General features: G+C 34.1%; 7 protein-coding genes and 1 long non-coding RNA gene across 8 annotated transcripts in view; 3 read left to right on the top strand and 5 right to left on the bottom strand.

The window, feature by feature from the left end:
- LOC109171757 overlaps window positions 1-21,787 on the top strand; it is a 26,420-nt gene extending 4,633 nt beyond the window's left edge. Inside the window, exons 2-3 of the long non-coding RNA XR_002052652.1 lie at window positions 10,634-10,724; window positions 21,776-21,787. This is a non-coding gene — a long non-coding RNA (uncharacterized LOC109171757). The remainder of the gene's footprint in view (window positions 1-10,633; window positions 10,725-21,775) is intronic.
- On the bottom strand, window positions 10,493-11,903 carry LOC109171756 (elongation of fatty acids protein 3-like). The gene has a single exon (XM_019320811.1). It carries the CDS (start codon window positions 11,658-11,660, stop codon window positions 10,797-10,799), a length of 864 nt encoding a protein of 287 aa, XP_019176356.1. The 5' UTR covers window positions 11,661-11,903; the 3' UTR covers window positions 10,493-10,796.
- Window positions 18,945-22,456, bottom strand: LOC109171755. The gene is made up of 12 exons (XM_019320810.1): window positions 22,058-22,456; window positions 21,895-21,937; window positions 21,732-21,758; window positions 21,397-21,486; window positions 21,196-21,305; window positions 20,868-21,030; window positions 20,638-20,739; window positions 20,438-20,533; window positions 19,805-19,825; window positions 19,655-19,713; window positions 19,343-19,433; window positions 18,945-19,246 (listed from the first exon to the last, which is right to left on the bottom strand). The coding sequence occupies exons 1-12, from the start codon at window positions 22,210-22,212 to the stop codon at window positions 19,166-19,168; spliced, it is 1,038 nt and encodes a 345-aa protein (XP_019176355.1). The 5' UTR covers window positions 22,213-22,456; the 3' UTR covers window positions 18,945-19,165.
- A 10,220-nt stretch (window positions 22,457-32,676) lies between these two features.
- On the top strand, window positions 32,677-33,695 carry LOC109171728 (probable calcium-binding protein CML41). Its single transcript, XM_019320784.1, is given in 2 exon segments — window positions 32,677-33,216; window positions 33,219-33,695. Coding segments are annotated over 2 exon segments (579 nt in total). The 5' UTR covers window positions 32,677-32,844; the 3' UTR covers window positions 33,426-33,695.
- Window positions 33,696-40,578: 6,883 nt separating this feature from the next.
- Window positions 40,579-42,875, top strand: LOC109171751 (lysM domain receptor-like kinase 4). Its single transcript, XM_019320807.1, has one exon. The coding sequence runs from the start codon at window positions 40,781-40,783 to the stop codon at window positions 42,710-42,712; it is 1,932 nt and encodes a 643-aa protein (XP_019176352.1). The 5' UTR covers window positions 40,579-40,780; the 3' UTR covers window positions 42,713-42,875.
- Window positions 42,876-45,004: 2,129 nt separating this feature from the next.
- LOC109171752 (protein DA1-related 1-like) lies at window positions 45,005-48,554 on the bottom strand. The gene is made up of 11 exons (XM_019320808.1): window positions 48,141-48,554; window positions 47,614-47,758; window positions 47,355-47,520; window positions 46,995-47,257; window positions 46,825-46,908; window positions 46,619-46,738; window positions 46,251-46,463; window positions 46,100-46,162; window positions 45,886-46,001; window positions 45,702-45,760; window positions 45,005-45,555 (listed from the first exon to the last, which is right to left on the bottom strand). The coding sequence occupies exons 2-11, from the start codon at window positions 47,734-47,736 to the stop codon at window positions 45,200-45,202; spliced, it is 1,563 nt and encodes a 520-aa protein (XP_019176353.1). The 5' UTR covers window positions 47,737-47,758; window positions 48,141-48,554; the 3' UTR covers window positions 45,005-45,199.
- Window positions 48,555-53,408: 4,854 nt separating this feature from the next.
- Window positions 53,409-54,923, bottom strand: LOC109171736. Its single transcript, XM_019320791.1, has 2 exons — window positions 54,569-54,923; window positions 53,409-54,277 (listed from the first exon to the last, which is right to left on the bottom strand). The coding sequence occupies exons 1-2, from the start codon at window positions 54,921-54,923 to the stop codon at window positions 53,409-53,411; spliced, it is 1,224 nt and encodes a 407-aa protein (XP_019176336.1).
- A 972-nt stretch (window positions 54,924-55,895) lies between these two features.
- Window positions 55,896-57,548, bottom strand: LOC109171734. Its single transcript, XM_019320790.1, has 2 exons — window positions 56,715-57,548; window positions 55,896-56,510 (listed from the first exon to the last, which is right to left on the bottom strand). The coding sequence occupies exons 1-2, from the start codon at window positions 57,546-57,548 to the stop codon at window positions 55,896-55,898; spliced, it is 1,449 nt and encodes a 482-aa protein (XP_019176335.1).
- Window positions 57,549-72,089: the final 14,541 nt, after the last annotated feature.

Raw genomic sequence — 72,089 nt, 5'->3', positions numbered from 1 at the left:
TTTTTTTTTTTTTTTGAGTTATGAGGAAAATCCGTAAGGTTATGCACTATTTACTATCTAAGCTAGGCTTTGCTTGAATGGTTCCTATGCTCAACTAAGCACTTTTTAACAATTAGAAGTACATCCTTTTCTTTTATTGTTTTAATTTTTCCCCAAACCTAATACACAATAAGATAAAAATATATATGTCGGAGAAAATGATATATAGTTTACAAGATTTAAAACATAAGTCGACGATAAAGATTTATAATATAAGGATTGAGTGTATGTGTTATTAATTATTACCTCATTATTCGAAGACTATACATATAATTTCCCCTATTAATTAATAACTAGTATTTTCACCCGTGCGATGCACGGAATGGAATTGTTGTAATATATTAAGAATATTTAAATCGATATATAATTATTTAAGAGTTAATTTCACCAGAGGTCGTTTATCTTTCCTGACAATTCTAAATTTAATCCTAAACTATAGTTATTAATTATTACAATTTATTCTATGTTACAACTCTTACGTTAATATTCTTACTATTATTATTAACACTTAATTACTTTTAGATATTATTATTACCACTTATATTATTATTATTATTATTATTATTATATTATTATTATTATTATTATTAGTTTCTTTTTAAATACTGTTAGTGTATAATGGTCATGAGGCACAATAATAATATAACCCTAATTAAATATTCTTGTATTGTATTCCGGAGTTAATGTCATTTTTGGTCCTAGACTTATTGAGGCATTGACACTTTTCATCCTCCATAATAAAAATTGTCACTTAGTAGACACTGTTATTGGTCGCTGGACAGTTTTGATCCTCCGTCAATGAAGCCGTTTGTTGACCGTGAATTAGAAGGACTTTTCTTTCTTTTTTATGTCTTATTCTTCTAATCTTGTTTAGACCAGCGCTGCTGTGACTCCTGTGAGGCGAGATGGCGAGACTTGGCGGCTAAGTAGTAACCGTCGGTAGTGAGTAGCAGCGAGGTTCTTCTCCGGCGAGTTGTGGGTACGGCGGTGAGCATACGAGGCAGTAACTTCTTCCAGCGACGGACCAGTAAGGCAGATCTGGCGGTGCAGCAACAGATCCGGCGAGGTTGGGGCCTTCACCGGTGGTTTTTGGTTCCGGCGAAGCAGAGAGGGCAGCAGGTCGGCGAACCCTCCTATGGTAAATAGCAGTTGTAGATGGCGTGATGTATAATTTGCACCTGTAAGTCCTCCCTTCCATATTGACCACAAATATCCTTCCCATCTCTCTCTCTCTCTCTGACCACAACTACTTGGTGCACAACCTCAAAAACTCTGTTATTCTACTTGAAATTCATTGAAGTTTCAAGCTGAAAATGTGGAATCCACCGCTCCCCAAAAATCGCATTGTCTGAGGTGTTGGAATGGCCGGTGTTGGCTTCCTGGCTGCTGTAGCTTCATTCCCCAACCCGGATGATAAAATTCGGAGCACCAGCTTTGAGGTTCAAGGAGGTGGTAACACTGGCAATGCTTTGATAAAACCCGGATGATAAAATTTGTCTTGGTCTTAATCCAAGGATCATATCTAAGGTTGCTGATGACTCGCATGACGAAAGAATACTTGATGAGCTTGAAAGGGATGGTGTTGATACATCTTTTATGGTGGTGTCCAAAGGAGGAAACTCACCATTCACATATGTCATTGTTGACAACCAAAAAAAAAAAAACTCGCACGTGCATTTTCACTCCAGGATATCCACCCATGATATCTGAGGGTCTACATACCCAAATCAAAATTGTCTTCAGCGCTTGGAGTAAATATTGTCTACTTAGATGGAAGGCTGCATGAGACTGCTTTGATTGTCGTGCAGGAGGCAAAGAGTAGGGGCATACCTATTATAGTTGATGCAGAAAGGTTAAGGGAGGGGTTGGGTGATATTCCTGACTTTGCTAGTTATGTTGTATGCTCGATAAAATTTCCACAGGCATGGACTAACGCCCTTTCTATTCCAACTACACTTGTTTCCATTATCTTGAGATTGATGTCAAATGTAAAATTCGTGATTGTTAGTTGGGTGAAGATGGTTTCTTAATGTTAGAAAGGACTGAAGCGGATAACATCAGTTTGAAGAAATGGATGTACCAATGACCAAATGGATGGAGAAATACAAGGATTAGAACATAAAAAGACAGAAAAACCCTTCTAATTCACGGTCAACAAACAACGTCATTGACGGAGGATCAAAACTGTCCAACGATCAATAACAGTGGCTACTAAGTGGCAATTTTTATTATGGAGGATGAAAAGTGTCAATTCCCCAATAAGTCTATGACCAAAAATGGCATTAACTCTTGTATTCCGTAAGTCACAATAATAATATAACAATAATTAAATATTGTTCAATTCTATATTCTTCTAGGATTTCTATTACCATCATTAATTATTCTCAAATTTACCATAATTAAATAATTTGACCAATTATAAAGAAAGATTATTAAATAATGCACGGGACAATTGTTTAATTAAAAATTTTTAAAATTCATTAATAAATCATAAGGTTCTCATAGTTTTTTGTTAGAAACTCTTTAATAAAGTATTTTTTTTTTTGAAATTGGTGGGCCAAACCGCCTACGGCAGTTTGCGGTGGATAGATCTCGAAAAAATACGCGATTTCAAAAAAACATTTGTCCAAAACGGACAACGGAGTCAAAAGTTATGCCTTGCCGAACTTTTGACACTTTACAACTTAAAAAAAAAATAAAAATTAAAGGCCGGTTCAGCCGGCGAGGCGGCCGCTGAGGAGGCCGATTCCGGCCTTCCTCGCCGCGGCCAGCGACACGATTTTTGCGCAACACTGATATATAAAATAGATATAGATTAGAATAGGAATAGTATTACACAATTTTATAATATTACAATAAAATTTTAACCCATAATTATTGTAGAAATCAATAAATTTTATTAGGAAGAGAGATTTTTTAGGAATTGGGCGAGAAGTTAAAATTTAAGGATTTTGTTTTTATATATATAGTATAGATTGTATTACACTATTTTATAATATATTAGAATAGAATTTTAACGCGGAATTATTGTACGAATGGGAAAGTAGAAATCAATATATTTTATTAGGAAGAGAGATTTTTTAGGAATTGGGCGGAAGTTAAAATTTCAGGATTTTATTTTTATATATAGTATAGATTACGGAGTATATACAACAGATCGAAGTTGTCATGCCAATTATGTTATAGCCCAGTGACATTATTTTCTAACGTAAGATAATAAAATTGTCGAATAAAGAAGCGCTACAATAATTCTTCCATAATCCTGTTGACTTTTTTTACTCCACAAAAGATACCTATGAGCAATTATATATTATACAGGAATAATAGAATTTATTAGTGTACATTCTCAAATGCAATTATATATATTATACAAGAATAATAGAATTTATTAGTGTAATTCTCAAATAATAGTAGTGAGCTTCTCTCATCATTAAAAAAATTAAAATAAACTATGGGCAATTATAGGTGGTAAATTATAAATATGTGCAGTGGGGTAACTATAATCAAGTTGGTTAAATTGTTGATTTGGTAACTACAAAGTTACAAGTCTAGTTCTCAGACTTATTGACATTCTTGGTTTGAGCCGGTACAACTTCTGAAAAATAAAAAACAAGCAGGAAATGCATTTTAGCTGTTCAGCATATAATATAACATAAACATAAATATGCAATCCAACTATCAGCTTAGGCTTTTAGTTGAGATTGAGCACATGCTTCAATTTGGTATCAGAGTCAGACCAAAGGTCAGGGATTCATATCGGCCCGCACACGTGAGGAAGCGTGTTGAGCATATCATACCTAAATATGGAATCCAACTATCAGCTTAGACTTTTAGCCATGTTTTCAGGGACTTTTTTTTTTTTTTTTTTTCAGCTTAGACTTATCTATCTACGCATATAATTTGCCCAACCACCTATTATATACACGATGTGTCCCGCATCGGCTACGGATGAAAATTTGAACTAATATACAAGTATTTGGCTAAATCTACACTCATAAACTAGTTTTTGTGGTATAGTTAGGACTTGGATTCGTATCAACAACCTATACCACCACTTACATACCATATCACCATCTATGTTTACTTTAATTTTACCAAATCCATTTGACACTACCCATACAGTATTCAAAATCATCTCTTTTCACTATTACCCAAACTCATTTCAAACCTGACTATCAACAATCCAAAAGTATCTTATTAGGGTTTGATCGGAAGGTCAAGTACTTATTAGTATTATTTTACATGTTGTCATCCGAATTAAAACTCAAAGAGCAGCACTCAATTTTAAATATTTGAAATAAAATTTAGATATAATCAATTCTGATCCAATGCTCACACATGACCACACCACTCAATAGTATTATCACCTACCATTAGCATTATTTGTAAGTTAAAATGGAGCAAAACAACTAAATTTCAAATAACTTCATATATTTCTCAATTGAAACATAATATGAAAAATAGATGTTAATAAAAACATTCTTTTAAAAAATAATAATAATAAATTGTTTTTCCAATAGAAAAAAGAAATTTTTTAAAAAATAATAAAGAAAAAAAAAAGAGTCACATTTGTGCGAGACCGTGTCACATATACTTGTCCGTGAGACGGGTTAGGTCAGATTGGTTCAATATGAAAATGTAATACTTATACTAGCAAATGTAATACTAAATCAAGAATAAAATGTTTGTTACCTTTTTTTTTTTTTGAAAGCTACTGACTCTATTACATTGTAGTATCTGTTCAAACATACTTTCTCAACCTATTGAAGCACAAAGAGTCAACAACACCTCCACTGAGACTCGATCTCATGACTTCCCATATGGAAGAAGTCACTACATGCCATCTGAGCACAAGGTGCTTGGCAAAATGTTTGTTACTTATAAGGGAAAACTTAATATTTTTTTTGAAGACAAATATAATACTTTCATATTTTGATGTAAAAGTATTATTACTTTTTTTTTCATAAAAAATATTATATTTTCCCTTATAAGTAATGTTGCACTTATAAAGGAAAATGTAATATTTTTTATAAAAATGTAATAATTTTACATCAAAATGTAAAAGTATTACATTTTTCTTCTAATTCAAAAATATTACATTTGCTAGTATAAGTATTACATTTCATTTTACCCGACTCATCTCACGGACAAATTTTTGCCAAAGAAAAATGCACTAATTAAAAAGACCCTTAACCTCTAAATTATTTACTGAGATCTAATCTTGACATTCGGAGCAAAGTAACAACTCATGGAACAAAATCCATCACTTTGATAAGAACATTGAGACCAAATCTAATTCATGAATAAGTAAGAAGTTAAACTTCCAACACAGTAGCAAAGAACAAAGAAAGAAGGAGTGATTTTCTCGAAATCAAAGGAAAAAAGAGAGTTTCTTTGGGAACAGAAGATCTAATTGCCCTGGAAGGAATTCCGGGGGGGCCTTATGAGAATTTAGAAATCCGACGTTTTGATAGAGTAAAACATCCCCAATGGAATGATTAATCCCATTCGCTCCCCTAGCTTTCGTCTCTCAGTGTCAGTGTCGGCCCAGCAGAGTGCTTTCGCCGTTGGTGTTCTTTCCGATCTCTACGCATTTCACCGCTCCACCGGAAATTCCCTCTGCCCCTACCGTACGTGTCTATTTTTGCCCTTTTAATTCTTTATTTGTAAGGGTCAAACTTGTTTAATGCCCGTATGATCTTTGGGGTTTCACATCCCATCGGCTTATTTGTCATTAATAATACTGACTTTGCTTTAAAAAAAAAAAGAAGAAATAAGAAGTTAAATTTCCAACACACCCACAAGAAACGTGTTTTATATAGAAAGTTAATTAATTCATACATAAAAGTTATTGAGTAGTGTTGTTAGTTTTATGTAAAGAAAAGATGATTTGGGTCTTCTGAGAGGCATCAACTCTGTTAGGATCAGATACTCATCTCGAGTGTACCCTCCTTCCTTGCACAAAAAAAAAATAATAATAATAAAAAATAAATAAAAATTAAAAAAAAAAAAAAAAAAAAAAAAAAAAAGAATGACATATAATTCAAAATTCTCAATGAAACAAATGATTAAAAGAAAATATTGAGCAGACTAACTTGATGATGCATCTCATTTTGAGAGTCATCTCGTCCATCATGTCAGTAAAATGGGATTAGATTTGATTTGTAATGTATAATCCATAATTAAACGTGAGAAATGAAGTGACAGCTAGAGGTGCTTTCTTTCACCAAAAAAAAAAAAAGAAAAAAAGCTAGAGGTGCTTTCTTGTACTACTAATTGTGAACATATCTCAACAATTAACTTAATAAAGTTTTAGGCGTGCATAATTTGATTGCTTAATTACATGCACCTCCATCTCTCTTTCTTAATTTCATGCAGGCCTAATCATAACCAAATAAACTTTTCTAGTAATCGCATTTCTAGCTTGTACGCCATATATATATTTGGATATTTTGAAATATTAAACTTGATTTGAAAAAGAAAAGAAAAAAAAGACTTAACTTGTTTGAAGATGATGAGATTATCTAACCCTAGAGTCACAACGCAGCATTTAAAGAAACTTCATATTATTAGCTGGAGAAGCCCCTTGATGCCATCTGGAGGCTGGTCCATCATCGTGATACATAAAATTCTTTAATTTTCATGTATTATAATATAATCCTTATATTTAAAGTAGTACTTGAATTTCCTAAACCGAAAATATCTAGCTCATATTAGGTAATGTAAAAGTTTATTGATGTTAGGCATCACAATCAATTTTGAAGTGAACAAATTAAATAATTAAAGAAAAGGAAACTAATGAGATATAATATATATCTTTCTTGTTTGATCACTCACAAGTTTTTGTATAATAATCCTCTTGCATAGACTTGTTTAGAGAAAAAAAAAAAAAAAAAAAAAAAAAACATTTCATATTTCCTCATGTATCATGAATTTTTCTATATCCCTTTAAATTGTCCGTAAATGAAAAAGACTTTTTTTTTTTTTTTAAACACAAATTGATACGTTAGGTAGGCCTTAAATACACTCTACTTATATACAATGTGTGGTTTGCAAACTACTGTATTACACAAGAGCACAATTTACATAATATAGTGAACACCCGCTGCAGATTTTTCTCGTTACCAAAATAATAATAATGCACTTTTAATCATCTTCTTCTACAAGGTTGAATCTCACCCCCAATAATGGTCCTAACACTCTAGCCCGACAGAATATTTGGAAAGATGTAAATCACGGTGACTCGGTGACTCAACAGAAATGACCAAATGCCGATGAGTACAAGGGATCTGCCTAATTTGGGCATAATCCCTACACTGTCACCACCGAAGTTCGAACCTAAATCTTTTCTCCCAAATGCTGCATACAGAACCATTGAGTTAAGTCTGTGCGGGTCCACTTTTAATCATCTTTCAATTATTGTTCGTTGTACAATTTGGTCCTTATTTTTCAAATTGGGATTTGACAACAAAGGGTTGGTTTCCTTCAATGGCCATTCCTTTAACGACAATAGTAAAGAATTTAAGACTATTAATGGTGGAAAATGAAAGGAACTTTATTAGCAGTGACGTCAGAAGGGAGCAAGGACAGAAAGTAGATGCATGTGTATATATACACACATCTCATTGACTGTATGTGGATATATACGCTGACCAATTTTGAAAAAAATTACTGAATTTGATGTGCAATTCAAAGGATAAATTCACATACCAAAGGTGTAATGTTCATCACTAGAACATCGTGTTCCTTCTCTTGCTAAAAAAAAATGCTCAACAAAATTCAAATAATAAGTCTGAACACTATATCATAGATTCGTAAAAACATTATATTTTCTTATGAATTTACTAGAATAGAAAAGCAAAAATACAAATTTAAAGAGAGAATTGAGATGATGTTTATTAGTAGCTTACTAACAAGAGAAACAAATTAAACTAACATTGTTATTAGACAATTGAGAAACTACTCTGTTAGGATCGAAAGACGGGGTGTAACTTTATTTTCTTATACAACATTTAGGAGAGGTAGGATGTTAAACAATTCGCCAAACAATTTCTCCTCCTAGCATCTGTGACCACTTGTTAAGATCAAACGTTTATCAATATATCAAATCAGTCGTCATCTTTTTAACTCTTTATTATTATTATTTAAAAAAAAAAAACCAAAGTCTACGCGCTTATGGTATGAAGCACACTAGGGTTCCCAACTGCCATAGTGTAGAAAAGTCTCAAAGGTAGAATTTTTAAAATGATTTACAAAAAAGTCACAAATTAGAGATACCTTAGAAATACTTATCAACTCAAAAAAATGCGTCCAAACATGTCAAGCTACAAGGCAAGTACTAAAAACCGTTGAAAAAAATGTTATAGTGTTATATATACTACATAGTAACATAAGGCACCATTGATACAATAACAAAATCTAATCTTGCGAGAAAGGAAAAAGTCACCACATAAATATTGAAAGAGTTAAGTTCAAAAAAAGGGTACTCCAATTTTGGGAGATTATAAATTTGACCAATTTTAATTCTTAAATATTAATTTTTTTTAGTATAAAACATATACTACATTGTAAAGAATTATAAATGTTTCAAAAAAAATATTAATTTCCTTATAATTTTAGTATCAATGTGTAGTCCGTGTGCGTGTTTTTTTTTTTTTTTTTTGGTCATACTACGCTTCAGAACAAAGAGAAAGTAATTATCAGTATATTGACACCATTAAAATCCAAAAACAATTAGTATACCACATATTTAAGCATTAATTTTAAAGATTGTCTTCATTTTTAACGTCTATTAAAAGAAAATTTGCACAATAGACTAATTTTTATTTCTTTTGCTAAAAAAATCAATACTCAAAAATTAAAATTGGTTAATTTTATAATTGAAATCAAAAAATTGAATCTAACCCTAACGTGTGAATAGAATTTCCTATTAAAAATTTCCAACCAATCATGGGACATTCAATTGCATTATTAAAAAAAAAAAAAAAAAAGCAATAACATATTGAAATGTCATGGTTAATATTAGTTGCTGATTTCCTATTGGACCATCACATCACTAAACCAACCGCTTTCCTGTTGTTAATTATATGTTTATTGCTTGCCAAAATCATAATTAATTGGATTTGATTCATGTTTATCAACTAATACCAATATAATGTGAAAAGACAGAAAGGTGCACACATTGGGGATTGTTTTTCCTAGGTAGTTGTTAAGTCACGGTGCTTCACCTTAATACCAGTAAACAAAATAAAACAAAAAAAGGCAGCAGAAATCAATGCAAAGCCAAAGCGGTCTGACTAGTGACTACTCTAAAGTCTAAACCACATCTTTATTTTATTTTATAAATTTGGTCTCTTGTCAAGATTCACCCCCAAAACACCCATATTTTAATCATTGGCTGCCAATTCTGACACCAAATGTGCGCAACACTGAAACCCGGTTTCCTTCCGGATTGAATCACGTGCTCCATCTCAACTAAAAGTCTAAGCTGATAGTTGAATTGCACATTAAACTCAATAAGTCAATTCGAACTTATGAGAGGCATGTAGTGACCTCTATTATATGGGAAGTCATGAGATCGAATCTCAGTGGACGCGTTACATTAGGATTCAAAAAAAAAAGTTAAATTTTTGTTACTATCTACAACTTTTAACATATTGGTAAGCGTTAAAGGATATATTACAATTGGTAACTAACGTATACTCCTAAATAACTTATAGGGTTCGAAATATTTATACACTAGTGTAACAAATTAAAATAATAAATTTATTTTGTATTGATTCACCAGTTAGATAGGGTTTGGTCATTTGTTTCATAATCATAAGAAAAACGTGAGGAACAATATTAATTTTATTTTGAAATAAGGTTCAAATTGGCCACTGAACCTAACCTGAAAATGCAATTAGGCCACTGAACGAAAAAAAAGTGCAATTAGGCCACTGAACACTCTAAAAGTGTGCAATTTCACCTGATAGCAGGTTACCATCAATTTTAGCAGGTTACCTACTTACGTGGCAGCTGAGTTGGCATTTTTAATAATTTTTAATAAATTTTAATAATAAGTTTAAAAAAAAAAAAAACGACGGGGTCAATTTACGTGGCCACCCCGTCATTTTATTTTTTATTTTTATTTTTTTTTCAATTTTTAAAAAATTTATATTAAAATTAATTATTAAAAATTATTAAAAATGCCAACTCATCTGCCACATAAGCAGGTAACCTGCTAAAATTGATGGTAACCTGTTATTCGGTGAAATTGCATACATTTGGAGTGTTCAGTGGTCTAATTGCAAGTTTTTGGAGTGTTCAGTGACCTAATTGCACCTTTTTTTTTTTTCCTTCAGTGGCCTAATTGCATTTTCAGGTTACGTTCAGGGGCCAATTTAAACCTTATTCCTTTTATTTTCCTAAACCTTGCAGGGGAAAGTCTGGAAATTTACCAGCAATATCAAAACAAACGCCGCAGGTATGAATTCCCTAATTTAGCTACTTTATCATACTTACTGATGATTATCAAGTTGGATTACAAAAGTAAGCTGTAATTTATACAATAATTATGTTCTGCTCTGATCTTAAAGAACTAATGTATATATAGGGCAGGAAGGGATTTACAGATTACTGTAATGATGTAACCCCATGAAGGCGAACATAATTTACAGTTCCCAAGGAAAATAAATCTGGAAACAGTGTAAAGAAGAAGAGAAGATCGTCGGCGTCGGCGTCGGCGTCGGCGGTGGCCGTGGCGGTGGCCGTGGAGGTCAAATATCCTTGTCTTTGACGGAGAGAAGGTCGCCATTAACGGCTGTAGTGTTTCTTCTCTTGACGTAGAAATTAAGGAACAATAAGAGGATGGCGGCGTTGAGGACGGAATTGAAAAGCCAGGCGCCGATGCCATTGCAGCCACCTTTGATGAAATGGAGGAGGAGAACTCCGACGTGGCAGAGGAGATTGCAGGCGAGGAGGACAATCTGGCAATTGATGACGAAGGGGAAGCAGGCGCTGGGGAGGCCAATCGCCGTCCAGAATCTGTAACCGTAAACGACGGAATAGACGGAGGTGGTTAGGAGAATGGCGAGGACCTGGAAGGACTGGGAGAATTCGAGCCAGAGGAAGGACATGAAGATGAGGATGGAGTGGTTGAAGAGCTGCGAGGAGGAGAGGCGGCGGCGGCGGAGGATGGTGAAGAACGTCCGGAGCGTGTGGAGGAAACGCGAGAGGTAGAAGGCGTAGGACCAGAAGAAGACGCGGCCGGAGGGCCGCGTCCCCAGCGGGAAACAGAGGAGCCACTGGAACGGCGTCGTCTTGGAGCGGCGCCAGAACCACCGCGTGTCCCGGATCTCCGCCGCGCTGGAGAGTAAAATCCCGGCGAAGATCGTCACCGAAATCAGCGCCATCGCGAGCGAGTGCAGCGCCGGGATTGGCCCCAGAGGAAGCGGGCGGCGGTGGCGGAAGAGGAGGAGGAGAAGGAGGTGGAGCACAAGGGAAAACCCGATATATGCGGCGATGGAGGTAAACACGAAAGACCAGGTATTCCCCCATGATTGGCTATGGCTCCACCGGAACCCCACGATCGGAGGCTGCTCCGACAGGTAATACGTTAGGCTCTGAAACATCATCATCATATCGTCGGCAATGTTCTCGTCGTTGACCGGACGAGAACACCACCAACGCAAGCAAACAATCAATCCCACACCCTCCCTCGCCGATTCTTCTCAGGATGCCACGATTAAATGAAAATTACAAAAAAATTTAAAAAAATTAAAATAAAATTGCAGATAGAGAAGAAGGTTAGATAGGGGATGGAATCTGAGAGCTGAGTGTGGGGAAGACGGGGTGGTGGGGAAGACAAGAAAGAATCAGAGATAACAAATCTTATTTATACCAAGTTTTACAATATTTTATTTAATTATACTATATTTCACACCGTATGTTAACTATAAAATAACATTCAAGTCTGACATTTATACTTATATTCGTTTATTAAAAGAATAAAATTTTTAAAGCAACTTCCAAAAAAAATTGGTTAGTCAGACAATTTACTTAAATACTATAAGTTTCTAAATTGGTTTGAGCTGGTCAGGTATACATAACTCAGACAGGTTATCTCTTTGTCGTTCTTTGCTAGCTAAAGTCACAAGATGTGAATCTTCGGATAACAATGATAGATTTTATGTTATTATATAGTTTTGGTAATTTTTAAATTTTATACTAAATTTTTCTTTTTGGATCAAAAGGAAGGAGAACACCCGAAAAGGAAACAAAAAATTACGATACTACATTTTATACTAAAATTTAAACTAGGGTATAATTTTAATCAAACATTCTAAATTTGACAATTCGTATTTAAGTTTAAATTGCTACATAATATTATCCAATTTTATTCTTTGATTCAAAAGGTGGGGTTAGATGAATCTTTTAAAATTAAATAGTAGATCAGAATTAGACAAAATTGTGCGAATATTTTAAATTCACTAAAGAATTATCCATTTGAAAAAAAAGGACAAAATTATGAAAGACTTAGGGGTCGTTTACTTCATTCTTCTGTTTTTCCATTTCCAGTTTTCCATTTTTCTATTTCTCCAGTTTTCCTTCTCCATTTCTCCATTTCTCCATTTCTCCAGTTTTCCTTCTCTATTTCTCTAGTTTTTTTAATTTTCATTCGCTATTTCTCCATTTTTTCATTTTTCTAATAATAATAATAATAATAATAATAATGATAATAATAATAATAATAATAATAATAATAATAATAATTAAAAAAGAAGAAAGAATTCGAAAGAAAAAAAAAAGAGGGGAAAAACGAAGGGAAGAAAAAAAGGGGGAATAATAATAATAATAATAATAATAATAATAATAATAATAATAATAAAGAATTTGAAAAAAAAAAAAAAAAGCAGGGGAAAAACGAATGTAAGAAAGAAATAATAATAATAATAATAATAATAATAATAATAATAATAATAATAATAATAATAATAATTAAAAAAGAAGAAAGAATTCGAAAGAAAAAAAAACAGAGGGGAAAAAACGAAGGGAAGAAAGAAAGGGGGAAAACAGAAGAAAGAAACTGTGAAGAATAAAATAAGCACAAGCAGGATTCGATCACAGGACCTCGCGCACAAATGCCACTGTTCACCCGTGTGTTCCATTCCTCCATTTGGAGAATGGTTATTTTGCTTTCTCCAAATTTGTATTAGAAGTGGAAGAATGGAGATGAGATTGGATTTGGAAGAATTGGAAGAATGGAGATGAGATTGGATTTGGAAGAATAAATTTAGTAAACAAGTTTTCCAATTTCCATTTTTCCACTTCTTCAATTCTCCAATTTTTTGGAAAATTCTCTATTTTTCCAAGTTGGTAAACGACCCCTTAGAATTTAATATTTTCTATTACAATGTAGTATCTGTTGTAAAGAATTAAAGCACAAAGAGTCAATACTCACTACGGAAGGAGAATCAGAGATTTCTTATGAGATGCCACAGCTATGCCGCTCGACCACAAGGCTTTTGGCCTTAGAATTTAATATTAAAAGAAGAGTTTAATATATGTACGGTTTAGTGTTTGGTCCATCCAAATCAAATGGCAACTATTCTTAAGCATTAAGTGAACAAAATATGATTGGTGAAATGCAAATTTATATTAAATTGTTGTATTATTCTCAGTGAATTTGTGAGCAGCATTTTCCAGCTAAGCAGCAGACAACGGCGCCTGCTATTTTAACAGTCGTTACCTTTTGAATTTCACTATTACAATTTTCACTTTCTTTTTTATTTTTACACTTCAATTTAAAAATCTGATGTCGTATATTTTATATTCCATTACGTCAGCATTTACTATGCATAAAATCGGTAAAATTTGAAATAAAAAGTGTTTAAAAAGTGACGTAGAAACCTGTTTTTGGACAGTGCTAATGTATGACTAAAGTTTTAGATTTATTTTTGGTGACTTACTCCGAGTCGAGCTACATGAGTCAAATTTTAATGTGAAAAATTAACCCACAACAACTAACGAGCTGGCCGTTTAAATGTTTAATATTGTGCATTTAACTTCACACGAGTTGATTATTAGTGATGTGGTAAATACACCAAGGTATGCGGATGTCTATAGGTAGTCGAATTTGGATAGTAGGATTGCATGTACGGATCCGCTTATGGTTGGCTGTACTCGGAAAAGGTGACAGAGAGTTTGAGGATCCCGAGTTAATTATGGTTAGGTAGAAATACTAGAAGTCCTCTCATTACAAGTATTAAAGGTGGTATTATAGAGGTTTGGAGAATACACATGAGAGAAATATGTGAAGTAAGGGAGGGGGATTTACAACCTAAACTACAAAATGTTGGAATTTTAGCTTAAAAATGACATTTAAGTGGTTGTTTTGTGGTACAAATATATATGGGGTCCACTCCCGGTTTGGGTCGGGTCAATGTGGATTTGCACTTTCGTAGTGATACGGATAAATTAATATATTGTACGCTCAAAACGGATAATGGGTGAATGAAAAGTTGATTCTCAAAATAGATCCATTTGAGTTGGAAAATGAAGGTGGAAAGCCTTTGTAAAAACACTTGCCCCACATTAGTTTGGGGAGTGGGTTTGCACCATTATATATACAAGACCCTTTTAAAAGAAGGTTGAATTGTATATCATATAGGCTATCTCTCGCGCATAGGAATGAGCCTGAAAAAAGGCTTGATTCATGTACGCCGTCACCTGTGGGCACAAATGTTGTCCTGACGTGTTAAGTTATGTCAAATTTTCGTATATTTTTTCGAACTCAGAGCCACTGTCTGAGGAGTAAAATTTTGTTTACCATTCAGACTTGACTATTCGGTCGAGACATATATTTTTGTATATTTTTTCCAACTCAGAGCCACTGTTCGAGGAGTAAAATTTTGTTTACCATTCGGACTTGACTATTCGGTCGAGTAGTTGTCATTTGGACTTGATTGTTCGGTTTGACCGAACAGTTGACTACTCGTTCGTAATCTTCAGGCAACTCTTCATGGGTACTGCTCGAAGTATCTTCGGAGTACCGTTCTAGACAGTGTTAATTCATATATGTAGGAATTAATTCCAATTTATATTTTAAGAATTAACGGTCATAACAGTTGTGTTAAACTCCGGATTAAGTTGTTGGTTACAAATGTTACAATTTTTGAATTTATTTCAAATTTTAATGCCATTGTTAATGTTATTTATTCAATCTTCCCCTATAAATAGCTTGGTGTTGGGCTGATTGTTTCCTGCTAGTTTTTAACGTGAAAAACACTTTGATTTTCTCTCTTGCTTTCTCAAAATCATTTTCTTACGGAAATTCTTCCAACACTTCCGTTAAAAAGAACGAAGTGCTCGCCTGTTGTTCTAGTTCGCCAGACTATATGTTTGAGTGTTCAAACACTATAGTCGTAATCTATTTTATTCTAGGAGACTAACGCTACAACGTTTCTAGAATCCCACGTGAGGTAGCAAATTGGTTTTAAAAAAAGTGTGTGTTACACACAACTCGAATTTTTTTTCCTTCTTCTCTTTTCTTGTTGGTTGGGTTTATATTAAAATTTATAAAACCCTTATTGTTTATATATATATATATATATATATATATATATATATATATATATATATATATATATATATATATATATATTTGTTTTGATAAATTAACTTATTCACCATCTACACAAAATGGAAGCTCAAATATTTGGAGGAGTATAGTAGCGGCATGAGACGTTCTCAAAAAGGACTCGGGTAGGCTGGTCCGAAACGGGAACAACAAAAGGTTCTAGAGTGATGAGTGGCTGATTAATGGAAATCTAAAAGACATTATGGACTTGGAGGATTGTGGGGAGAGTATTGATATGTGCGTTGATGATGTTTGGACAAACATTTTACTCTAAATAGTATCACAATTTTACATATAAATATTATTCAATATCTATGTAAGTAACAATTTATTTATTTAAATTTGGTATTAAATTTTTTGTAATAAGTATTATGATTTCAATCTTAAGTAACAAACAACTATTATAGATTCAACTCGTCTTACGGATTAAGATTCATGAGAGGTCTCATACAATTAATTGTGAACTTCTAATCATATCCTTTAGGTCTTAGAGCCTTGGCCTCTAATAATAAAAGGAGATTTCCCATGTCATTAGGAGGTTGATCAAATTTACCCCACTTCATTAGAAAGTTTAGATTGATTGAATGATATATAAATTTATATTTATTAGTGTTAATGTGCTAGTCTATTGAAATTGAAAGTTTAAAATATTAAGAGAAAATGGCACTTTTTCCCTCTGTGTTATATGCTTATAGCACTTTTTCCCCCTGAGTTATTCATGCATTCACATTTGCCCCCTCAATTATTATAGAAGTGGCGGTTTTCCCCCTGATAATATTAAATGGACATTTCTACCCTTAAAACAAATATTTTATTTATTTCTCTTCTTCAACAAATTATTGCTTATACGTAGGGATGACCACGGTTCGGTTCGAACTGAACTAAACACTATAGCAATCAAATTAAAAAATTTCGGTTATGATTCATAACATAACCCAATATTTGGGTTTCCGTTTATTAAAATCGTGAACTGGAAAAAAATGGATCCTGAACCGTGAACCGGAGGTTCAAATCGGAACAACTACTAGCAATAGCTTAAATTAGAATTATAATATTTGCAAATAGTGTATGTTTTTTTCCGCATTTATATTGACTCGCACATATAAGTATATATAATCGCGGTTTGAGTTTTATTTTGAACCGTCGGTTCACGATTTTGGATCCAATTTGAACGGTTGGTTCAAATTTTCTTTTAAAATTTTATTTTTTTATTTTTAAAATATTCTAAATTCAACACTTAATGTATTTTATTTTTTCAAATCGTGGTTATAATTTGTTGGAGAAGAAAAATAAATGAAATATTTATTTTAAGGGTAAATATGTCCATTTAATATATCAGGGGGAAAAACTGCCACTTAAATAATTTAGGGGGAAAAAGTGCTATAAGTATATAACAAAGGGGGAAAAAGTGCCATTTTCCCAAATATTAATTTGAAAATGTCAAAAGTTTTAGTTGATTCCGCCTCATAAGTTCAACAGTCTGATATTTTATAATTTGGGTTAAAAGTTTTAAATCCTATAAAAAAAAAATCAATAAGTCCGAAATAATAAAATCGATAGTCCGATAAGAATAAGTTGAAATTGCGATAGGTTTCTTTGTGAAAAACGTTTTATTGGTTTACTAGTATTGTCTCGTGCGATGCACGGACTAAATATTAAAGATTTGTTTGTAATGTTAAATAGGTAATAAATGTTTTTAATAATGGTATTTGAAGTACAGAAGAAGAAAACATGAACCACAATTTAATTGTTTAAAATTACATTTTTATTAAGTATATGACAAAATAATTATGATATTGTATTTACAATATTTAATTTAATAATTGAAAATAGTATGATACAAAAAGTTACTATTATTAATCGTAGCTAGCGGTAACATATTTGATCTTGAGTATGTCTACTCCTAATATGCTACCCATGCGATGCACGGAATAAATATTGAACAACATTATAATAATATTATTTATTAAAAAATACAACCTAATATCAACATAGTTGCAATTCATATTCATATATATATATATATGGTCTTGTGAAAATTAAATGTTGTTAATACCAACATTTAACCATGCATTAACATCAATATTTAATTTTCATAAGACAATATGACTTTATTATAATTAAGATTTCTTTTATTGAAGTTGTAAGGCTGTAGGCAATATAATAATAATAATGACTTAATGAGTGTTGCAAGAATTTTAAACAAAGAAAAATTATGTTGGGCATTCGCTTCTCATTCTGCTCCATTTAACTTTAGCGGTTCTAAGTTGGTCGTCGGTGAATGATAACGTTTAATTTGTTGTCCATGGAAAATAAGAAATAGGTGGTCGGAGACTTGATAGTGAAAGTTAACCTCAGATCTTACATATGACTTAATTAACGACCGACCACATAGCCACATAGGCTACCAATCTACAACAATCTTTTAATAAGACCGTCACCTTTTTTCAATTCGCAATATTAAAATCATGCATATACGCATTCCGATATGAATATATATGCTAAACAAAACTGGTGGATCCACTTCATTTCATCATTTGGCGGTGAAACTAGTCTAGAATGCAATAGTAAAAATAAAAATAAAAAACAATTAACAAAGAACAAGATAACAATAGAGTGAAAAGGGAAGGGAAATAGAGACTAGGATGGGGAAATGTAATCTAAGATAAAGGATGTATTTTTGTTTATTTTTTTTTAATCAAGGGATGTTATTATTGTTAATTATATTAACCATGAAAAAGTCTTTCTCAATGTCATTTCATACTGTTATAAAAGTTAAATACATTCTCATGCCCCATAACCAGGGAAAAGGGTGTTTCATCAAAAACTCGGTGTCCTAGACACCTCATATTCCATACTTCCATTTTCTCAAAGGTGGGGCATGGTTGATCAACCATTTGATCCTATATTAGGTTGTCACTTCATAATCAAGACTGAATCATTAATGTATTTTATGAGTTAGAATAATGTATTTATGAGTTAGATTTGGATGATGTTCTAACACATAAAGTACATTATTCTAACTCATAAAATACATTATCTTATCGCAGAATGCTCATTATTCTAACACGAACGCAATATAATGATTTTTTTTTAACATTAAAACAATGTTGTTTTAGACCGTGGTCCATACAATAATTTTTTGTCGCATTTGACTATGTTTGTTCAAGTTCCCACACTACTACTAGTAAGGCTCGATCCCAGGTCATTGTTGTGTCCAACTTAGCTGCTCATGCGGACTGAATAATTTGACCTACCAACTTGTAATGAAATATTAAAATTGCAGTGCTCCTGAATGTTGGAAATTAAAAATAAATTGTTGGAATTTTCCTAACAACTTGTCCATATAAGAAGTGCAAATTAAAAGAGAACCAAAAAAAAAAAAAAAAAAGGCAGAGAACGAAAGACATGATACATGGTAGCTAGTCATTTTTGTTTCACAAGTAAGATGAGAGATATAGAGTCAGCAAGCTGATAATACACCTGGATCTTCATCACACTATTTTCTCACTTCAGTGTAGTCTCCATTGCCCCCAGATCAGAGGCCTTCTTTCTGCAATATCTGTAATAAAAGTACTGTAATATGATCTGTGAGTCCACTTAAGGTTGAACCAATAATGGTGATTCTATGCATAATTGAAAAATATTAAAAGTTTAAACATTAATACTAAGAGATAAGGATACAAGTAAATCAAGCATGACACAACCGGCGGCATCGAACAACCAAGGCAAGTTGGGTTCAATCTTATCCCACTCTGATGTTCTCACAACAATGCTGCATCATATATACCAAGAAATTTGAGCAGATTTTAGAGAAATGGAGAAAGCATCAAGTTTGGCATGCAAAAGTGTAGGAACGAGCTTAGCTAAATGGTTCAGTAAGTATTGTTTGAGATAAGAGACTAAGGTTTGAAACTTGGTGTAGGGGACTTGGAGTTGAGGATTCAACTTTTTGGGAGAAGAAGAAAAGTGTAGGCACGAGGGGACTTAAATTACCTTCCCACGTAGGTCAAATTGGCAATAAGTGCAAAGATGAACATGAATGGATTCAATCCCTGCAAGATTAAAAGAGAGACATTTGCTATGTTGTCCAATAATGAGTCATAAGTACACATTTTGATATATATAATAATGTCAGAGAATTACTTCAGCGCTCCCTCTTCTGATCTGGTGGAACAACAACAACAACAACAACGTTGATGAGTGTGAAGCAAACAATATAATATAACAGAAGAATAGAATACGCCCCAACCAAGTCCAGTACCAGGTGACTAGGAAATTGTTAGAGGGACTCCTAAAGGGCCAAGTCCAGCATTCTGTCTTTCAAAAATGTGATGGTATAAAAAAAAATAAAGTTGTGCCGCCGCTTTTGGTGTAGTGGTAAGTGCTTGATCCTAACAAATGACAGGTGCAAGAGGAATTGTTGGGCGAAGGCTGGTGAAGGGCAAAGTGCTGGCTAGAGGATCCTTAAGTGTAAGCTTAAAGGTCCAAGTCTAGCACCCTGTGTCTCGAAAATGCATGTGACGATATAAGGAAGCTTTTGGCGTAGTGTTAAGCGTTTATCCTAACAAGTGACAAGTGTTGGAAAAACTGTTTGACGGAAGCCCGTAAAATGCCAATTCTAGCGCTAGCACCAAGTGCCTAGGGGATTGTTGGGTGGAGGCCTAAAAGGTTAAGTCAGTATCTTGCCTCTCAAAAATATGATGGTGTAAGAAAATTTTTGACGTAGTGATAAGCACTTAATCTCAATATTGCCAAAAGGCGTATAATTACACTTACATTTAGCCATATTTGAGGGAGGCGGCTGCTCATATAGATAGCAGCCATCATCCACCCCAACCACTGTCCACTGGCACCGTGCTCTGCACCATGTTCCTGCTAATCCAAAAACACCCAACACAATAACCTATAAACTGAAATTTTCAGCAAACAAATATATTATTAGGTGCAATATAATATTATAATGTGTCCATATATACCTGTAGTAGTTTCCTTCCACCAAATGCAACATAAGTAAACATCAAAGCCTTTGCTTGCCGAGGCGTGTTGAGTGTCGTAGCCAAAAACGCACCATAACCTGCCTGCAGCAACTCATATTCGCCTTAAAATGGTTAGTTAATTGTTATTGAAAAGTGTAAACCTGCCAAGAAATAATAATCTTTCTAAACTAACAAAAATGTCCAGAAAATAGATGGCACTTATAACTTACAGATCGTGGGATACCCTTAATTTGGGTGAAGGAATTCTTGGCTGCTTCATCATCTGAAGAGGCATTATCATCTTGAATACCCAGAGCAGAAGGACCACTTTTAATAGGCCATAAACTAGACCTAAATGGAGGAGTTGCACTACCAGCCAATGATCTTGCAGAGCTGCAGACCCAATACCCAGTCTTACTATACAAACAGTTAACATAGTATTTTGTCTGTATTAAAACCTCAAAACCTAGTACATTTGGCCATGTCTGTTACATCCTCCCAAATGCTTTGTCTGGGACGTGGGGTAAGAAGAAAACAAACGAGCTTAGAATAACGTACGTGTAATAGTAGTCGATCCGATGTGGTCCTGCCCTGGCACTGTCATTAGGTATTGGAATACCGGACACCACTGATTTTCGTGGCCATAGAGGCTTCCTCACTTCCTCAATCTGTTAGTCCAACAACTTTGCAACACCTTTAGCTACAGATATTGAGTAATCTATATACAAGAGGTCGAAAACACTTGAGCAATAATCTTACCGGTTGGTTCGAACTTTCAGCCTTGCATTTCCAGCTTTTGTACAGATAATCATAGTACAAGCTTTGATTCGCAGTCGTTGTTGTGTAAAGCTGCTCAAGAATTCATGAACATTAAAAAAAAAAAAACATAATAACATCATTGTGCTATATATTTTTGTTGTGCTTGCTCGAGTACAACATCCTGCCATTCAAATGTGGTGCTGACTGCTATGCAAGTATAAGGAAATAAAGTTTTGCTTTCACCACTAGCTATAGTTTTTGACGCAGTGGTGAGAGCAAGCTTGATATTGACAATTAATTGGTATCAGAGCAATGTTGGATAAAGTGAAAATTACCAGAGCTGTGTACAGTTGGGTTGGCAACTGCATGCAGAAGAGAGGAAGAAAATGTGAGCAGGGAGAACTGTACTATATAAGCAAAATTTTGCTTTCCTTGAGTCTTAAAAGGCTAATTTATTTCACCAAATGCATAAATTTGTTATGAGATATATATATATACCGTTGCAGGCTCAAGCAAGCAACCAACAAGATTGAATATGTCTCTGCATATATAGCATCAGAAAATAAAACACAACAAACTCAAAAACAAATAAAAAAAAAAAAACATAGGTAGATATCGTAACGTAGCGATCGAAACGCAAGGTGAAGAAAGAAGTACATACCCAGTAATCCAAGTGAGAAGAAAGAGAAGGGAGATGCCATGGCTGGACTTTGTGTGAAAGTTGGTGAAAATCTGGGGGATTTCAGCAACGCCCCAGAAGACCAAGCTTGCCACACCTAAACAGAAGGACAGTTCATCTCTAATGTTGCACTCCATTATATATATATATTATATATTATATATTTATGTTTAATCTGTATTTGTGTGTGTATATATATATATATTGTTGGGTTGACAGTATACTATGAAACAGGTCTAGATTCTGGAAAAATGGGAAGAGAGAATGTGTGGTGGTGGTATTATTAAATTCAGGAAAAACTGGTGCTCAGGAAATGGATGGCCAACAGTACACCATGCAGAATCTCAAGTTTTTATTTTTCATTGTAAGTTTTAAACCTATAAAATTTGCAGGTACACCTATATATATTTCACAATAAAATTTGTTCTAGTTTGAATTTTTGATCAGTTGTTAATTATAATGTTTAATTAAATAAAATAATTATGGATACCAACTTGAGAGTTATTCAATCACATATAACAGTGCACTCAATCTATAAGAGTATACTTAAGTTAATTGTTAGGTTGTAGCATACCAATGAATTGAATGCCTTCTCAAACACTACCTAGTGCACATCTTTTACTAGAAGTGTTTGAGAAGGCATTCCACTTTGTAGCACACCCCTTTTTTTTTTTTTTTTTTTTTTTTTTTTCATATTTTTCAATCATTGGTTACTTCAATTCAAATGGAAGGGTGAGATTATTTCACATTTTTTACTAGAAGTATTTTTCTCATATGATCCTAATAATATATAGAATTAGAATCATACAAAAACAATGCTTCTTGTAAAAAAATGTGAAATAATCTCATCCATTATGAGTTTATCAAAGGTGAGAAAATAAGAGAAAATGAGAAAAACACAGTGAAAGTTCTGTAATTATTATAAATTTTGGAAAACTATTATATTGTACAAAATTTTAGAGTGCATCAGTTGATATATATATATATATATATATATATATATATATATATATATATGTATGTGTGTGTGTGTGTGTGTGTGTGTGTGTGTGTGTGTGCGCGCGCACGCGCGCGCCCGCACGTGTGCACGCTTAAGTTGGATGTACTGTAACATACCAAGGATGCATTGCGAAACATTACCTAGTGCACGTTCAAAATTTAGAATATTTTTTAAATTGTCATTGTGTTTTCCCCTTATTTTCGAGTTATTAATCATCTTAGATGGATAGAACATATTATTTTGCATTTTTATAAAATGTATTTTATATATATACTTGTTTTGCACGCGCATTGCACGAAAGAGTTAATGCCCAATGTTTATAATTAAATAAATATTTGAAAATATATCAATGCAAGATTATATATGAGAAGTTCATACATAAGTAATTTTTTTTTTTGAAAGCAAACAACAGCTAGCATGTATTAACTCAAAAGAGCAAGAACAAAGTCAGGTGGGACGGAGTCCCAGTACATAAAACTAGCCTGGTCAGAGGCTTGCGAAGCTAAAGTATGCGCAACCAAATTTAAATGTCTAGGAATCAATAGTAAAGAGCAAGAATTAAACAAAGACATAAAACGTAAACACTCGTCGATCACAATCCCAGCATAGGATCTCGGCTTAGCAGCCGTAGTGGTAACAAAACGGTGCAGAACCGAGCAATCAGTGTGTATAGTTACCTCGGCAATCCCACGATTTCTAAGCCACGAGAGGGGTTCCTTACAAGCCAACGACTCAGCCGTTAGGGGATTTGCGCAGCCATTACAAAGCTCCAATTCTCCAATTCTCTTTCTCACACCATTACAAACCAAAGTATGGGCAGCCATAATACTCCTCCAACAATAGCTAGGGTTATTCCCCAGAGTTACATCAGTAAAAGAAGATTTAGGGAAGTACCTTGCCTTATACACATGGGCAGCCAATGACTCAGGTTTCGTGAGAAAACGCCAAGCCTGCTTACCTAGCATAGCCAAATTAAATGCCCTGATATCCTTGAAACCCAAACCCCCGACAGATTTCGGTTTGCACAAACGGTCCCAAGCCATCCAGTGAATTATTGTCTCAAGCAGGTAAAGAGATTCTTCTCAAGATTGTGGCGCAGGCTATGCCTACGTTTACCATGAGTGTCTTTTTACTTACTGACTCTTTATGTGGGCTAAGGGTGGCATACATAAGTAATTTAATGTCGAATTTGTTTATTTAAATATGAATACAATATAATATAGGAGATTCATTATAATTGTTACTACTTTTTTTAAATAGTAACCAAGTATTTTTGTTCAAAGGGTTCTAATATATTTAATGAATGCACATATATACAAGATTAATGAATGAATCAACGGTACCAGTCATTTAGGTATTTTGTTCAGTGTTCATTTAGTTCAACCATTATTGTTTAAATTATTATGGATAAAGAAATTCATAATTTAACGAATTTAGATGTAGTAAAAATTTTAATTATAATGTAACCCAAAGATAATATTGGACGATTGGTAAATATAATGTAACCCATTGATCAAAATGTTAAAGAAAGTGTTTGGTTATTCAACAGTTTGAAGCAACAATTTGTTTCAAACCACTGAAAATACAAACATTGCAATTTACAATATTTTCACTTAGCGTTTTTGAGAATGATTTTTCCAAAACACCTCGAATGATTTCCCCAAAACACCTCTATATATTATTAAAAAAAAAAAAAAAAAAACGTGCTAACCGCTAATTGCCAAACAAGGACAACAGATGATTTTTACCAACCGTTGATATAATTTGCTAGTCAAATCTGCTAACGCTAACCGTTTTCATACTCTCTTTGTCAACAAATACCTCAAGCAACTTGGTGCCATTGGACCACAAGGTCCTTGGCACCTCAAGTAGTTAATATGATTAGCTTTATTAATTATATTTTTTTTTTTTGATTTTTTCATGGTATTAATAAAATAGTTGGTAAATAAATATATAGCATAATTTTGTATTATAACTTTGATATTTAATTAAAAAATAATGCACGAAAAAGATAATAAACAATGTAATGAATATAATCAATTGATGAATTTGAATGTAAAGAATTTTTATATTGGAGAAAAATAAAGACAATATAACTAATGAAATTATTTCTCTTAATTAATTTATTGATAATGAATATTTTTTTTTGAATAAAGACATAATGTAGCGAATATAATCAATTGATGAATTTGAATGTAAAGAATTTTTATATTGGAGAAAAATAAAGACAATATAACTAATGAAATTATTTCTCTTATTTAATTTATTGATAATGAATAATTTTTTTTTGAATAAAGGCATTATAGACACATAATTCTAAATAAAAAGAAATGCATATGTATTATTTTTTTGGTGTAGCTACTAAATTATTATTTTAATTTAATAAAAGTAAAATAGAGTACTAATTATGTCAACTTTGATTGAAATGTGGTTCCAACCTAAGACCTTTCTTATTAAAACCAATGAGTAAGTTAAGGGTGAACTAACAGAAATTAACGGGAAAGTTAACGGATAATCATATAATTAATGATAAATTAAAAAATCTCAAGGAAAAATTAAAATCTGATCAATCTGAGGCATTCATTTGATTAAAAAATTTGATCGTCATTTTTTCTACCCATTATAGGCCTAACTCTCTTAAGCTCTTATTAGTGTATATATATATATATATATATATATATATATATATATATATATATATATATATATATATATATATATATATATATATATATAGGGTTGAGTTCAAATGAGGACAGCAATATATAGAGGACTGTGAGGACAAATAATGGGCACACAATAAATTAATACCAGGCACACAACTTAATACATAATGGCACACAAGAATAAATGTAAACATCAGGTTTCGAACTCAGACTCTATAAATTTGCAAATCTAGCACGCAACATACAAACTGTGGCACACGACTACATTCGGCCATGCACACCAGGGCCGTATTTTAAATTTGTGTGGCCCTTTTCTATTAAATAAATGTGGCCCTACCAAAATCACAAATTTTAAAATTAATGTATGCAAGTTTCGAACCTTTGACCTCCAAGTTAAAATACAATAAATACACATTCTTACCATCTCTTCATTAAACCTTTTAAATTTAATTGAAAACTTTTAATGATTATTTCTAAACTAGCTAGGTAAAAATTAAATATTGGATCTCTAAAATTTGGGGCCCCTCTAAAATTGGGGGCCCTGTGCGGTAGCCCAGCTTGCACAGACTAAAATCCGGCCCTGATGCACACAACATACCGGCTAATGACACACACTACATCTGTCCTCACAGTCCTCTATAATATACTTGTCCTCATTTGAATACACATCTATATATATATATATATATATATATATATATATATATATATATATATATATATATATATATATATATATATATATATATATATATATATATAGACAAATTATTGTTCTACTCAGATAGACAAATTATATTAGTCATTCCTTTTTGCATTGGAGTCTGTTTTCACATGAACTCTCCTCGTTCTCACATGATCTCTACCTTAAATAGATTGTGTTTATTTTTATTTTTTTTATGTTTGTTTCTTAATATATTATGATTTATTAGTTTAGTTCCTATAAGTTGTGTGCAAGATATATTGTTGGTGTGTGTGATTTTGGTCAAATCGTATGCACATTTGTTATGTTGTGTTTCAATGGAAATCAGATGTAGCTAGAACACTCTTATAAAATACCTAGCTATGAATTTTTTTCACTACAAGAGTATGTAAACATTGTAGGGGAATTTCTTGATTTGACTAGCCTTAGGATTTTACACCGAGCGAGTGGTAGGGATGTAAGGATTGGTCTTTGGATTGCCTTAGGGTGTCTTTGGTTCAAATATTAAAATTAGAATGGAATTGTGAATCAAATATTTGGTAATGGTAATAATAATGAGTTTATTAAGTACATTATTTTAACTCATAAAATACATATTCTAACTCAAAAAATATATTATCATACCCTAAAAATTTCATTATTTCAACACATAAAGTACATTATACATTATTCTAACTCATAAAATATATTATTGTAACACAAAGTACATTATTCTAACTCATAAAATACATTATCTTATTCCATAAATTTCTTTATTCTAACACATAAAATACATTATTAACATATAAAGTGCATTATTCTAACTTCGCGCATATCTTCCATTTTTACCTTCAAAAAAAGTACATTATTCTAACTCATAAAATACATTATCTTACTCTAAAATGTTCATTATTCTAACATCACGTAAAGCAATAAATTTTTTTAACATCAAAATAACGCTGTTTTGAACCGTAATCCACACAACGGTGTGGACCACGGTCCACGTAATAATTTGCCTTCCACGACTATCTTTACCAAAAGAAAGGTAAAAAAATTAAAGCAATAAGCATAAAGAAGAGGACACACAACACGTACACAACACATCACGCAGGGTATCCGATGGGCGATGGGGTAAATTCCTGGAAACTCAGCACGCACCATGAATAATATCACAACTAACAACTGCCTCAAATGTTGTTTGAATTGAGACACACAAAATGTAATATAATGAATGTGGTGTCAGTTTTCACAAAATTGTCATGATTAATTACAAGAATTAAAACACATATTGAATTGCCCATCCATTATCAATTTGAGTGGACTTTAACCTATAAATTTTAAAATGATGTTATTTTTCTTTCCTAAAGTCTCATCATATTTTTTTACATTCTGATGTGACAATAGAAATCTTTAAATTCATTAGTTATCTAATAATTATTGGCCAATTCTATCACTAATTAAAAAATAAATAAATTAATTAAATAAAAAAAAAAAAAAAAACAATCAACACATAAGAAAGTGAATATTATGAGAGTAATATAATATCACTTTTAATGTCAGATGTTAGAAGTAGGGGTGAGCGTTTTGAGATTCAGTTTGTTTTTTTTTTTCGATTTTGGTTTCAGTTTCGGTATTTTAAAAAAATGATACCATTCGATTTAACATTATAGTTCGGTTCGGTTTGAAAATGTTTAATTTCAGTTTGAACTTTTACCAATGCACAAAAGCATCTATATACATGCACAAAAGCCCTCATCCGGTGAGGACCTGCAGGCGAACTTGTACGTAAATGCACAAAAGCATCTACATAAATGCATACAATCTCATATTCCAAAGTGCACAATGCACACAATCTTCCCTGTAATAGTTTGTGTGCATTTATGTTGGTTTGTATGTTTTCACGGGAAGAGGAGTTCTCATTTGAGGAGCGTTATGCTGTGCAACCGTGTGCATCATGCATAGTGCACACGGTTGCAAAAATGGCGTCGTTTTGACGTCCGACTTAAAAAAAAAAAAAAAAAAATCAGAATTGCATAACTACACACATCCATAACTTCATAACTATACATCCAGAATTGCCTAACTACACATCTATAACTTCATAACTATAAATCCAGAATTGCATAACTACATATCCATAACTTCATAACTATATATTCATAATTACATGCATAACTACACATCCATAACTTCATAACTATACATTCAGAATTACATGCATAACTATACATCCATAACTTCATAACTATATATTTAGAATGTGAAATTATAACTTCATAACTATACATTTAGAATTGCATGCATAATTACACATCCATAACTTCATAACTATAAATCCAGAATTGCATAACTACACATCCATAATTTCATGACTATAAATCAAGAATGTGAAATTATAAAATTATGAACATATGTTTACGTAACTAACGGTAATCAAAAATGATTTTTTTTTATTTAAGTAAAACGACGTCGTTTTTGCATCCGTGTGCACCATGCATGATGCACACGGATGCACAACATAATTTGCCTTTATTTGATCATTAATATATATATATATATAATGCATTTTGTTATTTATTTATTTTGATTACAATTCTTATTTACTACCGTAAATTCATTAACATTATCAAATATTTGATTCCAATTACTATTTCAATTATTCCAATGTTTGAACACCCCTTAGTTTGAGAACAAATATTTTTACCAAATATAAGATACATAATATGATGGAACAAATAATGGGTTATAGTCGCTTAATCGACAATTGGCTCGTGACGGTGGGTAGGGGTTGGACTTATGTATATACGGAGTAATTAATTTTCTTAGATGTTCATTTTATTACACACTCTCTCATATAATTTTGGTATAGATATATATTTAAAGTTGTGAAATCATGTTAACCGTGTGTAAACTTGTACAATTCATAAGTATTTAACGATCGAATATCAATGTCTACACTTGTACAATTCATAAGTATTTAACGATCGAATATCAATGTCATCCTGCAAGTCGTGCATAAACTTATGTTGGAATCGTTGGTAGAAAAATCAATAATAATCAAAAGAAATATGATTATTATTTTCTGAAAAACAAGAGAAGGTAAGATGGAGGATTTTGGCTCATGTTTAGTGTTGGATTTTTGCAAGAGTCAAGCGATCACTCTTTCCTTAAAACCTTATTTGCCACCTCCAAAAGATGTTAGGAGCGTTGTGGCCTAGGCTTCCTAAGATAAAACTTGCTTTGATTCAATGTTTGAGCATTCAAACAAAGAATCCGGCAAGCAAGACAATGGTTATGAACACAGTAGGCTAAAGAAGGAGTAAAAGCAGAGAGGATTTGAGGCTAAAAAGATGAACTTTCGTGTTCTATATTTCTGTGTGTAAAATCTGCTTCTCACTGCCTCTCTTATATAGGGATGGAGGAGGCAAAAACTTTTAAATTGGCATTTAAAGGCACCCCCACAACTCATGTAACAGCAACCACTAACTTTGAGTTTTAATTCAAAATTAAAATTTGGATTAATTCCAAAGAATTAACTCCGTAACAGATGAATTAAAACTCCAACGGTCACAGAAGGAGCTTCAGTTCAGCCACGAAAAGGCCGAACTTTCGGCCAGCCAAGGCCTCAGGTGGCTGAAACTTGCATGTTTCGGCCAAGGCCTCAGGTGGCCGAAAGTTTCGGCTCATAGCCGAAACCTCTCAGTGGCTCTCCATTGAAAAAATTGGTATCGAAGTTTGGCATAACTTAGCCCGCAACGCAGGTGCCGGCGGCGCACACGAGCTCGGGCTTGGATCAAGCCTTTTTCAATCTCGTCATTCCACTTTTAGTTTATTTATTTATTTATTTTAAACATTCAGTTTGTTCTAACATTATTTTGGCACGACCCTTTTGGTCCTCCGTCAACAAATATGTTTAAATGACATTAAAAATGATGTTATTAACCACTCAAAATCCTCTTTTTTTCTTCTTGATAATAAAATTGTTATCAATACATAAGTCTACTGCAAAATACAAAAAAAAAAAAAAAAAAAAAAAAAAAAAGGCAATTGAAAAAATCACAAGTCTACTTAATGGCAAACCTTAAGTCTAGTGCATAAGTCTACTCCATAAAAATCCACAAGAGTTATGGTTTTGTTACCAAGAAGAAAAAAAAAAAGGATTTTGAGTGGTTAATAACATCATTTTTAATGTCATTTAAACGTATACATTTGTTGATAGATGACTAAAAATGAAATGTCACATATAAATGTAAGACCAAAAGAGGAAAGAAAACAAAAACTTAACACTTAGAATTGAATAAACAAAATGTCATTGTATTTAATGCCATCTAAACGATTTTGTTAACGGACGACAAAAAATGATCATGCCACAATAAATTAGCACCAAACTAAAATATTTTGAAAAAAAAATATTAAAAATGAACTGTCATCTATAAAGCTAAAATCAATAATAGAATTAATTCAATTCAGATTGTTGTGACTCATTTTAATCAACTTTAATTTAACCATTCCATTCATAGTTGTATACATTCAAAGTTATTTAAAATGAGTCGCCTAAGCATTTTAATCAAACTCTAATTTCATTTATTATTAGGACATTAATTTAATAACTACGAAGTTTTAATTCGACTCACAATACACTACTGGAAATTATGGAATTTCCGACCACTTAAAAATGATCTTAAATTAAATTGATACCAAAAAGTTCAAAAAGTGGCCGGAAATAGCAACAAAGGTTTTTTCGGATACCAAAAGTGGTCAGAACAAGGCTTTCAACTTGATTTAAGATCAATTTCAGGTGGTCGGAAATTCCATAATTTCCAGTAGTGATAGAAGTTGTTTAACTCTATTAGATTGTAGTATATGTTCATTTATATTTTCTCAAAGTGTTAAGCACAAAAAGTTAACACTGCCTCTGCTGAGGCTCGGTCTCATGACTTTTCATATGGGAGAGTCACTACATGTCATCTAAGCAAAAGGTACTTCGCTGTATCTACTTGATTTACCTAATTTAGTGATATTAAATTAGGTAATAAGACAGGGTTAGTTTGTACATGAAGTGGTGTACTAGAGAAAACAACAAGAAACGAGTGAAAGGTCAATTCTTTGGGACCCTAAGGAAGTTGCAATGCAACTTCCAAATATTCAAAAAGCTGTGAGGTTATCGCTTTACGTCTTCCTCGCAGCTTCATAGAAATTCTCCTTCATAAGGTAATATACTTCGATATTTTAAATGAATAATAATTCAAATATATTTGTCTTAAATAAAATTATTTCGAGATTGTTTAGATATAGCAAAAAGGACAAATGACCTTGTGGTCTAGTGGTTCCAAGTTGCTCCTCCATATGGGAGGTTGTGGATTTGAGCCTCAATGCGATATGAACAAATATTGCATTATTGTAACAGAGTCAATAATATTCAAAAAAGATATAGGAAAAAGGATGTTATATATTTTATTATTTATTTATATATATACTTTTTATATTTATTTTATTGTTTAAATATTAATAATTTTCATACACCATCCACTTTTTTTAAAAGAAACACAAACAAACATTAAATTAGACAATATCACTATGCTAAAAGTTAACTTAGCAAGAGTAAGCTCTGCAGTTAGGGCTAGCTATGGGATGGATGAATTGTTGGGTGGAGGCCTGAAAGTCTTTGGGTTAAGACTAACGTGACACTCTACTTTTTGAAAATGTGGCACTGGCTCATCTGTATGTATAAGAAAATAAATTTACACTTTTACTACTAAGTACTTCGGGTATAATTTTTGGCGTATGTAATAATAAAGGTTTGATCCTAACACAAACTAACTTTAAAGAATTTTGAAATTTGGGATAGTGTGTTACGAGACTTAATATATAATTTATGATTATATAATTTGGAATAATATTTCTCAGCGGGTCACCCATCCTATGATGGCGGTAAGTCAAGCACGCTTAATTAACACAGTTACTTTTCAGTGGTCACCCATCTTGTAACTGCTGAAGTCTATAAGTCATCAAGCACACTCAACTATCTGGTTGTCATGTATATCCTACTTAAAACCAATGGCGATAAGTGGATGAACATTAACCATTTAACTACATCTGATAAGCCACAGCCTCTTGAATTGAGGAACTGAACTCGGCCAACCAGGCAGATGCCCAACAAATATAAATTACTATAAAATGAATTTTGAATTTTACTTTGTTTATTTGAATAATGGATGCTTTGATCATACTTCAATAATGGAATTCAATATAATCTTCCCAACGGCAAACCCCATGCTTTACTTTTCCTCTATATAAAGTTGAGACAATCCATGAACTTCATGACCACCTAAAATCACAACAACGATCGCGACAACAAATCAATAGTAATACTACGTACGTTGTTAAACTTCTTTCGATCTATCCCATAGATATATCATAAATGGATGCCGTTAAGAGTCTCAAATCATCCAGCGCCCGCATTATTAGTTTGGACATACCAATCCCGCCGATATTTTCAAGGTCTTTTTCAAGTTTAAGCTCGCCAAGAACCCCTACCAAGTCTCCGGCGAACAGCATTAGTCCCCCTCGCCGGAGCTCCAGCGGCAGAGACGGCGAGTTCAGGGAAGTTTTCAAGCGGTTCGATACGGACAACGATGGGAGAATCTCTGCGTACGAGCTAAGAGCCTATTTCGGGTCGGTAGGGGAGCACATGTCGCACGAGGAAGCGGAGGCGGCGATCGGCGCCCTAGACGGCGACGGCGACGGCTTGATTGACTTTCAGGACTTCTTGAAGCTGATGCACGGCGACGGGAGGAGGACGGTGACCTCAAGGCGGCGTTTGAGATGTTCGAGTTCGGGAAAGGCTCCGGCAGGATAACTCCCAAGAGCTTGCAGAAGGTGCTGAATTGGTTAGGGGAACCTAAGTCGTACGAGGAGTGTGTTACCATGATTAAGGTTTATGATATTGATGGCAATGGAGAGCTTGACTTCCATGAATTCCGGCAAATGATGGCTGCTTAACTACATAAAATTATCTACTTTAAATATTGTCTATGAACTAGTCAACTAAACTCGTGCCGGCAGGTATCCTGATTTCTGATCAGCTGGTATGTGTTTAAATCAAGCAGACCAAGTTTGGTTAAATGATAATTATATCATTATTTGTATAGTTTGAAGAAGAATTAAGTATGTAATTATATCATTATTTTTGTGTGTGAGTGTGTTTATATGTGTGTATGGTACTCTAAAATCGGTGTTTAATCTATTTATTTGAAATTTTTATTTTCTTCACCATATTGCGCATTTTTAATTCATCCACCATGAATTATAGGTTATGAGTGAAAATTAATAATAAATAAAATTTTGGTGGGAATAAAATTGTCGAGCAAATTAATGGCCATCATCAAGGAACGAATTTTAATGGAGTCTTAACGTTGATTATGACTATCTTAACCTTTCTCGCTTAATTAAGGAAGGGGTTGGATTGGTTCACAGAAGTGACAGAACTTTATTTTGTGTATTTTCATTCCTTGGACCCCCAAAAAAAAAAAAAAATCATATCCCAACTGTTGTTGAATGAATAGGTTTTTTGTATTGCAAGTTTTCTATGTTTTTAAGTGTACTTAAAGGTCGTAATTTCATGATTTAATTTGGAATATTTGTAAACCATTTGATTTGAAGCAACTATTAATGGATTAAACCCTAATCCGACAATTTATTTTAATTTGGTCGGTAAATGATTTTATAGTTGTCTATATATTTTGATAATCCTTGTTGCGTTTGCGAAAATATATGGTATTTATTTTAGTATTGATTTTTGTTATGTGCTATTAATGGATTAAACCCTAATCCGACAATTTATTTTAATTTGGTCGGTAAATGATTTGATAGTTGTCTATATATTATGGTAATCCTTGTTGCGTTTGTGAAAATATGTGGTATTTATTTTAGTATTGATTTTTGTCATGTGCTATACATGTATGCATGATATTGTTGCCTATCTATTATTCTATTTCCGTACTCCCTCGTTTAAAAAAAAAAAAAATCAAAGTTAGTGCTACCTCTCATCGTCTATAAAAGGGGACCCTAAGCTAAGAGAGAAAATATTGGTGTGATAAAAAGTAAAAACTTTACGTGTAAGTGTTCAAAGAAAACAAGTTGAATCAAACTCTCTAGTTGAAGTGAAATCTCATGGATTTTCAATTCTAACACTCATCAAACCAACAACCATCTTTCTACAGAAAGAAGTTGTAAGATCAACTTGCAATGTGACTTTATGGACGACCCTTAGCTAGGTTTGGTTGGATAGTAAAGAGCAGGATGACTTAGTGACTGGCCCCTATTTGAAGGAGTATATGTATTATTTTGATTGTAGCTACTGATTTATTTAATTTAATTATTAAGAGTAATAGCTAGTGTGGGCTACTTAATTTTCATCCACAACAATGAAATCATTGATTTTTTTAATTTTCATTCGTTGTTGAGACATATTGTTTTAGGAGTTTGTCAATGACAATTGCTACAATTGCTGTCAATAGAGGATGAAGATAAATAATTCAAAATATATGGTTGCAATAGATATTGTTATAATGATATAGTAAAAATTAACTTACAAATTTCTTTAGAAGTTTTCATGCATTGATATATTGATGTGTAAACTTGTTCAATTATATTGGACCCAGTGAGGTATCAACATTCTCAATTCTTAAGACAATGGTCCTACCATTTAGAGTCCAGGTGTAATTGTATTTATGATCAACAACTTTGTAGTTAGGTCACGCAGGTCTGACAATAATGTAAGAACAAATTTGTCCAATAAAAAAATAGTACAATATTTGTAAAGTAATGTATAGTTGTACCATTATAGAGATACAGACAAAAAATATTAATACCATAATCACCTAAGTCATTTCCAATATGCAAAAGCATAATTGAGATATTGAGTCTTGTTCTAAATAATCAAAATAAGATTAATTAAACGAAAAAAAAAAAAAACTTATATTAATTGTGAGGGAATTGCATTTATTGTAACCCATTAGAAATTCTTATATTAATCTTTTCTTAATTTACCAAACAAATTAAAACTAATATGGAGTAACATATTTATGAGAGTTAATTTCATTTTTTGTCCTAGATTTATAAGTGACAGTCTACTTTTAGTCATTCTTTACCAAAGCATCCTCTTTTGGTCATAATATTATTGTGATATGGCCAATTTTGGTCCTCTATCAACAAAATCGTTAAAATTTGGTTAAATTGAAGGACATTTTTATCTTTTTAATACAAAATGTGTTGACCCGTTATATTTTTTTGAAAAAAAAATCATAATTGAAAAGAGAAATGCCCTTGTATTTAACGAAATTTCAACGATATTTTTGATAAACGACCAAAATTGGTCATGTCACAATAATATTAGGACAAAAAATTAATATTCTGATAAAAAAAGATTAGAAATGAACTTCCACCTATAAATCTAGGACCAAAAATAAAATTAACTCTATTTATGATTTAAAATACTCCGTAAGTCATACATTCTGAAATAAGCTCCCCAATTAACAATGCTTATATCATAGTCCTCATAGTAATGTCTGGTGGGCTCTTATCTAGTACTGTACAACTCTGGACAATTATGGCAACTTCAGGATCTACAGAATTTTGGGCTTTTTAGAGCTACAAGCGAAGAAGGGCTAGCATTATATTCTTCTTGGCAAATTTTTTTGTGAATCATGGTTCACGTAGCAACATGAATCAAATAGAAAAAGTGAAAATTGATGTCGCTTGAAGTTTTTTTCCATTAATAATGATAGATGGTAAATTCTGTTATGGTCCATATAGCAACCTCTCTCATTATTCAGTTTCATTTCATACACATTTGTAGTTTCATTACAAATTTATAACACCACTAAAGTGTTATTCTAATTCAACTACAGTTTCACTTAGCAACAGTGTTGAAAAATACGCTAGACGTCCGATTTTTTTTTTTTTTTTAAATTTAAATTATTTTAAGGGGTTATTCGCAAAAAAAAAAAAAAAAAAAAAAAAAAGGGGCTCGGTCGCCTAGGCGCCCGGCCACAGAGGAGGTCGATTTCGGCGTTCCTCAACGCGGTCGGGAGATTTTTGCAACCATTCTTAACAATATATACACTCAATATGTGAAACATGCTATTCAGGTTCATTTTATAAACAGTGTAGTTTAATTTCATTACAACACCACTTAAGTATCATTCTTATTCAATTACACTTTCATTTGACAATATACACTCAATATGTGAGACATGTTATTCAATTTCATTTTATACACATTGTAGTTTCATTATATCACCACTAGAGTATCATTCTAATTCAAGACTTAATTTATTTTAATATAAAAATTATTAGGGGAATTATTTTTTTTTTGAAACGTTAAGAGATTATTTTTATTCTCAATTATAACTATTTACAGCCTAACAATATACTCATCTTTAATACTACTTTTAGATTAGAATTGAATATAAATATTTGACTCTTATTTGGACGACTAGGCTGATGCAAGCGCGATGCGCAGAATATTCTGTCACAGACTAATTAAACATTGTTATTAATTTGAGTTTAAAAATATGTACACCTCTCAATTTTTTTATATAGCACTATGAGAACATAATAAAATGCTTATAAATTTAGTTACAGATTAAATATCTAACTCTTGAAATATTCTCTATCAATCACAATATAGAAGTATAGAACACGCCAACTTGAAAAATAAGCAAATTTGAAACTTTTGTTGCTTTACATTTTGAGAATTAAAAATTTTATGTCTATATGTTGACCACATTATATATATTTTAGTGGGTCGTCAATTTTAAAATTTTTCAAAATGTATACATATATATAAGCAATAAATAACAAAATTGAATGGGGTCAATTGACCCCACTTGGTTGAATTAAGGTGGCTCCGCGACTGGATATTTGAATTGTGTCGCTCACACTATTGCTAAGGAGGCTATTTATGAGTCATGTTGTGGGGAGTACATAAACACATGTGAATTGTGTCGCCCACACTCTTACTAGGGAGGTCATTTATGAGTCAAGTTGTGGACGGAATGGAGTGGATAGACACATGTGAATTGTGCCACTCACTCTGTTGCTAGGGAGATCATTTATGAGTCAAGTTGTGGCAAGTGTATACACACTCCTCCTTCGTTTCTTGTAAGCATTGTTCAATCTGATTTAATAAATTGAAAAAAGCCTTTTAAAAAACTTCGTAAACTCTTCATTTTAAGTACACTTTATTATAATGGAATTTGAACCTGTGACATTCTTTATAAAAAGCAATAATAGTACCATCAAACCATAAAGTGCTTAGTAACTTTGTAAACTTGAAAGATCAAAAGTCACCAAAATTTCAAGTTGTAAACTTGTAAGTTAGTCCAATTATAGATAAGTTATAATGAAGTCTATACATTTATGGTTACAATTTAAATTAAGAGCATGTTTGGTTGGATGGAAAAAAATTTCTATAAATTTAAGGAAAATAGAATTTTTTCTCCGCTTAGTTTATGAAAAAAAAAAATTCACAGAAAAATGTTTTCTTCAGTTTCGAGAAAAAAGTGTTTCAAGTTGAGGAGGTGATATTTTGTTTTTCATAGAAGATGGGAAGAAAGTATCACATGATTAGACAATTTTGTCTTTATTAATTTTATTATCATTGTCATTGTGTAAAGACATTTTAGTCTTTATACCCATTATTGTTTATCATTCCAATCCAATTAAACAACAAAATTAATATTCTCAGTAATTTCTTTTCTATCAATCAAACAATGAAATTATTCTTCCTGATAATTCTTTTTCCAAGAAATTTAAATTTTATTCTCCCTCAAATATATTTCGTGAACCGAACGATGCTAAAGGATATAAAAATTAAATTTTAAATTTGCCGGGGGTAGCTGATATAATTTGGCGCAAGTAGTGATGTGTCGTAGTTGAAATGCAGAGTAGCATGACAAAAACCCAGTCAAAAACTATTATTTGTGATTCCGCGTAATGTGTTCAATACTTCAATTTGCTTTCCCTATTTTGCGCGTTGCTACAACTTGATCCGCAATGGTCAAAGTCAATGACATCTTCCTACTACTTAAGAATAATAATAATATTATTATTATTATTATATTATTATATTATTATTATTAAGTGATCACAACTTTACCTTTTATTATGTTGAGCCTTTTTTTTTTTTTTTCTAATTCATGTTTTTAGTGAGAATCTAAGAACCACTATTCTAAGCCCAATGTTATTATTATTATTATTATTATTATTATTATTATTATTATTATTATTATTATTATTATTATTATTATTATTATTATTATTATTATTATTATTGTTGTTGTTGTTGTTGTTGTTGTTGTTGTTCTTGTTGTTGTTGTTGTTGTTGTTAGGAATAATGGTCAAATAGGTCACTCAACTGCACACCAAAGTGCAATTAAGTCTTTGAACTCAAAAAAATGCAATTAAGCCATTGAACAACACAAAAACATGCAATTTAGCTCAAAATGACTTGTTTACCTAGAATAGCAAGTTACCAATTTTAAAATTAATTTTTTAAATAATTTTTAATAAATAAATAATTAAAATATTAAAAAAACAGAAAATTGCGGCCGGAGACGAAAGACAAAGACCTTCGTCGGCCATGGAGACGAAGGTCTTCGTCTCCATGGCTATGGATACGAATTCGTCTCCGGCCATGGAGACGACGTCTTTTGTCTCCATGGCCAGGGAGACCAAGGGACCGTCCCTTCGTCTCCCTGGCCATGGAGACGAAGGTCTTTGTCTCCATGGCTGGAGACGCAGCCGACAATCGTCTCCGGCCGGCAGTTTCTGTTTTTTTTTTTTTTTTTTTTTTTTTAAAAATATTTTAATTATTTATTTATTAAAAATTATTTTAAAAAAATTAATTTTAAAATCGGTAACTTGCTACACCATGTAAACAAGTCATTTTGGGCTAAATTGTTTTTTTTTTTTTTGTGTGTGTGTTGTTTAATGGCTCAATTGCATTCTTTTTGAGTTCAATGGTCTAATTGCACTTTGGTGTGCAGTTGGGTGACATATTTGATCATTATTCCTTATAATTATTATTGAGTAATGCTAGGCCCCGTTTTTAGAAATTTTCTCTCAAATTTTCCTCCTGATGTGATCTAATTGGGTTATTTAATATTTTAAAAATGTCAAATAAGTCACTGAATTTATCATATATGTGCAATTTAGTTTCTAAACTTAAAAAATTTACAACTAAATCATTAAACAAGCAAAATATGAGCAATTGAAATATTTTTGGAATGAAAAAAATAGCATTTTGTTATTATTTTTGCTCTTAAAAGATGACAGAGTAGGTAGAGTATAATTATTGTACCATAAGATCATGATTTTTGTCAACACTCTCTCCTTCTTATGTGTTTGTTATTACAAGGAACATGACTTTACTTAATGTACAATTTCGGAGAATGATATTTTGTATTTGTTTAGGCATATATATTTTTATGACTTACCTTACTAGAAAGAAAAAAAATTATAAAAAATAATCAAGTGATCGAAACATGATTACAAATTCAACAAGTTTTCCGCAGGGCCGGATTTTAGGTTTTTGTGGCCCTGTTATGATAAATAGCTAAGGCCCTCCGAAATCATAATTTTTAAAACTAACATATGCGAGTTTTGAACCTTTGACCTCCAAGTTAAAATATAATAAATACACATTGCTACCATCTCTTCATAAAACCTTTTAAGTTCAATTGAAAATTTTTAATTTTTATTTATAAACTAGCTAGGTAAATATTAAATATTTGGCCTCTAAAATTTGGGACCCCTCTAAAATTGGGGGCCCTGGTAGCCCAGCTTACACAGCCTAAAATCCGGCCCTGGTTTTCCGAGTATAATTTACTTCACTGCCTAGGCTAAATTCCAAGTTAGGCCAGAAATTAAGCTCTTTTTTTTTTCCGCTAATAAATTTAGGAAAAGATTGTTAATTAGTATATCATTGTCCTATATCCAGGATTTTTATGCTTGGAATGTGCGCGTGTTAGTAATTTCCTATGAATTTTCTTAGAATCTTGACAGCGAAAGGTGTAGTGAAGACATTTCCAGTTGTTCGGAAATCAAACATACGAAATTTCACACAACATTTTTGAATGTTTCTCCCATTGCCGTTGGAATAATTCTCAAGTCAACGCGCCCCCCAATTTTCTATGTCCAAACCAAATTGTACAGTGTTTCTTCATTCAATTCAATTCAGACTTCTCAAAACTCCATTCTTGAGTTTCTGGGTTTGAGCTTACATATTCTTATCCTCTCTCTCTCCATTCCAAGAATCTAAGCTCATCCTCCATTACAACACACCCAAAACGATGAACAATTTACATTGGATCTGTTTCTTGACTGCCCTGATTTCTGGGTCCTCGTGGATCGAAGCCCAGCAGCCATATATCCGCAAGGATACAGGGTGTATGGGTAGCTTAGCTGTTTCCAATTCCACTTCCGCCTTTGGGTACCACTGCAATGGCGTTAACCGGAGCTGCCAGGCCTACCTGACCTTCGCGTCTCAGCCGCCGTACGATTCCGTCGCCGCCATCTCCGCCCTTCTCGGAGCTGACCCGGTAAACCTCTCAAACCTCAATTCAGTGTCGGAAAACGCAACCTTTGAGACAAACAAGGTGGTTCTTGTCCCTGTCACCTGCTCTTGCGCTGGCCAGTTCTATCAGGCCAATGGATCCTACGCTCTTAGGGCAGGCGATACTTATACGTCTATTGAACTTAGCCCTTTAGAAGGCTTGTCTACCTGCCGTGCTCTCCGATCTGAGAATAGTAATATCCCCGAAACTAATTTGGTTCCTGGGTTGAGAATCAATGTTCCTGTAAGGTGTGCTTGTCCGACCAAGAATCAGAGTGATGATGGGGTTAAGTTCTTGTTGAGTTACATGGTTGAATCGGGAGATTATGTTTCCTTAATCAGTGAAAAATTTGGGGCGGATACTGAGAAAACTCTAGCCGCAAATGGACTATCCGATCAGGATACAGTCATATACCCAAACACTACCCTTCTGGTTCCACTTCAATCCCAGCCATCTATTACCCAGATTTCAGCTCAGTCTCCGGCGGCGGCGCCTCCGCCGCCGCCGCCGCCGCCACCGCCGCAAGATGTGAGTAAAAGCTCAAGCAAGACCTGGAAATATGTCCTGGCGGGTGTTCTTGGAGGACTTGGTTGTTTGGGAATTGTAGGAGGGGTTGTTTTCTTGCTTTGCATCCGGAAAAGGGAGAAGAGAGGTGAGCCGGAGATGGTGACGAAGAGTTTTGAAGCAACTGAGAAGCCATTGAAGAAGAAATTGGATGAGGAAATGGGGTTGTCCTATGGGAGTGTATCTGATTTGGTACAATCTGTAAAGATGTATACTTTTGAAGAGATGAAATCTGCTACAGAGAATTTTAGTCCTAGTTGTTTGATCCGGGGATCGGTTTATCGTGGCACAATCAATGGGGATTTTGCAGCAATCAAGAAAATAAATGGGGATGTATCTAAGGAAATTAATCTGTTGAGCAAAATCAACCATTTCAACCTCATTAGCCTCTCCGGGATTTGCTTCAACGATGGCGACTGGTATCTCGTGTTTGAGTATGCTGAAAACGGGGCATTGAGCGATACCATCCACCCCGAAAATGGCAATGATTCGAGGAAGCCGCCTTTGACATGGGCACAAAGGGTACAAATCGGGTTGGATGTAGCCACTGGCCTTAACTACCTCCACAGCTACACTTCCCCTCCCCACGTCCACAAGGACTTAAAGAGCAGCAACGTTCTCCTCGACAGCAACTCGAGAGCCAAAATCACAAACTTTGGCCTGTCAAGGTCTGCAGATGCACAAGAAGGCGAGTTCGCCTTGACAAGGCACATAGTCGGGACGAAAGGCTACATGGCTCCCGAGTATCTGTACCACGGTTTGGTTTCCCCGAAGCTAGACGTGTATGCTTTCGGGGTCCTCACGCTCGAGATACTCACCGGGAAGGACATTGCTGCTCTTCAAGAACGCGAAAACATCCACCTCTCAGAACTCCTCCTCCCCGTGCTCGAAGAGGAAAATGGAAAACAGCACTTGACCAGTTTCCTGGATCCTAGTCTGCAAGGGAGGTATCCTGCAGACGTTGCGGTGTCTTTGGTGAGATTGATCGATAGTTGCATCAAGAAAGACGCTTCGAGTCGGCCCAACATGGATGAAATTGTTAGGCATTTCTCAATAGCCATGACCACCACATCCTCTTGGGAGCTTTCCTCATCAAGCACCTAATATTATTATTCATACTTATATTTTACATGTGAAATTATAGTGAGTACTGTTGAAGTAAATAATCATTCTGGTGATATTTTGAGACAATCCTATGAATCATGGGGTGCTGATTTTGATTGTGTAATTAATCTCTATGATTATGCTAATTGATTATAGTGAATGTGTATGTATACTTTCTTCCCCCAAAAACTATTAAGAAATTCTTTCATCTTCTTAGCAGTGGTAAGAAACCAGCAGAGGATAGTGGGAAAGTAGGGATTTGGACCAAATTTGCATGCCTATAAGGTGTCCAAGGATCATGATAATATAAGATTATAAGGTGTGTAAGCATCAGGGACAATGCAGAGACTGAACAAGAGTCAGGAGGGTGAGATTGAAATGTGCAAAAAAGAGCAAATCCACTTATCTGTCTTAAAAAGACTCTTTTATACATAGTGGATAGGGCTGTTTACGAACCAAACATAAATGAACGGAGGTTGTTCGTGTTCGTTTGTTATGAATTTTGGAGTGTTTGAGTTCGTGTTCGTTTGTTAAGGTTTTTGAAAATCCTGTTCGTGTTCGTTTGTTAAGCGTTCATTAGTGTTCGTGTTCGTTTGTTAAGGTTTTTGAAAATCCTGTTCGTGTTCGTTTGTTAAGCGTTCATTAGTGTTCATTAACGTTCGCGAACGTGTTCGTTTACGTTAACAAACATGTTCGCGAACGTGTTTGTTAATGTTCACGAACGTGTTCGTTAACGTTAACAAACACGTTCACAAACATGTTCGTTAACAAGTACGTTTACGAACATGTTGGTTTATGTTCATGAACACATTCGTGAACCTTTAATAACCAAACACCTGCACATGTTCATGATCACAATTCGTTCGTGAACAACAAATAATCTATGTTCAAAAAAACAACAAATAATCTATGTTCAAAAAATAATCAACTTTCATGATCACAATATAATCTATATATATATATATGTTTGTGAACATTATTAAACGAACACTAAACGAGCTTGTTCACGATTTCTTAACAAACGAGCATACAACTGTTCAAGTTCTGTTCGTTTATTAAACGAGCTCTAACATAAACGAACGCTTACCGAACACGAACACGAGTAGTTTGTCGAAAGCTCTGTTCGCTAACACACCTAATAGTGGAGCAAATCCACTTTCCAAACTAATGTGGGATAAAAATTACTTTTAATGTCTTTCCACCTTATTTTCCAACTCAAATGGGTCTAATTTGAGAATCAATTTTTCATTCACCCATTATCTGTTTTGAGTGTACAATATATCAATATATTTGCCTCACTACGAAGAATCCAAATCCACTTTGACCCGACCCAAATCGGAAGCAAACCCCACTAATAATGCTGATAGTGCTGTCTAAGGAGCAAGAGGACAAAAATGCTAGAAGACAAAAGTGCCAAGAAGACAAAAATGTAAAAGGCAAAAATAAAGAGACTTTATTAGTATCTCATCTTATTATCTTTAGATCTTATCTTATTGTAGTTGTTGAAATAACTTAGATCTTATCTTATTGTACTAATGTGTACTAAGTTTGAAGACTTTAATTTTGATGTAACTTAGTAGTTATTAGTTATCTCTTAGAAGTTGTAAAAAGTTTGTAATCTTCCTACGAGATTTTCTATATAAAGAGCCTCTCGATTGAATAAAAATAGAAGTTCAGTTCCTATCATCAAAATTTCTAATGAAATATTCTTGTGTCTTTTACATGGCTTTCTAAACTCCCTTTCTTCTATAACCAATTACCAAAAGTATAAACATATTACCCAAAAAGAACTCTCAATTATTATCAAAGTAGTAAATTTGATCCCTCAATGTCTAAACTCATCACCAGTATGTAATATGTTAATAAAATGGTGAATTTGATCCTTAAATCACCAAATTAGCCATTTTTATCATAACTAAAAGACTAAATTACCTTGCAAATAATGGAAGCACTAAATCTATACTTAGGATATTGTAGCAATCTGTTGCTTCTGTATTCAAGAGCGAAAGAAAAAGCGTTATATCATTAAATTTAGCATCAAATTAAGGCAAGCAGAGATTTGAACAAATACTCTCTATTAGAGACTGAAATGTAATTAATTTGACTTATAAAAGCACCCTATTCAGCCAAGATCTTGTGGTCTAATGACACTAAGATTGCACTCTCATATGGAAAATTGTGGGTTCAAGTTCTTTATGCTTCAAAGCAGGTTGAGAAAGTAGTTATGAACAGATATTACATTGTAATAGAGTCAGTAGCACTAAAAAAAAAAAAAAAAAACACCCTATTCACTTTCCATATTATTGATGTTGTTATGTATATAAATATCATAATCACAATATATATGTTGCACTCTATAATACATACACGTATTTATTGGATTCATTACATCTTTATGATTTGTATATGCATGGGGGGGTTTGTCCTATAAAACTGGTATCAAAGTATATATATAAAGTATGACTGGAAGTGGAAAACCTCATCAGATCAGCAAGGAAAGCTTCCAGTTAGCCGAATATGGTCAAGTGTACTCCTGAGGCCGTACTTGAGCACTGCCTTGTTGCCTTCTCTGAACCCATCGCCATAAGCTACAGAAGTGTCTGATTCTATCTGGTGCTTGAAAAACTCGCCCAGTTTCTTCTCGAACTGCGACCGGGTACCCTTCTTTGAAGAGGTAGTGGACGATGATGACGATGATGATGGTGAGGTTGCAGACGAAGAAGACGAAGAAGTAGATGCAGTGCTGCTGCTACCAGAACCGGCTATGATTTCTGAATCTAACCACATGTGAGCTAAGACTTGGCAGATTCCTTCTTCTATTTCTGGGCTTAGATTGGGATAACCTGTCCACAATATAATTTGCGGATCACATTACAAAAGCCTAAGCTGATAGTTGGATTGCACATTAATGGTTATATGCTCAGCAAATAGCTTAATGCGATGCAGGTTGTTGCGAAAATGTAAGTGTTATGGGATTAATGGAAGGCACCTTTAAGCCGCAGGTATGCATGCATCATCTCATGAGCCAGGATTGAGCCGGTCAGCAACCTGGACAGGCCGGCAAGTAAAGTTTAATAATGTTCGGTGCTCTGATACTAAATTGAAGAATCTGCATTTCCGTGTAAACTAAAAGTTTAAGCTGATAGTGAAACTGCAAGTCTGCAGGTTATTACCTCGGAAGGCCATACAAGATGAGTATTGCAGTCACTTCGCACCTACGAATTAGCCTGTAAGGCTCTGTGAACATATCTGTGATTCTATTCCCCCCAATTCTTGGCCGCCTCAAAATCTGAAATTTATGCATAGGAGATAAGCTTCATTTCTACAGGTCTAATATATGTTAATGTAAAAGTGATCACAAAGAGAGAAAGAGAGAGAGAATCATACAGTGCTGACTGTCTGTTCTTCAGACAAGCAAAGTCCTCTTGTTTCAGGCATGTGATGATGCCCCTGTCAAAATTAAGAATTCATTGAAATCAAAACCATGATGTTTTTTAATACTAACACAGGATAGAATTGAAGTATCTATCTGTCTCACATTCTTTTCTCCTTCCATGGCTTCATTGAGGGCTTGCCTCTCAACTAAGAGCAGTGGAATTTGCTGCTCAACTTTCATATTTAGACCTTCATAAAAATCTTGGATTTCGAGATAGAGAGGCTGGCATTCATGAGTATCCATTATCGAAGAATCCAGACACTCTAGACACAGTTTCCTCCCGTCATCGAGCACCAAATATCTGGTGTCTACTGGCTGCACGCAATAAACAAGGAAAGTTTGCGTTTTTCTTATGAATTTTACGAGTCTTCCATCTCAACTAAAAGCTTAAGCTGATAGTTGGATTGCACATTAATGGTTATATGCTCAACAATTAGGATAAACTACGGTATGAATGTTTGGCTGCATACCTCCATTCTCTCGCAGCTGCAGCAGCGGGGGGTTCCATCTTGCTCGTGTGATGGGCAGTACTTTTGAAGCCAGAAAGGATGTGCTCTATATTCTATAAGCCCGGCTGCATTTGTAGGAATCTGGAGATCAAACCACTCGGGATTAGAGATAATCGGTGTGATATATTTTTGACAATAACAGTTAAATGCAGGATATGATCACTTACAAAATTCTTGCAGACATCACATTTTGGGTGGTGCTGCTCCTTGTAGCAAGATTTATGGTACGGGCGATTATCAGACACTGAAAACTGCTAGCAAAGATGGAATCATTACTGATACCGGTATGGATTAGCAGAAAAACATGAATCAATGAGAGAGATTACGAACAGCAAACCTCGTAGTCAGAAATGGGAATGTTGCAAGAATTGCATCGGAAGCATTCGGGATGCCAGACAGCTCCCATACAGCTCAAAAATCGCCCGTGGCCAATCTCATTATTGCAGCCAGCACAAATCCTGTAGCCAGGTGGGTAGAAGTATGGATATGGTGGAAAGAAAGTTTCGTAATCATTGCGCCTTGGCGGGGAGGAGTCCACGTATAAACTCTCCTGAATCGCCTTGGCCAACATTTCGTCTTCCTCTATATCTGCTTCGGGTTCTAACCAATCCCCAGAAAACAGAAGAAATTCTATACTCAGAAGCTATAAACAGATATCTAGATTTGATAGATGATTTTCACACAATATGTAACTTACCAATTACTCTTTTCCCCTTCTCATCTTCTTTCTCATCTTCTTTGTGGTCTTCAATCACATCATCCTTTTGGTCGTCTTCCTTCTCATCTTCCTTCTGGTCTTCATCAACAAGCGAGAGTGCAATGGCAAGATCGATTTCTTCGTTATCAAAATCCGACCTTTCATCCTAGACAGAACCCGCAATTAGACTAGAATCAATACAGAAAATAACCCACTAGAAATCAAGAAAACATCAAAAGTTTTCATCAGCAGTGATTACTGTGGATGTTCTTGGCCGTTCCCAGAAGGCGTCATCCTCGAATCTCCCATGGTGTTGCCCTTGTGATATCCTGTGCTTACTGCCATGGCTGAAACCTTTGAAAATCTTGGACAGCCAACCCATAAAGAATCGAATCCCGCCCGGCCTGCACCCAAATTTTACTTGTAGGTTAGCCACAGAGATTGACAGAGCCCCTTATGGACTGAATTATCCAGTGAAAGTGAGAACACAAAACAGATTGACATAGACATAACAATTGATCTTAGCCACACTATCAAAGAACCAAGATAAGATTCACCCACACAACAAAATTGAAGAGGAAGAATCAGAAACCAAGAAAAAGCAAAATAATTCACCAATAATCAAGAATCTGGTGGTCAGATCCAATCACTGACAGCCCATTAGAACAGATTAATTAATACAATGATTCTAACTTGCCGACAAGAAAAGCATATGAATCCATCAATACCCATAAAAAAAAAAATCAAAATTCAGATAAAGAAGAGTAAAGACAGAATCATGGGCACCTGTTACAGTAGGAGGAGAATCAGCAGAGATGCTCCAAGGAATCTGAAGAAACCAAATCAGACAAAAGCCACCAAATTCATCTTGGAAGCATACTCAAGGCTGGGAAGTAGCAGAGATGACAAGAAAGATTTTCCACTTCCCCACATACCACACCACCAATTATTCCATTGAAGAATAAGGTTAAATTGCCCCCACAAATATAACAATCCCACTAAATTACTGTAGTAAAATATGGGTTTGACAGAGCCAAAAAGCGAAAGAAACAGAAATCTACACCAATATAGGTAGAAAAAGGTTGAATCTTTTTTACTTATTAAAGATGATAAGCTGACGCAAGTTCCAGCAGCATCTTTAAAAGATTATTAAAGGATAGGGGAAGAAGAAGAAGAAGAAGAAAAAACACACACACACACAATCGAGATTGGAGAATTCAACTTTCATCTTCAAAAATATGTGCTTTTCTTGGAAGGTGGGGGCCCCTTTCTTCACCATATTTTTGCGATCATCATTTCGCTACATGTCAAAAGCTCATTACTTTCCAACTGCTAACGCTTTAGGTACCCAAAAAGGAAAATTCTATGTGTACTCCCATTTTCTACTCCCACCTTTGGCAGGCCTCCGCCCAGCACCCATGACCTGACTCTGATACCTCAAGCACTTATTACTGCCTCAAAAGTTATATTCTTTAGTTAGTAATGAAAACGCAACTTTATTTCTTAATACCGTCACACATTTTTCAAACATTGGATTCTGAATTTAGCCCTTCAAAGACTTTACAGGTCTCCGTCCAACAATCCCTGTAAATCTAAATCACAGATAGTATTAAAGTCTTATGTATTTGAATACCAACAAGATTAAAATCAGTACCCTGACTCTCGAAAATGTTAAGAACAGAGATCCAACCAGAAGGAAGAATCAGACAGCCACAGATTCCAAGGAGGGTGGACTAAAAGTAGGGACAGAACTTAAGAAAGACGCCAAGTGGGCAAATGAGGTGCCACCAAAAGTGGTTAATTGCCTTTTAGTACTTTACAAGTTCCTGCGGTTCTGACAGCAGTTTAAGGCCCCCTGTCCTATAAAATCATTTTTACTTCCTAAAAACGGTTGCGTTTCATAGTTTGTTGCACCAACAGCCCACGCCCCCACGCCCACGGGCCACCTCATAATTTCCGAATAAAACGAAATTAAAGAAAAGAAAAGAAAATCATTTCTTCTTCTTCTTTTTATTTACTCGTATTTTTTAATGGTTGACTCATAGAGTCATAGATGATTCTAGCATAAATAATTTGAGTATACTATACAATTATTGTATCTTATATTATGCCCGGCCATGTGCATACAATTATTATGCAAAAGTATACTCCCTAAAAATATGTTCAACAACATTTGGGGTCTTTTACAATGTGAAATTATAATTCAACTAATCCAAAATAAAGACGTTGCATAGAAATGTAAGAATAGTATAATTTATTTAAAATTAAAATGAAGTTCGTAAGTTAGGTGTAACATAATTCTTTTAAAAACTTACATTTGAAAATCAACGTGAAGTTAGACTAAAATGAATATAAAATTCAATAAAATGGAAAAATTATTAATACAAGGAAGTATCATCGTGATACGTTGATGCTTGCAAGAATACTTAATACTTTTGAGTTACCTGAAAATTCACAATCAATGTGTGTTCTGGTGAAGTACAGCTTGTAAATTTTATTAGTATAATAATATTATAAAAGCGATAAATCAATCTAGGTAGTTTATAATTAACTGTTTCAAAAAGAAGGTAAATAGACAACTTCGAGGAAGTGAATTAAAACTTGTCAAATGTTTAATATTTTAATAGTTAATAATTTAGGTAGGAACGTGTAACTGTGGAAAGAAGTTCCACTCAAATTTTAACGTGTAAGGGTCAATATTGCAGTTAGATGTAAGTTATGGTCAGGACAATTTTACTTTCATTTAATCATTATTGTAAATTGTAATATTGTTATACTTCGTTTTTAACTTTAAAAATTTGATAATTAGAAAATTACAAATTACAATTTAGTCTTCCAGTTAAATATCAATTTAGTAAATATTAAATTTAAAGGTAATAATGTAAATATTTTGTTTTTCTCATTCCCACTAATAATGTTCCAATGTATTAAGTTTATGAAACCCAATTTACCATCCATCTCAATAACAAGTTAATTTTTACATTATTATTCTTAAATTTAATGTTACTAAAATGGATATTAACAAGATGATAAAATTTGGAACAAAATCAATAATCAAGATATCATTTATGATCAAACTGAAAGTCGATGATGAAAATTGGTAAATGACAATAGTTAAAGAATTATTTATAGTCTAATTGAAAGGTGATGATAAAAATTGGTAAATGTCAATAGTCAAGAGACCATGCATCCTTCTAATTAGCTCATGTTAAATATATAGTCCAATTATCAATTTAGCATTTTAATTGAAATAGAACCTATACTTCAATTATGTGATAATAAAGTGTAATGTAATCTGGGAAAATCTAATCTAATCCTTTTCTTATATGTTTGGCTGGACATTACCGACAGCGCACTAGCTAGTAGCTACCATTTATCCACCAAAACAATGATTCATTATCATCCACCAATTAAATCACCTTCCCTTTGCACTTCGCTTTCACGCTTTCAGCTTCATAATTCATGCATTAATGCCTTAATGGGCAGGGATCGATAATGCCACTACCCCAAAATTTCTCCCACTTGTGGACCAATAACTTACACAAATTCAGAATTTAACAAAAATAACGTATTTCCAATATGTTGGAGGATGAAAATAAATAAACGGGAAAGCTTGGAATAGGGAGTTGATTGTCATTTCCCTTCCCTCTTTCTGTTGTAACTGGTCCGTGCATTCACCATCTATATATAAACCAGTATGTAAAGCCATGCTCTGTCAACTTGAATAAGATCTTCTTCTTCGATTTGTTTCTGATCTCTCACCATTCATGTAACACTTTCCATCATGGTATCAGAGCCACCACGGTGGTTCACCTACGACGCCGCCAGCATCGGAGAGTCCAGTCGAAGATGCCATCCGACGACTCCTGATGCTCGATCTCCTTTGTGATCTTCTCCGATCAATCCGCAGAGGATTATTACTACGCAGAGTAGCAACAATGCCGACGCTCAGCAACGATTCCGCAGAGAGAAGCAGAGAAGCCAAAATCCAGTTCAGGCGACCTCCATAGCCGTTCCACAGTGGAAGGAAGGAGCTTGTCCGTCGATTTTGATTGCTCAATCTCCAGTTCAGGCGACCTCCACAGCCGTTCCGCAGCGGAAGGAAGGAGCTCGTCCGTCGATTCCGATCGTTCGATCTCCAGTTCAGGAGATCTCCACAGTCGTTCCGTAGCGGAAGGAAGGAGTTCATCAGTTGCCTCTGATCACTCGATCTCCAGTTCAGGCGACCTCCACAGCTGTTCCGCAGCGGAAGGAAGGAGTTTGTCAGTCGCTTCCGATCATTCGATCTCCAATTTTGGCGACATCCATAGCCGTTCCACAGTGGAACCTGTTCACGCAGAGAAACTATAATCCAGAAGATCTGGAAAATTCACACCGAATCTCAAGTCTACGGAGTGAGATTCTCAATCTGAAACAGAGGGAACAGTATTCCGACTCAGCCACAACGGCTGTGTCCCTCGATCTGCAAAAGCTAAACGAAAGAATTGCAAAATTATCGGGAGGGGTTGCTGTCATTCAGGATTGTACGGTAGGTTTGCTATTTGCACTGCTTCCAATTCTGGGTGGTAATTCTGGTGTTCTTCCTGGATTGATGTCCATGGGAAAAATGTTGGTCACTTTGGCTGCATTTTTTAGCATTTTGTCAATATTTTGCTGGACATTGGCACCTAGGTTTCTTAAGTTGATGATAGGCCTATCATCACAGACTCATGAACTATATTAGTTGACATCTGTTGCTTTCTGCTTGATTGTTGCCTGGTGTAATGATAAGCTGGGTTTTAGTCTTGAATTTGGTTCTCTTGCTGCTAGAGTGATGATATCAACAAAGGAACTTGCTCAACATACACTTGATCAGGTTGAGCTAATTCAGAATTTCTTAGCTGCTCCTTTCCTATCCAGTATTAGAATGCTTATCCATGTTCATTTTATGTGGAATCACATTGATATTTTACTGACTTCTGTTATTATGGTAATCGTGTTTAAAACTATTGTGGTTGCAATACTAGTCAAAGGTTTTGGTTACAACAACAAGACTTCACTTCTTGTTGGAATGTCTCTGACTCAAATTGGGGAGTTTGCTTTTGTTTTTCTGGGCCGTGCTTCCAATTCTCATCTGGTTGAGGATAAATTGTACAATGCCGCGACAGGCAACTATGAAAACTTGATGGCTGCTGGAATTATTGATCCAACGAAGGTGGTGAGATGTTGTTTAGAGCATGCTGCATCTGTGGCAAAGACATCCATAGTTCGCGAAAAAGATTACACAAAGGCTTGACAAAGTTGCTATTTGTGTCCTCTTCAAGGCAGATTGCTAATGGTCTGACCAAAACTCTTCCAACATCTCTGTTTTACTCCTTCCTATCTAAGCTGGGCATACAAAATTTGCATGCTCTAGCTTACGGGGGATGTTGGAGGATGAAAATAAATAAACGGGAAAGCTTGGAATAGGGAGTTGATTGTCATCATTTCCCTTCCCTCTTTCTGTTGTAACTGGTCCGTGCATTCACCATCTATATATAAACCAGTATGTAAAGCCATGCTCTGTCAACTTGAATAAGATCTTCTTCTTCGATTTGTTTCTGATCTCTTACCATTCATGTAACACTTTCCGTCACAATATGCTAAGCACTTTTTGTTTAGTTGGTACCACTATAATTTTTCTTAATGGAAGGTCATATGATTGAAATTTTTGTAACAGATATTACATTATAATAGAGTTGATAGTACTTAAAAAGACATGTTTACAATATAAGACCGTCTTACATACATTGATTTCAAATATGTAATACTTTTTAGTTATGTTGCATTAAAAGGTCAAAAGAGGGGTGTATTTGTAAATATCTTTTATATGCATAGATAAGTAATTATTTCACAATTTAAAAAGTTGTACATTAGTAAATAAAAGTAGTGTACCAAATTAATTAGTACTCCGTAATAAATAGTTGAATAGTAAATGCAAATTACCACAAAGTCAATTTAATATAAAATGCAATTTCTAAACTCTGAAATATTTTTAAATTTAAACAGTTTTTTGAAAGGTGGCCGGTTTGGCATTTATTCAAAGTACTCTGAAATAGAGTTTGGGGGGACATCGTCCGAATACATAACAGTAGAGTAAATAAAAGCTGATGCAGCTAAACTATGAGCTAAATAGTTCTCTGATCTAGGAATAAAAATAACTGGGCAGTAATTAAATGAGGTGATGCGTGCTCTGCAAGCATCTACGGCATAGCCAACGTACGTTCGTAGTAAGACATTTGCATTTGACAGGTATTGCTTCAATGTTAAACAATCCGTGAACAAGCGTATAGATCGTTCCCCACGATTCCATAACCAAGACAAGGCTTCTTTGCATGCTAGCGCTTCAGCCATGAGTGGGGAGAAACAGTCCGATAATGGTGCACTGAATGCCGAGATATATTCTCCCTCCTCGCTGATCAAGATTGCACCTACCGTGGCTTTTCCAGTGATGGGCGAAAAACCAGCGTCGAAGTAGCATTTTCGGACTGGCGTATACTGGATTGGCTGCGAAATTCCGTCCTGGGCAATAATTCCATAATCTGCTGCAGTTTCGTACTCCTGCTGCTGTAGCACGGCAGCAGCTATGCTGCTGTGTTCTTGTTGTTGTAGCACGGCAGCAGTGACGCCATGTTGCTGCTGTGTGTCGTGTTGCTGCTGGTGTAACACGGCAGTAGCCGTGTTCCGCTGCTGCTGCTGTAACACGGCAGTGGCAGTGGCATGTTGCTGTGCTACAGCCCGGTGGGGCGCCTGGTTTGGGTGGATATGTTGCCATGCAAGTACCGTGGATCTGGCCGAAGCTAGTATTTTCTGTGGTCGTGGTAGGCAAGCCTCCCATACCGCTCCGTTTCTGGCCTTCCAAATGTAATATAAGATTGCAGCTGCGTGAATGATTTGATTAGTGTCTAAAATATTCAATAGATCACTAAACCAAGTATGAAAAATATTTGTTATTGCCATGGGGATTGGAAGGTGAGATTGTGCCCAAATGGAACTTGCATAATCACATGTTACTAAGGCATGCATTGTGTCTTCATTCATTACCCCACACATAGCACATGTTGGTTGTATTTCCACCCTCTTTATAATCAAATTCGTTGTAGTGGGGAGGATACCACTCAAAGCCTTCCATAAAAATGTTCTCCATTTGGGGGGGATTTTAAGCTTCCACAGGCGTAACCAATTATTTTCATTACCCATATTATCATTGAGATCACCCACAACCGCTTTGTAGCCACTTTTCACAGTATAGTTTCCCCCTTGGTCTCCATGCCAATACCACATATCTTCATATTCTGGTGATATTGGAATCTTCCTTATTCGAGCTACATCTGTAGGGATAAAAATATCTGTCAAAATATCCGGGTCCCAGGTTTGTGTCTCATGATCAATTAACCCCATAACGGTTGCATTATTCAGGTAGGGGGGTTTATCCGTATGAATCATTGGGTCTTGCTTGTCCTGTAACCATGGGTGATCCCAAATCTGGGTTGTTTTTCCATTTCCAATTCTGCGTCTGACACCACCACAAACCATGTCATGAGCTGCCATAATACTGCGCCAACAAAAACTGAGATTATTTCCTATAGTGGCCTCATAGAAAGATCCTTTCGGGTAGTACCTGGCTTTATAGACTTTTGAAACCAATGAGTCAGGTTTAGACAAAAATCGTCATGCCTGTTTACCCAACATTGCTATGTTAAACGCATGCAACTCTTTGAAACCCAAGCCACCATACTTCTTTGGTACACACAATTTGTCCCAGGCTTTCCAATGGATCCCACAATCATTCCTCGTCCCCCACTAGTACCGGTTCATAGTTCGTTCTATTGCTGTACAGATCCCGATAGGTAACAAAAAAACACTCATTGAAAACGTGGGCATAGCTTGAGCCACACTTTTCAACAAGACCTCCTTACCAGCTTGTGATAATAACTTTTTATTCCAGGAAACAATTCTTTGTCTTATCTTATCCTCAATATAGGAAAATGTTGCCTTCTTATTCCTTCCTATAAATGAGGGGAGTCCCAAATATTTTCCAAAATTTGGTGCCTGAGTAACCCCCAGAATTTGTGCCACATCATCCCTATCTTCGTCTCGAGTGTTCTTGCTGTAACATATGCTGGACTTATGATAATTTACCACCTGACCAGACAACTTTTCATATCGTGTCAAACACTGTTTCACTGCATTTGCTTCCTGTGTATTTGCTTTAAAGAATAATAAACTGTCATCAGCAAAAAATAAATGAGAAATAGAGGGTGCACCTCTCGCAACTCTGCACCCATGGATTATTCCCTGAGCCTGTGCTTGTTGTAATAGCAAGGAGAGCCCTTCTGCACAAATAATAAATAGATATGGAGATAAGAGATCTCCTTGCCTAAGGCCGCGGGTTGGAGTAATAGGTACACTTCGGGATCCATTCAACTTGATATTATATGACACAGTAGTGACGCACAGCATGATAAGATCCACCCATGTATTATTGAAACCCAATGCCAGTAACATATTACGCAGGAAGGGTCATTCCATTCGATCATATGCTTTTGCCATATCCAGCTTTAAAGCACCCCAACCCACCATACCACATTGTTTCCTATTTAAATAATGACGAACTTCTGCAGCAATCAAAATATTATCTGTAATCAGCCTGTCAGGTATGAATGCACTCTGTGTATTCGAAATAATCTCATCCATCAACGGTTTCATTCTGGTTGTAATCATCTTGGCCATGACCCTGTATACCACATTACTTAGTGCTATGGGTCTAAGATCTGAGACCCGTTCTGGGTTCTTCTTCTTCGGTATTAGAACTATATCAGTAGCATTCAAACTTGCTGGTAAGGATCGTGTATTTAGACAATCCACAATAAAATCTGACACATCCTCTCCCACCACATCCCAGAAATGCTGATAAAATCTCGGATTCATTCCATCCGGGCCAGGTGCCTTGTCCGGAAACATGGCAAAAAGTGCTGTTTTTACTTCCGCTTTCTCAAAAGGGCGCAATAGAGCATCATTCTGTGTGTGTGATACTCGGGGCAAGATATTGGCATAAAAACTTCCATCCATCTCAGCTTGATTTGACGAGAAGATATCTCGGTAATAATCAAGAATAACAGTTCTCATGGCATCTCCCTCCACCCAATCCCCATTGTCATTCATAATTTTAGAGAGTGAATTTTTCTTTTTACGGTGAGAGGCATACCTGTGATAGAACTTCGTGTTCGCGTCTGCCCCCTTTAGCCAGTGCTGTTTTGCTCTTTGTCTCCAAAATGCATCCTCTTGTACTTCTAGTTGGGCAAGGCGTTCCTCTAGCCGCTGATATTCGGCTAGAGAAACCTGATCTGTATGTCCACGCAGCCGCAACTGCTCCTTCCGGAGACACTTAATTTGCTCCTCAAACTTGTGGAATCTATCACCTCCCCATCGCAATAGTTTGTTACCACAGAGTTCGATACGGGCCTGTAAACCCCTATCTCTCCCCTCAGTCCATGTCGTCTCGACTACACCTCTACATCCTTCATCATGCAACCAGGCCATCTCAAAACGGAACCCTCTCCTCCCACCACCCGTCCTTTCCCGAAGATTCAGAATCCCAAGGAAAAGAGCAGAATGATCTGAGCGTCGGGTTAGAATGTTTAAGACAGTGGCCTCTCTTACCACATCCCGCCATTCCTGAGTGACCAGCACTTTATCCAACTTCTCCTCAATCCAGTCCACAGTCCCTTCTCCCCTTTCCCAGGTAAATGGGTACCCTTGCATAGGTAACTGAGCCAAGCCACACTCATCAATGGTATCTCCAAAGCCACGTAACAGTGCCTTAGGATGGGGATTCCCCCCTCGCTTCTCATACTGGTACAGAAGATCATTAAAATCCCCTATAACCACCCATGGTAACTCAGAGCGGTGTGATAGAGATTTGATGAGTTCCCAAGCGTCATTCCGTCTTCCCCTTTGTGCAAAACCATAGAATCCTGTCATTCTCCATCTATTAAAACCTCGCATAGTCACCTCTACATCCACATGATTTCTAGAGTAGCCCAATAAACTTGCTGTACCATTCGTTCTCCATAATAACGCCAATCCTCCTTTTGTACCTATACTGTCAACTTTAAAAACACCATCGAAACCAAGTTTAACCCGGAGTCGCTCCGCGTGATCCTGGCCAACCATAGTTTCCATTAGAAATACAAAGTCGGGTTTCTTATTGGACACCATGTCCACAATCTCGCGAACTGTTCGTGGATTACCCAAGCCACGACAGTTCCAACTCAATGTACTCATGATGATGGGCGGGCCTGGGAACCAGCACCCGCCGTAAACAAGTTTTTTGAGAGATCAGTCATCAACACATCACCACCTTCTCTGCTCACTGCACCACCATCACCTTCCCGCCGGCGTTTTGCTACTGCCGTGACCGTATCCTCATCAGATTCACGGTCCAGTACAGGTACCTCATAGGCTACTTCTCGCACACTACTACCACTCGTAGTCCCCTGTCCTTCAGCCGGTACCAACCACCCTTCCCCAACCGCTCTCGGTCCTCTCTTCAGCCCTGCCCTCAACTCTGCTGAAAAAGGATACTGTTCCACCGGAATATTAGCATTCCGTGCATGAATACAAAATTTGTATAAATGTCCCAAGAGTCCACAATAAAAGCAGAAATTGTGCAAAGCTCATACTTAAACGTGACCCAGCATGTTGATTTGTCACGTTTAACAAAATTCATACGTCTCTTGATCGGCTTGTCCACAGGGATAGCCACCCGAATACGATAGAAAGCCTTCCACGGTACATTCGCAAAGCGATTATCAAATTTAACAAAAGTGCCAAGATAGTTACCAATTTGTTCAAGGATCTTGTCCGAAGTATGCCCCATAGGTAACCCATGTACCTGAACACCTTGCACCGGTTGCCATACCGAAGCCAGGACCTCCCGCATAAATTCCAACTTGACTAGCCTGCGTGTCAAGAATCGCCCAACCAGCGACCAAGTCTGGCTTGCAACCGCCGGCAACTCCTCTTCATCATCCAAGATTGGTTCGAATTGCGCTGCCTCCTCTTCTTCTATCGCCAAATCCGCCCATCTTTTTGTCATACCTTCCACCGCAATTTGCTCATTGAAAGTCGCCATGCATACAGTAACACAACACCACCAGATGGTTCGAAACGCTACTGTGTTAATCCTTCGCAATCTTCCGGTAACAAACTGCCGGAGGAAATTATGGGAATTGTAGGGAAAACCTAGGAAAAACCTAGTAGTGGAGAGAAAACCCTAGAATTCTAGAGAGGGAATTTTTAGTAGAGTCTACTCTCAAATTTAAACAGTTAAACATTCTAATTGTTTATGTTTCCACAAATATCTTCAATAAAAAAAAAAAAAAGAAAATGCATAATTTAGATAAGAGCAAATTCATAATTGTTATTAAGAGGTTCTTGCAGAAAAAAAAAAAAAAACAAAAACAAAAACAAAAAAAATAAAAAAACACCAAAACTAAGGAGATGTTTTTGCGATGCACGGAAAATATGTTATAAAAATATACCATATATGAGGTTTATTCATATATAAAATTTTTGTTATTTAATAATTATTATGTGTGAATTCCTATGATAAAATTATGAACATAAATATATTTACAATTAAAATAATATTTAAGGTGGGTGATTACTACAAATCTTAAACTATATTAAAAATTTAGTACATAATATTTAATATTACAAATTTTTAAGAACTTAGTAAACTACAATAGTAATTGAATTACAATTTTAGAGTCACCACGGATCAAAATTTTTAGACCTTTGAGATTTCTAACTCTAGATGTAGCAACATACAATTGACCTTTAAAGACCAAACAATCACAATCTTTGTTCGAACATTGATTTTTTTCTTCCAAATACTTCAAAATTAAGTGTGTAATCGATAAAAGATGAGAACTAATCATTCGAGAATATAATTTTAATGTTACTAAGCCTACTTCACATCAATTAAGTTGGAGAGTGTTGTTGGATAGTATCCGATGAATCCACGAATAACGCATCTTTGTCTCCGTAGTCCTCGATATGCACATCAACAATCCTAAATATTAGGCCGCCTAGCTATGCTATATATTAATTTCAAACTTATGGTCTTTGGAGTTGCACATGTGGTGTGCATGTATGCTTCTTAAAGTCATATGGTCTTGTGAAAATTTTAAATGCTGTTAATACCAACATTTAACCATTAATATCAATATTTAATTTTCACAAGATCATATGACTTTATTATAATTAAGATTAAGATGGGGAAGGTAATTTTTTTTTGAAGTTTTTATCCATGCAAAACCAATTTTTTTATGGGCCCATTTTTGAAAAGAAATACTCATAAATTGCACATTTTGTGCCCTTCTGTGTGCCCTCATACACGAACTAACAAAAACCAAGCAAAATCCTAGACTATTGAGATTGCTCTAACTCCATCTAAAGATGAGTTGGCAAACTAAAGGATACCAATGTTTTCTATATTGACAAATTCATCTTCACCAATATCCACATTGTTTACAGCCCTGAAACACATTTTTAATTTTTTTTTATTCTTTGTTTATTGGGTTGGAATTTAAAATTAAAAAAAAAAAGGATAAAAATGATTTTATAAACAATTTTTTTTTTCAATCGATTTTTTTTTAGTCGAAAATGCTTTTTCTACCTAGGAAATTGGATTTTGAATTTTTGATTAATTAGGAAATAGTATGTCCGTTTGGTTCGGGGAAAATATTTGAGGGAAAAAATAGAATTGAAATTTCATGAAAAATAGATTACTTTTTTTTTTGAAAGGAATAAATTACTTGTTGGTAGAAAAGAAATTATTAGAAAAATATTGATTACATTGTTTGGTTGGGGTTGGGATGGTAATAATGAATAAAGAGTATAAATACTAAAAATGCCTCCTCTACACAGTGATAATCCTTAATTATAATAAAGCCACAATTTTTTGTAATAAAAAAATATTTCTCATTTTCCTGCTTAGTGGAAATGGTGTCGTTTTACTATGGTTTTGTAATTATGCGCAATTGAGCAAAGTTTTATAGGGTTATACTCTTGTTAATACATTAATTAAAGAATCCTTTCACATTTCGATTAAACGTCATTTACGTTTGCTTTTATAATTCCGGCTCGATGCATCGTTTCTATAACCCAAGGTCTTGATAATGCATTAGACGACTGTATAAATAAATCCCCGTGAAAAGATTTTAGTTCATATCAAACACTTCAACTCCAGATTTTGGGTTCCTGTAGAATCACCTTGGCACCAATGTACATTCTTGCACGAAATATTTCTCCCCTGAAAATTTCATATGTAATGAAAGTATGATTGGCCCGTACCTATGACATTGCAGAAATAAGAGGAAGTGAAGTAATCAAATGTAGGGAGTGCCTCTTTCACGATGAAGAGGTATTTTGTTTATTTGTTTCCTTCTTTTTTTTTTTTTTTTTTAACGGCAAAAGGTGAGGTCAATCAATAAATAAGTGATAGGTAGTCATTAAAAAAAAAAAAAAACCTTATTAAACAATATATATATATATATATATATATATATATATATATATATATATATATATATATATATATATATATATATATATATATATATATTAGCGCTCAAATGCGGCAGTGGCTTTAGGTGCGGCGGTGCGGCTATATCAACATCGTCCATTTTGCTTAATCTAACGGCAGCGGCTAATTTCTGAAGATTTAAAGATTTAAGCGCGTCCTGATAAGTGGGGGGTGTTATGGTAATTGTAGTGGTCATTTATATCGGCCGCTTGTCAGAATACACCAACAGTGTTAACAAAAGACACCAATAGTGTTAGGAAAAAGCACCACAATGAAATGCACAAATACACCAAAAAACACACAACACACTCAAAAAATACACCATATAACTCACCACCCCAATGATGTATTTCTGAACACTGTGTGGTGCTTTTATTCATACCTAATGGTGCGTTCTGGTGATGCATATCTAATTTGTGATATGTTTTTTTGGTGTGCATTTTCTAACATGGATGGTGTATATTTGTATAACTATTAGTGCACCCGCACTGACCGCATGGGAAGGCGCGGGCGCACCTAAACTTGGCACCAACACGAATCCTCAAATACACCACAGTAAGGTTAATAATGCACCAATAACGAACATAAAACACACAACACTATGATTTGATCTATTCAGGTGCCCAATGACGACTTTAACCTTGCAGTTCGCGTAGTGTGAGAACGTGCGCGAAAATATCGGAAAAGCCTGGATGAATGTGATTCGTTGAATTTATCTAATCTAATGGCCTACATTTAACCGCACCGCCGCACCTAAGCGCACTACCGCACTTGAACCTTCCTATATATATATATATATAATATTAAATTGTGATTTTAGTAAGCCAAAATAATTTATTTATTTTTTCTATAAGTGAGGGAAATATCTCTACACAAAAATGTTGCTCCCACTATCTCATTTTTAGTATCAAATTCATTATTCATTAATCAACTAAATTCTTCCTTTTATATTTAATTTTTTTTAACATTTGCTTATAATTTTAAATTCTTCTTTTATTTTTAATAATACTTTTGATGAAATTTATAACTATATCATTTTTATGTGCAAAAATTAAATTAAATATTACAAAAAAAAAAAGGTTAAATTGTGAAAATTTTGAATTAAACTTTGCTAAGAACCATACATATAAAATGAGATGAAAGGTATCCTATAACGAAACTTCGAGTTTGAGTAATTAATGATGTTTAGGAAATAATTTGATTCAAATTTAAAAAAAAAAAAAAAAAAAAAAAAAAAAGGATTTAAGAGGAAAACTAGGTTCAAGTCAACAAAAATTTGTAAGATTTTCCCTAATAATATGTTATATATTAGGGCCTTAATTAAGTGGTGCAAGTTCACTAGGCTTATTAAGTGGTCTCGTTGGATTGAATAACTAGAAGTTGTTAGTCCATCAAACTCTATGCCTAATATAATCCTATCAAACTCTATGCCTAATATAATCCTGAATTGATGGGATACATGATGTTTTTGATGATATAGCACATTCAGTTACGGTACTCATAATGGCAAATAATGGCTAACGGTCTACCGTTCTACCGTTAAGAAGCAACACAACAGGTACATCAACGGGAAGCAACACAACAAGTACAGTGGAGATCAACACGGCTACGCTTCCGCTTATACGAGGTCGGATTTCTTGTATACTATTATTGTTTAGTATAGTTAGACTATTTAGATCTAACAAAATTTCCATAAATGTTCAAACTAATAAATATGAAAATGGGATGTGTATAAAACATTTATAAGTTTAAACCACAAACTTAAGGATCTCACCACTCCTTCTCTAGAGACTGATAGATGAAGTAAATTACAAGATATGTTTCAACTCATCACATACAAGTTCCCTAATGTTTGTACACTAATATTGTCAATAAAGTCAAATGTATACCTTTTTTTATTGGTAAGGTTCCAACCACAGACATGCTAATAAAGCAAAATTTATTAACTTGTGTATAAAACATTTATAAATTCATTGTATGTACCAACTCCCACTATTGAAATTTCAAATCTAATAAGTAGATGTGTTACCCAGGCGTCCCTAATCAGCATAAAAAATGGCAGCACATATGGGCCCTCAGCTTCTCCATGCTTATGCAAAGCAGATTTGGTCATTTGATAGATCCTCATTTTTTCTTTTCATTTTTTGTTCCTCAGATTTACATTACGACCAAAACGGAAACAATAAATAAATAATTAACTTTTCAAATATATAATTAAACTCTGGAATAAGGTTTAAATTGGCCACTGAACATAACTTGAAAATGCAATTATGCCACTGAATACTCCAAATATATGCAATTTCACCTAATAGCAAGTTACCATCTATTTCATCAAGTTGTCTGCTTACGTGAATGGTGAGTTGACATTTTTAAATAATTTTTAATAATAAATTTTTTTAAAAAAATGTTGGGGTGGCCGGCAGCCACCCTCTTCCCCCTTCCTCCTTTATCTTCGGTTGGAGACCGAAGAAAGATCTCTTCGTCTCCAACCAAAGATGAAGAGCTCTGTCCTCGTCTCCAACCAGAGATGAAGAGCTTCTCATCATCTCTGGTTGAAACTGTCTTCGTCTCCAACTGGAGACAAAGGAAGGGGGAAGAGGGGTGGCGGGAGACTGGTCCTTCGTCTCATGCCACCCCCTTCCCCCTCCTTTGTCTGCGCCAGAGACGAAGGATGAAGGGGGAGGGGAGGCCGACGGCCACCCGTACATTTTTTTTTCATTTTTTTTTTATTTTTTATTTTTTTAAAAATTTATTATTAAAAATTATTTAAAATACCAACTCACATTACACGTAAGCAGGCAACTTGCAGATGAAATGGATGGTAATCTGCTATTGATGAAATTGTATACTTTTAAGGAGTTCAATGGCTTAATTGCACTTTTTTTTTTACGTTCAGTGACTAATTTGAACCTTATTTCTTAAACTATTATCTCACCTACTTTGATCTCAACTCGAGATCTTATTTAAGAAAAACCAAATTAATATCCTCTTAGACTATATGTCATTGATACTGGAAATAATTGTTGAACATCTGCTATTGAACATTGATGTTTGTGTCACATTGCTCGACTCTTCAATAGCTCAAAAATTATCTGCTACATACTATCTTGATCAAGCTACCCTTCACCTTCATCTGTTGCCTCATGGCCTTCAAATCTATCACGGACTTGTCGTGTAATGCTTTTATAAATACATTTAAAAAAAAAACTTTACATTTTAATTAAAAAAATATTATAGGCTTCACGAAGGATCCTCTATATCTATATATATATAGAGAGAGAGATGCTTATCCTTTAAGGATTCAGCATACTGTACAAACTGGCCGGAATTGTAACATGAATAAAAGATAAGATAATTCTTAAATTATTGAACCCAAAAAAAAGTGCAATGATTTAAGCAAAAGAAATGTCAAAAAGAAAAAAAGAATATCAAGCATGCGCCTTGAGAAAATCTTTTTTGTGTGGATAGAGAGAAGGATGGTTTATTTATTTATTTATTTATTTATTTTAATCAACAAACGTTCTAATAATCTCCTTTTATTTATTTCTTGGAGCATATGAATCAATGCCTGCTAATTATTTTATGATAACTTTTAACTTTTGTGAAAAATTAAGTTGTATATTCAATCAAGAAATGATTATCCAAAATATGTAAAATATGTAAACATAGGCTAATCATGCATGTAACAACAAAAGTAATAAATAAATCGGATATTTTCACCACAATTGATATCTTTATATTTGTGTTGTCTCAGGCAAGGGCGGATCTAGAGGGGGAGGGCGGCAATGGGGTAAGTATCCTCACCCCCATTATATATGTGTATATACGTATGTATAGTATATATTTTAATAAAAATAGATAATACATTATTATATATAAAATTATTAAACGTTGAAATAGCTTAATTAGTAGAGTAAGTATATTTCTTTGTTAGGAGATTTAAGGATCAAACCTTGCTCAATGCATTTTTTGGAAAAACACACTTGAAACATATATTTATATTTTCAAGTTACAAATTCAAAACAATTATTTTAATTAATAGGAAATATGTTTTGTAATTCAATTATATGAAAAATATTTAAAATAAAATTTTACTTTTTATAAATTATCTAGTAGAACTGCATGAATAAGTTAAACATTTTAAATCACGCTTTTACTCAAAACATTAGACGACATATATTTTGTGTTAACTAAGCAATGAAAGGATCAGGAATTGTATATCCTTAGTATAGTCAAACGTGTACTAACTTAACAAAAAACATAGTCAATGTTCAGTGGTTTTTGTGCTATGGTCTCTTTGGTGTGCTCGCATTGATCTGGTGTAAAACAATACTTCGGCTTCTTCTCAAGGGATTTAGGTGTAGGCTATGAAAGGAAAATCTAAGCTTTCCTTAAAGATGTTATAAGGTTTAACCTCACTTAATGATAAATAAGAAAGTCTTCCCTAACAGGGCGTTTGGTTGGAGGGGGGAATTAGGTGGGAAAGGAATTGTAATTCCATGGGAGTTACAATTGGGAATAAAGTGGGAATTTAAATTCTAGTGTTTGGTTTATAGGAATAGAATTACTGGAAATTTCAATTCCAATGTTTGGTATACATAGGAATTGAAAGGGAATAATAAGTAGTATAAAGTCAAAAATGTCCATTAGTGTTGTTAGACATTAATTTTAGGTTAAAAAAAAAAAAGGAGTAATTTTGACTCATCACTATCTTTTTTTTTCCAGGAATTAAAATACTAGGGGAGGACATGGGATTTTAATTCCATGAAAATGGGAGAATTGCAATTTCCTTCAACCAAACTACGGAATTTAATGACCTTTGTAATTAGTGGGAATTAAGTGGGAAGGGAATTTAAAATCCCTCCAACCAAACGCCCCGTTGTAAGGGCATTACAAAGTCCAACATTCCCTAATGCTGAATAGATCAGCTTGTTCTTAGCATAGATCAATGCTTTAGCCAAGCAAAAAGTCAAAAAACGAAGTTTTTCCTCTAACTTTGTCTAGCACCTAACAGAAGAAGAGCTGGTTCTCCAGGCTCAATGCCTTAGCCAAGAAAAAATAAACTTTTCATAGAGATGTTACAAGGTCCAACCTCGGCTAACATCAAATCAAATAATGTATTTTTAACCGAGACTAAAATCACTTTGAAAGTTCTAAAATCACCTCCAACACAATGCCAAAGTGACGAGGGTGCATCCAATACCGAGGTTGAATCACTAACACCGAAGCACCCTCGTCACTAAGGTCAACCACGGTTTCTCTAAAGCCAATGTCTAAACCAAGGTCATGGTTTGTACTTTGTAGGCTTTTTGTTAAGGCTCCTGAGCCTACAATTAGTCTAGCCTGAACCTTTTTAAAAGCCTATTTAATTTGTAAGCCATTAAAAAGGCTTCAAAGTAAGTTCTAATTTGAACATATTTAAAACTTATATTAAGTCTTTTAGGAATACATAAATATATCGTCACAATGCAAATATTATAGTATTAAAACATATATATATATATATATATATATATATATAATAAAATAAAACAAGTTACAACTTCATTATGCTTGTTTAACTTGTTTAGGAATGAATTCAATTGTATTATTGATTGTCATTCTATATAATCTCATAAATAACTAACAATCAACTCACATAATTAAGTCATAACACTTCATTAAATTTAACAGTAAGAATAATTAAACATTAAGAACACTTTTAATAGGATTAACAATAATATTTATATTTGAATCAGAATTTAGAAAGTGATTTTGGAGGAGGATTAATTTGATAATTATATTGTAAATATAAAAATAAATTAGGTATAAAATAGAATATATACTAACTTGATATTAGAAATAAATTATATAGATGTGTGTATATAGACTAAGCTTGGTATAAATAAGGCTAGCCTGTTTAGTTTAGGCTTCAAAATAAACCTGGCCTTCTTACCAAACAAGCCGAGCCTATGTAAACCTCAAAAAGGCCAAGGCTTAAACCCCTACAAAAGGACCTAGCCTATTCCCATCCCTAGTTGCTCACAACTCCTTCTCAATCATTGCATAGCATCTTTACAGAGGTTATCTTGAACAAAAAAGAAGAGCTTGATGAACTGTTCCAATGGCTTATAGATTGTGGGGTTGACAATCTTCAAAACAATTTAGAATGACTGGCAACAAGTTCTTGGATCAACGCTTAGGAACATCCATTTCACTTAAAGGTTCCAGATTGGGCAAGTTGTAATCAAATCAAATGCATCATTAAAAATACTTGAATAAATAATTAATCCATAATCTCATTTTGGACAATTTTTTCTCTCAACATTCAATCTTTGTAATCACAAAGCAATTAATAGCAAGAGTCACAAGTTCACTGTCCAAATAAATATTACACTAACTTCAATATTCATCCATTGTCAATCCTTAATTTCAATTGAGGTTATGTGAGAATGTCCTTATAGCAACCTCAAGGAAATCAGTGAACGCCTGAAACCTGAAAGCATGAAACATGAACAAGAACATCATAGATATACAAACATTACTAATTACAGGCAAACAATAATATTCTTCATAATTAACATGGTGATGTTGTGCCGTTATTTAACTCCATTCCAGTAGAAAATCCGAAGGTAGGAGGTGATGGACAGCACTCAATATATGAGTTTATCAGTTGCAATCACCAAAATTAAGCCTTTTGGGTTAATCACATAGTATAAACTCAGTCCAATACAAAAAAAAATAGTTTCTTTAAAGCATAGACTATATATTAAATGCCTCAGAAAATCCAGCATGATCATTTGGAATGTAGCTTCACCAAGAGGTTCCCCCTGCAAAGCAGGGACTTGGCTCCACTACACCTCATTAATACGGATTAAAACATCATAGGCAATGAATTACAGATTATATATTCAACCAAAAATATATTTTGTGCTATCATTTAACTCCAATCTCAGTCAGATTGCCAGAGAGAAGCTGATAAATAGCACTTAAATATCTGAGTTTGTCAGACCCGATACCCACTAAAAAGCAGAGAAAGAGTATAGTTAAAACTCAAAATCAAGAAACCAAGACAAATATGATGCAAGAAAACAATAGGCTCAGATAAAACTACAGCTCTATCAATCAAGGGTATTCAGAAGCAGAACTGGCGTTTGAAAGCTGAATTGTTATCATCAATGCCACAAATTAAGAAACATGATTATACTTCTGCATATTGAAACAAAAAAAATCCAGGCTCATATTAAGAAATTCAACCATTTATTTGTTTTTGCTTCATCGATTGCTCTCAGAAGCGCGGATAAATCCATTTTAATCATCGCCAAGATATTGAAACATTGAAACATAAAAACAATAGAGAATGAGTTCAAAAGTTCAGATCCAATTTAGAAACACAGAAAGTATAGCAGACGTACTTAGGAGTAAATCAAAAACATAGAATGAATACCCCACGTATCATCAGCAATGAATTTTTGCCTCCATGACTAGCCACTGCTTTCATTGAAAATCAGAAAGGAAGCTAAAGGTGAGGAGAGGCAAACAATGAAACAATTGAAAGAATCAACAAAATACAAATCAAAGATGCATATTTCAAGAACAAGCAAATGTAGCCGTTGAATTGACACAGATCAGCCATGGAAAGAGGTACAAAGGGCTAAGCTGCAACACTAGCGGCAAGTTTAATTTAGCATGAGCATTGGGACTTCTCTTCTTCACATCGATCTCAGACGAGCCCGGGTAGCCACATGCATAAAACGAGAAAAAGAGCAATTTTCATGGAATAAAACGCAATTAAAAGAGAAAAATCATAGCAAACGAATGAAAAAGGTGCAGTATTCCTCTCAGACAAATGCCTCGAATTGTCCTCACGGATTTTAGAATGGATTTCGATCAGACTCGTCATCTGTATTTGTTCATCACAGAGAAAAGAGCTATTTTTATGGAATAAAAGCATAAAACGCAATGAAAAACATGCAAACGAATGAAAATAGTACAGTGATTCCTCTCAGACAAATGCCTCGAATTGTCCTCACGGGTTTAAGAATGGATTTCGATCAGACTCGTCATCTGTATTTGTTCATCACAGAGAAAAAGAGCTATTTTTATGGAATAAAAGTATAAAACGCAAATGAAAAACATACAAACGAATGAAAAGGGCGCAGTGGTTCCTCTCAGACAAATGCCTCGATTTGTCCTCACGGGTTTAAGAATGGATTTCGATCAGACTCGTCATCTGTGTTTGTTCATCACAGAGGAACACACGGCCAATTACCCATTTTGATTGCTTGACTGAAACAAAGATTCAAAGGAATACGAAGAACAAATAGAAATTGAACAGTGAAAACGAAAGAGAAAAGAACGGCACCTAGAGATATCGCCTGCTGATGAGAAGTTGAGAACTCGGGGCAGCATCTTATAGGCGCAACCCACTCAAATTTAGGGTTTTAGTTATTTTAGCTTGGTAGGGTTTTCTCCCCTTGGCTGCAGAAATTATTGGGCTATAAATCTTTGCATAGGCCCAATTATTCAATTCTGGATTACATCCATTTCGTGATAGGACCAATAACCACGTCATTTCTTTAAGTAAAAAACGGTAGTTGTTACAGCTTAATGGAGCGTGTATTTTTTTGTGTGTTAATTACCAAAAAAAATTACAGTGTATCTAAACTAACATTGTCTCACGTATTATTTTTATATTTTCAAATGAAACTGCAATTGAATTGAACTGAAATTGTAATTGTGTTGAAATGAAACTGTAGTGTATACATATACAAATGAAACTGAATAACAATTTCACATATTTGAGTGTATATTGTCCAGTGAAACTGTTGTTATATCAAAATGATATTGTAGTTGTGTTGAAATGAAATTGCGATGTATACAAAATGAAATTGAATAACAGAGATACTTTTTGCGGAACGGCGTGAAATGGGTTCCTCTGTGATAAGCAAATATCTATTATGGTTCAACTTACAGTACTTCCGACTTATACTTCATGCAAGTTTGGAAAATTGAGCCTTTTGTTCAAAAGAAAGTTGAACAATGAAAATGTGGTTATTAGAAACATGGCTAGTAATATGAGAGACAATTAAGTTTGAAAATTTTTGGGAACAATATAGTGTCATTCTTGCTATTTAACAGTTTTTGATATAATAATGAAATTTAAACTTTTGGAATTTTGTTTCAAAAAAATGGATTCAAATACTTGCAAACAAAAGTTGGATTATGTGAAAACAAGTTGTATATACTCTTTGAAACATATAAAAGCAAGTCTATGACCGCGGCCCCTAGTTCTTCAACTTTGATCACTTCTTCATGTAAAAATGCAAGAATAGAAGAAACAATTGATGAAATGATTGATGAAACTTGTTATTTTTGTGTCATTTTTGTTATTTTCTATTGTATATTGTTGTAACACTTTTTAATATTTTTATTTCTACTTCTACTATATCTACTATACTAATAAGAGCCCAAGAGAGTTAGGCCTATAATGGGTAGAAAAAATGGCGGTCACAGATTTTAATCAAATGAATGGTTCAGATTGATTAAAAGATTGATCAGATTTAAATTTTACACTAAAATTTTCTAAAATACCCACACATCATTACTAATTCCGTTAAAATTTTAAGAATTGTCGTTAGTTCACCGTTAACTTACTCATTGATTTCAATAAAAAGAAAAAAAAGTCTTAGGTTCGAACCACATCCCAATCAAAGTTGTCATAATTAGTACTCTATTTTACTCTTATTAAATTATATAAATAATAATTTAGTAGTTACAACAAAAAATAATACATATGCATTTCTTTAATTTAGAATTATGTATTCACAATGTCTTTATTCAAAAAAAAAATAAAATTATTCATTATCAATAAATTAAATAAGATAAATAATTTTATTAGTTATATTGTCTTTATTTTTCTTTATATTCAAATTTATTAATTGATTATATTCGCTACATTGTCCTTACAATGTCTTTATTCATTGAAAAACAAATTATTAATTATCAATAAATTAATTAAAAGAAATATTTTCATTAGTTATATTCTTTATTTTTCTCAAATGTACAAATTTTTAAATTCAAATTCATCAATTGATTATATTCACTACATTATCTATTATCTTTTTTGTGCACTATTTTTCTAATTAAATATCAAAGTTATAACATAAAATAATGCTATATATTTATTTACCAAGTATTTTATTAATACCATGAAAAAATTAAAAAAAAAATATAATTAATAAAGCCAACCATATTAACTACTTGAGAGATTTTGTGACAAAGAGAGTATTCAAATCACACAACAAATTGAAGTGAGAACTACCTCGCAATGTCCTTGTTTGACAATCAACAGTTAGCGGTTAACGTTAGCGGATTATACAAGCGGATTTGACCTGCGAATTTATTTAATTATTAACATTGGGTAGAAAAAATGACCACCAAATTATTAAATCAAATGAATGGTTCATATTGTTCAGGTTTTAATTTTTTTCTTTTAAGATTTTCTAATTTATCCTTAATTATATGATTATCCATTTAACTTTTCCGTTAATTCACCGTTAGTCTAATTCTAATATTAAAGTCTAATATAGAATTATAACTACACCATTAATCTAATTCTAATATTAAAGTCTTAATAGAACTTAACCACAAATCCTAATGTCGGAATCTCTTCAAACAATATTAGTATATATTTCATATTTTATGCACTAATTTTTATTTATTCTCCCTTATGTCCCGTATTTGGTTTCAACCATACTTATACAATTATTTTATTGACAATTATAATCAATATTGACTATATTATCTTGCATTTGTAAACTTAGAATTACATATTTAACCTGCACGGGCTTAGCTCAATGGTTTAGTAGGTAGTATTTGGGAGAAGAGACCAAGGTTTGAACCTCGGAGGCGGCAATGCGTGAATTATGTCCAAAGTGGGCAGATTCCTTGTGCGTACCAGCATTTGGCCATGTATGCTGAACCATTGAGTCACCGTGATTTACAACTTCCCACGATGCTCTGTCGGGTCGGAGTGTGGGGGGGGGGGGGGGGGTCCTTGGGTTGGGGACTCAACCTTTGGGAGAAGAATTACCTATTTAAATACGCAAATTCAACCTTCAATTATCTATGCATGAACAATT

The sequence above is a fragment of the Ipomoea nil genome, unplaced genomic scaffold (genome assembly GCF_001879475.1).
Source record: "Ipomoea nil cultivar Tokyo-kokei standard unplaced genomic scaffold, Asagao_1.1 scaffold0380, whole genome shotgun sequence".
In the NCBI taxonomy this organism is placed as follows: Eukaryota; Viridiplantae; Streptophyta; class Magnoliopsida; order Solanales; family Convolvulaceae; genus Ipomoea; species Ipomoea nil.
This window is presented reverse-complemented; position numbering and strand designations above follow the sequence as displayed.

Excerpts from the sequence above, each read along its gene's own strand:
- LOC109171756 (XM_019320811.1), bottom strand. The coding sequence starts at position 11,660 with ATGATGATGATGTTTCAGAGCCTAACGTATTACCTGTCGGAGCAGCCT.
- LOC109171755 (XM_019320810.1), bottom strand. The coding sequence starts at position 22,212 with ATGGAGTGCAACATTAGAGATGAACTGTCCTTCTGTTTAGGTGTGGCA. Across the intron at positions 21,306-21,396 it reads CTGAAAGTTCGAACCAACCG|ATTGAGGAAGTGAGGAAGCC; the intron begins GTAAGATTATTG and ends TTGGACTAACAG. Across the intron at positions 20,740-20,867 it reads TTAAGGGTATCCCACGATCT|GCAGGTTATGGTGCGTTTTT; the intron begins GTAAGTTATAAG and ends GAGTTGCTGCAG.
- LOC109171751 (XM_019320807.1), top strand. The coding sequence starts at position 40,781 with ATGAACAATTTACATTGGATCTGTTTCTTGACTGCCCTGATTTCTGGG.
- LOC109171752 (XM_019320808.1), bottom strand. The coding sequence starts at position 47,736 with ATGGGTTGGCTGTCCAAGATTTTCAAAGGTTTCAGCCATGGCAGTAAG. Across the intron at positions 46,739-46,824 it reads GTGATGTCTGCAAGAATTTT|ATTCCTACAAATGCAGCCGG; the intron begins GTAAGTGATCAT and ends TTTGATCTCCAG. Across the intron at positions 45,761-45,885 it reads ATCTTGTATGGCCTTCCGAG|GTTGCTGACCGGCTCAATCC; the intron begins GTAATAACCTGC and ends CGGCCTGTCCAG.
- LOC109171736 (XM_019320791.1), bottom strand. The coding sequence starts at position 54,923 with ATGGCAGCTCATGACATGGTTTGTGGTGGTGTCAGACGCAGAATTGGA. Across the intron at positions 54,278-54,568 it reads TGATCTCAATGATAATATGG|ACACTAATCAAATCATTCAC; the intron begins GTAATGAAAATA and ends TGAATATTTTAG.
- LOC109171734 (XM_019320790.1), bottom strand. The coding sequence starts at position 57,548 with ATGGTTGGCCAGGATCACGCGGAGCGACTCCGGGTTAAACTTGGTTTC. Across the intron at positions 56,511-56,714 it reads TGCGTGGACATACAGATCAG|GGAGATGCCATGAGAACTGT; the intron begins GTTTCTCTAGCC and ends GATTGGGTGGAG.